The sequence below is a fragment of the Eulemur rufifrons genome, chromosome 8 (genome assembly GCF_041146395.1).
Source record: "Eulemur rufifrons isolate Redbay chromosome 8, OSU_ERuf_1, whole genome shotgun sequence".
Classification (NCBI taxonomy): Eukaryota; Metazoa; Chordata; class Mammalia; order Primates; family Lemuridae; genus Eulemur; species Eulemur rufifrons.
The window spans coordinates 76481083-76553171 of record NC_090990.1 but is presented as its reverse complement, the minus strand read 5'-3'; positions in this window follow the sequence as shown (position 1 = coordinate 76553171).

The window sequence follows — 72089 nt, the reverse complement described above, 5'->3', positions numbered from 1 at the left end:
GTTATATTTGAATGCTTGAGGTCTGGGAAGTGCTGCCCTAGGTCATGCTCTGTCCTGAGCATTGCATCAGCTTCTGTGTGGATTCCATAGACAAGTGAATTACATTCTCATTCTTATCCTTGAACTTCAGAGCTGGCTAGAAGGGTTTGCAGGACACCTGATAAACAAAAGCCAACTACACATGGCTGCAAATTAACTTCCAATGTACTATTTCTAGATTGGAAGGAAAAAGTTTTTTTCTATTGGTTCTGCTTCTAAATAATCAATTAATTAATTCAACAAGCATTCACTGATGTCAAGGTGATCTCAGTCAATAAACTGGATGCTGTATCTGCAAAGACCAATAAACATAGTTCTTGCTCCAAAGGGTCTCACAGTCTCCCGAGGAAGGTAGATATATTCATTCAGTACACAGTTATGTTTTGAGTGCCTACTCTGTGTCAGGCACCATTTTTGGTGTTTGGGATACAACAGTGAACAAAATCTGCACAGATATCTGCCCCTGAGGAATGCATATTCTACCAGGGATGGTTTGGAGAGAGACAATCAATTTACAATCAGGGAAAGATGTTAGTAAACTATGGATCTTCTTATTCAAACCCAGAGTTTATCTCTGCCAGTAGCCTTTGGAAGGAAGTGTGGCTGGCCTATGGCATAACTCCCCTTCACATGTCATAGTTGCATTATGCCCCACGTCCATTACTTCAGGGTCAAGCAGAGGCATTGAAATAGGTGGGCACAATGTGACATAGTAGTGATATCCTTCAAAGGACACTCCCACTGGGACAAGGGAATCCAGCCTTGTGTTTGTGAAGGAGCTGTGTGATGTGGCTGGGACCCGGGAATTTGTTACCTTGGAGGGTCCTTGTGGTGGCTTCCTCCACAGGCCAATGAACCCCACACATATTCTGAGCTACACTAGCTGGCTTCTTCATTTATTCTCGTCTTTTGAAATTCCCAGCAACATTTTTTTCTTTTTCTAGTATGTCTTACAGATGCCTCAGTAGTGTCCCTTGATAGTTTATACTAAGAGACCTTTTCTTTGATATTCTTTCTTTTATGCAGATATATAATTATAATGACTTCGAATAATGTTTTTTTCTATTTTGTCAACCAATTTATAGTATTTTTTATTATAGTTTTTATGTTATGTGTTAATGTTTTTACAGGTCATGCAACTTACTATTCTCCTCTTTTAGACTTTCTTTCAAAATTATTTTCATGTTTATAATAAGAAAACAACAATAAAATGACTTAATGAAATGTGCTTGATGTAAAATTATATACATAAAAGAATTGTTACATCAGATAAACAAAGCACATCTGGAGGGTTGTTGCCAACCTAGTGAAGGTTAAATTGGCATATACTGCAGTGTTTAAAATTAGCTAACATATAAACATGTATTTGAGAGCTCTTTATACATAAGAAATACTACTTGTTTGACAAAAAAATTGTCATACCTTGACTAGTCCAATTTTCTTTGACCTCTACTAAAATAGGGTAGTTTTATAATATTTTTTAAGATAATTTTTGCTTTGATTTCATAAATCAAGCAAGGCTCACCATTAAGACTTATCTTTTTTTAACTAAATTTCAACTCTGCTTAAAAAAAAAATTCTTGGGTCCAAGACATAATGGCTATATCTCCCAGATTTGGTTGATTGGCCTTTATGTGCAACAACTTGAATTCACTTTAGAGTATCACAAGAATGGAAAAACAAACATGACATATATTCACCATTAAATTGGAACTAATCAATCAATACTTATGTGCACATATGGAGGTAACATTCATAGGAATTCAGGCAGGTGGCAGGGGAGGCAGGGATGAGTAAGTTCACACCTAACAGGTACAATGCACATCTAGAGGATGGGCACACTTGGACTCAAACGGTACAAAAGCAATTTAGGTAACCAAAACATTTGTACTCCCATAATATACTGAATATTATAGTTATGATACACAGACACTCCTTGACTTATGAAGTTAACAGTAAACTCATTGTAAGTTGAAAAAAAACTAAATAAAAAAAAAGCATTTCAAATGCAGGGACAACAACGGGCAAAATGGCAGTAGGTCATGTTTCTCTTTTTCTCATTTTCAACTCCTTCCTCCATTTCCAGCCCAGGGGCCTAGCATTTCATACAAACCTAGGAGAATAGCTATTTTGAGCTTGCCTTGCCCTGCTTTCCCTCTCAGTCCCAGCAAAAGTTCCAAACTGTTAAGTTGAATGCTATACATATATTAATGGTTAATACGAATGTATGTATTTATGCTGCATAGAGTAAGAATTCTATAAAGGTCTGCAGGATCCTCAAAATCTAGAGCAGATTTTAAGGAGAAAAAAACATTAATAAAATTTCTACATGTCCTGCCTTTCGTGCCTTTTTGGGCCAAACCAACATACACCTTCCATGTATTGATTTATGAATTTATATGTAATTCCTGTCTCCCTGAAATGTATAAAACCAAACTGTAACCCAACTACAGCAAGTCCACTTGCTCAAGTTTTCTTGGGTATGACTCCAAGCCATGGTCCTCAAATTTGACTCAAAATAAACTTCTTTAAATTATTTTAAAGTCTAGATTTTCTGTCCACAAATGTATCCATTTATATACTCATAAAGTTAAAGAGAATGTTATTTCATGGTATTCCTGCATAAATGTCTCTCACTAAACCTACTTTAAATGTATTCTTGAATTATACTTCAATGACACATCAATAATTTAAAACAGCAGTATTAGTGGGGGAAAAAAGATTGTTCAAAAAATACAACCAGGAATAATTTATCTTATACATTTGTATATAAATCTTCTGGGGATTCATGCAGAGGGAATTAGATGTACTTTCTCTTTCACAAAGTGACCTTTCCTATGTTTTTGAGTAGAAATTTTGTGAAATAATAAAAAAAAAAGCCATATATTTCTTTCAGTTCCTGGTTTTATAGAATTCTTTCATTTAATCATTCAACAAAGATTTATTGAGTACCCATTATAATATGTGCCAGCCATTGTTTGCTAAGTCTTCCACTTTCCCTATTTATGTATTAATACTAGAAACTATCACCTGTTTGGCCTTTTTGTGGAGGATACGGGCCAATCTGAATTAGTTGAGTCCAAATTATGTATTTATTTTAAAGTTTGCAATTATAGGAATGAGAAGTTTACTAGAAGAGATCTGAAAGATCATTAAAGACAAAAGTTTAACTCAAAAACACTGGAAAGATCACTTAGTGAAAGAAAACATGAATATCTGAATTTAATTCCTTCTTTAAAAAATTGAATACAAACTTATAAAGTAAATCACTCCTGGATATATTTCTTGGACAATTCTTTTTTGACCCACTAACACTACTGCTCTAAATTATTGATTTTTTTCTTTAAAGTATAAGTCAGGAATACATTTAAGATAGGTTTAGTGAGATGTTTTTATGCATGAATATCATGAAAATGGTGTACTGTATAAGTTTGTGGTGATATACATGTATAAGTTATATATGAATATATATATGTATTCACTCCAGGAAAGGGCTTTGCTGAACTATTTAAATCAGTGAAAATTTATTGATTTTTTTCTTTAATATATTCCCTAGAGTTTGAGGATCATGCCAGCCTTTGTAGGACTCTTATTGTATTCAGTACAGGCATGTATATTAGTGTTAATCATTAAAATATGTATAAGTCTGAACAGTTTGGAAATTTTGTTGGGTCTGGAAGAGTCAGGAAGCCAGCACAAGCCAACAACAGCTATTCAGCTAGGTTTGCCTTAGGACACTGTTTTCTGGGTTAGAAATAAAGAACGGAGATAAAAATGAGAAACAGAAAGATCTAGAGAAAGATTGCCTGCTTGTCATTCAGCCCATTGTTGTCTCTGCTTGGAGTTTTACTTGCTAACTCATTTGGAATTCTTCCAAAGTGAATTCAGGTTGTTGAATATGATGCCAGTCAACCAAATCCAGGCGATATTGCCATAATGTCTCTGAGCCCCCAAACTGATGTTCTTTTTAGCAATGTCTAAATAATGGGAAAAAATCTTAACAGTTAGCCACACTTGATTTGTGGAATTGTAATTAATGTTTATTTTAAAAGACTATAACAGGGTGAGGAATTTCAGTTTCTGGTTCCACATATAAGAAGCTTGGAAGTTGCCACTCTATCCGAACACCAAGTAAAAAGCTGATCAGACTGAAAAGAAAAACAACTCTTCTAGGATCCATAAGAAAGGTGAGGAAAAAGGGTAAACTGCTTCCCCCAACATTGGAAAGATAGACAAGCCAATACAAGGAGGCATGGTTTACTGGTTTACCAGAGTAGACACAAGTGGAAATACTACAGGATCCAGTGCCTGAGTAGGAAAACCAGAACTGTAACTGACAAATTGCTGGAGGCAAAGTGTGGACAAGTCTGAGAGTTAAAAGCTCTAGGGTGACCCAATCACAGGGGAGCCCAGCCATTTTGTGATATTTACCTCCAGAAGTTCTACCACTTAATCACAGTAAATGTTGGAGAAAAATTCCCTCATGCTGTAAGGGGGAAAATAAACCATTTTGAAATATGCCAGAGCACTCTCTTCTTAACAAGGCCTGACCTCAGAAGACACTAGTTAACCAGAGCCTAACCTGCTTTGCTTGGGTATTATCAAAGCCTAATTGACCAGAGGAAGGGAAATGCTCAACTCCAGACAGCTCTAGTCATCCTCTCCCACCAATGCAGGAGAAAAAAATGATATACACTTGTGAAGTTCACAGTCTAGAGGCATAGAGTCATGAAAAGACTGAGACCTAATCATTGGATTATAGCATGCTTCCCCTCCCCTCATACTATACCACCATATTACTAAATGCCTATTTACAGCAGTTCCTTTTATGGTACATCATGTCTGGCTATCAAGAAAAAATTACAAGGCATACTAAGAAGCAAGAAACACAGTTTGAAGAGACAGAACACACATCAGAACCAGATGTGGTAGGGATGATGGAATTATCAGATTGCATGCAAGAAGAGATAGGCAATGTAAACAGACACCTAGAAATCCTAAGGAAGAACCAAAAAGAAATGCTAGAGGTAAAAAACAAACAAACAAACAAAACACTATAACATAAATAAAGAGGGCTGGGAAGTGCAGTGGCTCACACCTGTAATCCTAGCACTCTGAGAGGTGGAGGTGGTTGGATTGCTTGAGCTCAGGAGTTTGAGACCAGCCTGAGCAAGTGTGAAACCCCACCTCAACTAAAAATAGAAAAATTAACTGGGTATCATGACACGTGCCTGTAGTCCTAGCTACTCTGGAGGCTGATGCAGGAGAATCGCTTGAGCCCAGGAGTTTAAGGTTGCAATGAGCTATGATGATGCCACTGCGCTCTACCTGGAGTGACAGAGCAAGACTCTGTCTCAAATAAATAAATAAATAAATAAAAATAAAGAAAGAAAGAAAGAAAGATGGTCTTAGTAGTAGACTGGACATAGCTGAGGAAAAACAAAAATTTCTGAGCTTGAGGATATATTAATAGAAACTCCCCAAACTGAAAAGCAAAGAGAACGAAGACTGAAAAAAACAAAAAATCAAAACAGAATATCCAAGAAATCTGGGACAACTACACAAGGTGTGATATATATGTTCAATGAGACTACCACAAAGAGAAGAGAGAGAGAAAGGAACAAAAATTATTGGGAGCAATGACTGAGAATTTCACTAAATTAATGTCAGACACCAAACCACAGACTAGGAAGTTCTAAGGACACCAAGCAGAATAAATGCCTCCAAAACTATACATAGGCATATTATTTTCAAGCTACAGAATATCAAAGAAAAATAACAAATACTGAAAGGAGACAGAGGAAAAAAACACCTTAACTATAGAGGAACAAAGATAAGAATTGCATCTTCTCAAAACTATGCAAATAAGAAAAGAGTGAAATATTTCAAGTTTTGAGAGAAAATACCAACTTAGAATTCTGTAGCCTGAAAAATTATTCCTCAAAAGTGAAGGAGTAATAAAGACTTTCTCAAACAAAAATTGAGGATATTTGCTCCCAGTAGACCTGACTTGCAAAATATATTCAAGGACTTTTTCTAGGGAGGAAGAAAACAATATAGATCAGAAACTCAGATCTACGTACAGAAAGAAAAAGTGCCAAAGAAGGAATAAGTGAAGGTAAAAAAAAAACTTAAAAAAAAAATTCTCAATTGATCTAACAGGTAACAGTTTGTTCAAAATAATAATAGCAACAAGATATTTGATCATGTATGCTTATGTATATATCACATACATTATGTACACACATATATGTGTATATGTATATGCTTATGTATGCTTACATGTAGATAAAATAATGGCAATAATGATACAAGGGATGGGAGGAAACAATTAGTTTTATATTGTTATAAATATAACAATATTGTTATAGTGGTATAGTACTATTTGAAATTGGATGTGAATTATAAATGTATTTTGCAAATTCTAGGGCAACCACTAAAAAAAGCAAAAAGAAGTATAACTGATATGCAAAGAAAGAGAAAATGAAATCATATAAAATACTGAACATCACAAAAAAGCAGAAAAAGTGTGGAAAATGAAATAGGAACAAAGAGCAAGACAAAAACACACTCTGGGGAAAAGATTCCTTGTTCAATAAATGGTGCTGGGAAAACTGGATAGCCACATGTAGAAGACTGAAACAGGACCCACACCTTTCACCCTCACAAAAATCAAATCACGGTGGATAACAGACTTAAACCTTAGGTGTGAAACTATTAAAATTCTAGAAGAATATGTAGGAAAGACTCTTACAGACATTGGTCTAGGAAAAGAATTTATGAAGACCCCTAAGGCAATCACAGCAACAACAAAAATAAATAAATGGGACCTAATTAAATTAAAAGGCTTCTGCACAGCCAATGAAACAGTCACGAGAGTAAACAGACAACCTACAGAACGGGAAAAAATTTTCGCATACTACACATCAGATAAAGGACTGATAACAAGAATCTATTTAGAACTCAGGAAAATCAGTAAGAAAAAAATCGAACAACCCTATCAAAAAGTGGGCAAAGGACATGAATAGAAATTTTTCAAAAGAAGATATAAGAATGGCTAACAAACATATGAAAAAATGTTCAACATCTCTAATCATCAGGGAAATGCAAATCAAAACCACAATGAGATATCACTTAACTCCAGTGAGAATGGCCTTTATCAAAAAGTCCCAAAACAATACATGTTGGCGTGGATAAGGAGACATAGGAACACTCATACACTGCTGGTGGGACTGCAAACTAGTGCAACCCCTATGGAAAGCAATATGGAAATACCTTAAACAGATTCAAGTAGACCTACCATTTGATCCAGCAATCCCATTATTGGGCATCTACCCAGAAGAACAAAAGTCATTCTATAAAAAAGACACCTGCACCCCAATGTTTATAGCAGCACAATTCACAATTGCAAAGATGTGGAAACAACCCAAATGCCCATCAATTCATGAATGGATTAATAAAATGTGGTATATGTATACCATGGAGTATTACTCAGCTATAAGAAATAACGGTGATATGGCATCTCTTTTGTTCTCCTGGAGAGAGTTGGAACCCATTCTATTAAGTGAAGTATCCCAAGAATGGAAAAATAAGCACTACATGTACTTACCAGCAAATTGGTTTCCCTGATCATCACCTAAGTGCACATTTGGGAATAACACCAATTGGGTATCAGACAGAGGCGGGGGGAGGGGATGGGTGAGAGGGGATGGGGGAGGGGATGGGTGTATGCCTACACGATGAGTGTGATATGCACTGTCTGGGGAATGGACATGCTTGAAGCTCAGACTCGGGGGCATGGGGGGGCATGGACAATATATATAACCTCAACTTTTGTACCCCCGTAATAAGCTGAAATAAAAAACAAAACAGGCCGGGTGCGGTGGCTCACGCCTGTAATCCTAGCACTCTGGGAGGCTGAGGTGGGCGGATCGTTTGAGCTCAGGAGTTTGAGGTTGCTGTGAGCTAGGCTGATGCCACGGCACTCACTCTAGCCTGGGCAACAGAGTGAAACTCTGTCTCAAAAAAAAAAAAATAAAAAAAATAAAAAAAATAAAAAATAAAAAACAAAACAAACAAACAAACAAAAAACAAAGAGCAGGGACAACAAATATAAAACTTTTACAAATATGGTAGATAGAATCCAAACTTATTAATAATCACTTTGAACGTTAATGGCCTGAGGGCACCAATTAAAAAACAGAGATTGTCAGAGTTGATTCCAAAACCAAACTCAACTATATGTTGTGTACAAGAAACCCACTTTAAATATAAAAACACATATAGATTAAAAGTAAAAGGATGTAGAAAAACATACCACTCTAACAGTAATCAAAAGAAAGCAGGAATAGCTGTATTCATTTCAGAGCAGACTTCAAAGCAAGGAAAATTATCAAGAATAAGGAAGGGCATTACTTAACAATAAAGGAGTCAGTTCTCCAAGAAGACATAACAATCCTTAATGAGCATGCATCTGACAAGAGTGTCAAACTACATGAGGCAAAAACTGATAGATCTGCAAGAAGAAATAGATAAATACACTATCACAGTTGGAGACTTTAAGACCCTTCTATCAGAAATGAACAGGTACAGCAGGCAGAAAATCATTAAGGACTTTGTTGAACTCAGTAACACCATTATTCAACTAGATATAATTGACATAGAACAACAGCAGAATACACATTCTTTTCAAGCTCACATGGCACATTCATCAAGATAGACCACATTCTGGACTATAAAATACAACTTAGCAAATTTGAAAAAATAGAAATCATACAATGTTTGCTTTCAGACTACAATGGAATTTAGCTAGAAATCAATAAGAGAAAGATTACTGGAAAATATCAGAATAGGTAGAGGTTAAAGTACACAATTCTAAATAACACATGGGTCAAAGAAGAAATCTCGGAAGTTAAAAAACATTTTGAACTAAGTGAAAATGAAAATACAAGTTATCAAAATTTGTGGAATGCAGTGAAAGCAGTACATAGAAGGAAATTTATAACACTAAATGCACATATTAGAAAAGAAGAAAGATTTAAAATAAATAACTCAAATTTCCATCCTAGGAAAGTAGACAAAGAAGAGTAAATTAAATTCAAAGCAAGCGGAAGAAAAGAAATAAAAATTAGAGCAGAAGTCACTGAAATTGAAAATGGGAAATTAATAGAGAAAAATCAACAAAATTAAAAGCTAGTTCTTTGAAAAGAATCAATAAAATCAATAATCCTGTTGTCAGGATGACTAAGAAACAAGGAGGGAGGGCACAAATTACTAATATCAGAAATAAAAGAGGAGGCATTGCTGCATATCCTACGGACATTAAAAGGATAAAATAGGAATATAATGAACAACTCTATGCCCAAAATTTTGAAAACCTAGATGAGAAGGACCAATTCCTTGAAAGACACAATTTACCAAAACTCACACAAGAAGAAATACACAATTTGAATAGGACTATATCTATTAAATAAAGTGAATCAATAATTAATAATCTTCCAAAACAGAAAGTACAAGATCCAGATGGGTTCACTGGTGAATTCTACCAAACATTTAAAGAAGAAATTATATCAATTCTCTACAATATTTTTCAGAAGATAGAAGCAGAGGGAATACTTTGTAACTCATTTTATGAGGCCAGGATTACCCTAATGCCAAAACTAGAAAAAGGTATCACATGAAAAAAAAAAAACTACAAATAAATATCTTTCATGACCATATATGGACAAATCCTCAACAAAATATTAACAAATCGAATACAACAATGAGTAAAAAGAATTTTAACACCATGTCCAAATGGGATTTATCCCAGGTATGCAAGGCTAGTTCAACATTCAGAATCAATTAATATATGTATCATGTCATCAGGCCAAAAAAGAAAAATCACATTATCAATAAATATCAGAAAAGCTAAAGCTAACATTATACTTAATGATAAGAAACTTAAAGCTTTCCCACTAAGATCAGATATAAGGCAAGGATTACCCCTCTCATCACTCCTTGTACTTCTAGTACAATTTTGTACTGGAATTTCTGGCTAATGCAGCAAGACAAGAAAAGGAAATAAAAAGGTATATTTATTGGGAAGAAAGAAACATAACTGTCTTTGTTTGCAGATGACATGATTATCTATGTAGAAAATCTGAAAGAATCAACAAGAAAACTCCTGGAACTAATAAACAATATGGCAAGGTTGAAAAATACAATATTAATCTATGAAAGTCATCACTCTTCTATATACCTACAATGAACAAATGGAATTTGAAATTAAAAACACAGTATTATTTACATCAGCATCCCCCAAAATGAAAAAATTAGGTATCAATTTTACAAAATATATTCAATATCTATGTGAGGAATACTATAAAATGTTGATGAATGAAATCAAAGAAGAACTAAATAGAGAAGAACTAAATCCATATTCATAAATAGGAAGACCCAATATTGTTTAGATATCAGTTCTTTCCAACTTAATACATAGATTCAATATAATCCCAATCAAAATCACAGCAAATTATTTCGTGGATTTTGGTAAATTGACTCTAAAGTACATCAGAGAGACACAGAATAGCCAATACAATTTTGAAAGAAAAGAACAAAGTTGGAGGACTGACATTACCTGTCATCAAGGCATACCATAAAGTTGCAGTAATCAAGACAATATGGTATTGGTGAAAGAACAGATAAATAGAACAATGGAACAAAATAGAGAACACAGAAATAGACACACATAAATATAGTCAAGTGATCTTTGATAAAGAAACAAAGTCAATACAATGGATCAAAGATAGTCTTTTCAACAAATGGTGCTGCAACAACTGGACATCCATATGCAAAAAAGTGAATCTAGACAGAACTTACACCCTTCACAAATTTAACTATAAATGTATCATAGACCTGAAGGTAAAATGCAATACTATGAAACTCCTAGAAGATGACATAGGAGAAAACCAAGATGACCTTGGGATCAGTGATGACATCAAAGACACAATCAATGAAAATAATGATTGATAAGCTGGATTCCATTAAAATCTTGTGCTCTGTGAAAGATAATGTCAAGAGAATCAGAAGACAAGCCACAGATTTAGAAAAAATATTTGCACAAAAAACATCTGATACACAACTGCTATCCAAAATATACAAAGAACTCATAAAACTCAACAACAAGAAAATGAACAATATGATTAAAAATAGGCCAAAGACCTTGTATACAGGTAGCAAATAAGCATATGAGAATATGCTCCACATCATATATCATCAGGGAAATGTGAATTAAAACAACGAGATTGCACTATCTACCTACAATGGCAAAAATCTGGGAAGCTGACAACACCAAATGCTGATGAGGATGTGGAGCAATAGGAACCCTCATTTATTGCTGGTGGGAATGCAAAATGGTACAGCAACTTTGGAAAACAGTTTGGTAGTTTCTTACAAAGCTAAACATACTCTTACCATAGGATCCAGCAATTGTGCTACTTGGTATTTATCCAAGAATTGAAAACTCATATCCACCTAAAAGTATGCACATGGATGTTTATAGCAGCTTTATTTATAGTTTCCAAAACTTGGAGGCAACCAATGTCTTTCAGTAGGTGAATGGATTAATAAACTGAGGTACCTACAACCAATGGAATACTATTCAGTGCTAAATAGAAATCAGCTACTAAACCATGAAAAGACATAGAGGAACCTTATATGCATATTACTAGGTGAAAGAAGCCAATCTAAAAATTCTATATACTATACGATTACAACTATATGACATTCCAGAAAAAGTAAAACTATGGAGACAGTGAAAAGATCAATGGTTGCCAGAGGTTAGAAGTGGGAGGAGAGATGAATAGGTAGAGTATGGAGTATTTTTAGGGCAGTGAAAATACTGCCCTAAAATATACATACATATACACACACACACATATATACATAAATGATGGATACATATAATTATATATTAGTCCTAATTCATAGTCTATACAATAGCAGGAGTGAACTGTAATGTAAATTATGGACTCTGATTATGATGTGAAACTGGAGGTTTATCAATTGTAACAAATGTACCACTCTGGTAGGAATATTGATAATGAGAGAGGCTATGCATATGTGGGAGCAGGGATATATGGGAAATCTCTGTACTTTTCTATTTTGCTGTGAATGTAAAATTCCTCCAAAAACATAAAATCTTATAAAGTAAATAAATAAAGATAACATCTCCCCTTTTAGTATAGATTAAAGAAAACAAGGTAAGTCACATATGATAATTTTTTTTGTTTAGAAGTTATATTTCCTATATTTAGAGAGTTTCCAAATATATACTAAGAAATTATTTTCAAAAACTATTGTTACTTTTGAAACTTTCACTAGACTATGCTGTGTCCAATGTGCCAATTTATTTTCAATATTCCAAATGATACTGCTATTCGCTAGAACAAAATGAGTATTTCTTCTCAATATTATATATACCCTCATTCACACAAATGGTGCATATTCCATTTCTAGAATTAATATAATGTACACATAAATGTGTATGCTGAGACAATGGACAAATGTTACTTTTCATTTTTGAGAACAATTTATCATGCAGTTTTCTTCAGTGTCTGTTTATGAGAGATGATAAATTACAGCTTGGTTATATATTGCTCTATTAACTTAGTGTTACTGGTAGCTTGACTCGTAAGCCTTTTATTGGCCTGTTTATATATGAGAAACAAATATAAGTAAAGTGTGGTTGGAACAGTAATTTCCTAAAATGTATTTCTGAATGAAATCAGCCCTGGTCAAAGGAAAGGAATAATTTTATCTATGTGTATGTAGTGGCTTTGATTATTGTTTAGAAAATATTTATTCCTCTCCCCAGCTCCATGGTAAGAGTACATTCTCTGCCTCACTGATGTTGAGATCAGACTCAGACCTTAAGGGGCAGCATGTGTTTTCACTTACCCCTGTAGAAACTTCAGTCCTTGCAAAGGTCCTGAGGTGGCAAGGGGTGGGGGGAAGAAATTTCCAATCTTTACCATGGAAAAAGCATTTTTCAGAAAGCTGCTGCCCCAATCAGCTTGGGCTCCTGAATGGGACACTATAGCACTGAGTCACAACAGTGGACCTTAAAACCTGAAGTTGCCTTACCCAACCTGCAGACCCGTAAGTGTTTCGCGGTGAACAGGTATATGCAAACCTACCCCCAAAAGGCCAGGGGAGAGAAAAGGCCAAAGAAAGAGGCTGAGAAATCCAATTTCTCAGAAAGAAACATTTAATAGGATAATTTAATAGTGATAATAATAAATGGAGGCAATATCTTGGGCGGCCATGAGATGGTGGATCCCTGCAAAGCCCTCCAGAAATAAACTATATACAGCAAACTTTTTGGTAAAATATGTGCAGCTGGCCACGCTTTAGACTTTCTTATGAAACTTGTGACCACTGGAAAGGTTAGATAAACATCTTTATGGCAGTTAGCTATGCTATAGGCATTGTTTCTTTAAGAGGAATTATTTATGCAGTGGGAACACTTTGGTATGCAGGAATCACACATCAGTCATCATGGTGGGTTTCGCTTCAAAATGGCCATGCAACAGGCTGTTTTCCTATGCTAAGTGAAATAATAATGACAACGATGATAATAATAATCATCATAATAAAGCTTATTGTTGAATGCCACTGAGATATTTCAGTTGTTATGCTGCAAAACTAACATGTTTGTTTATATACATGTAACATTTTATTTATTCATCTTTCATTATCTGGAATTCCTTGCACTTTAGTTGAACTAAGGAAGGTTCATAGTTCACATTAAAAATTAATTTACACAGCTCTCACATACTTCATTTTTTAAGAATATAAAAGCGGGGAGAGGGATAAAATATAGTTAGATAGAATGAACAATATTTGATAGCACAATAAAGTGAGTATAATCAACAATAAGTTAGGGTGTACTTTAAAAGAACTAAAAGACTGGAATTGGAACGTTCCTAACACAAAGAAATAATAAATGCCTGAGGTGATGGATATTCTAATTACCCTGATTTGATTAATTCTCATTGTATGCCTGTATCAAAACATCACTTGTACACTAAAAAGATATACAACTATTATGTACCCATAATAATTAAAAATAAAAAATTTAAAAATAAAGAATATATACTTTTAATTGTATTAGCACTTTATTATTTTTGAGCCAGGTGACACGAAGACTAACTTCTCTGAGCGATGTTTTAGCCAGGGTGTCACCCTGGTACCAAGAATTTCATATAACTATTTACTTATTAAAATTGGTTCTTCTGGAAGTTATGTCTCTAAATGTGTGCTATACCACTAGTGTTTGATTTAGACAATATTGACTAAATCAGTGTTGCAAATCGAAAGTGACCACAGTTATACTACCATATAATTACCCCTCTTCCTCCCCCTCTCCATTTATTATTTTGATTACTCTAGTGGCTATTGTTATAATTTTAATGTTGCATTTCTTGATTCACCACCTTTAGATAGAATCTATTGCATTCTCTTCATATAATATGAGGAATTATCTCCTTTATTTGACCCTCTGCCTCTTTTCATGTCACCTCCAATATCTGTCATTTTTGTCATTTTTTTCACATTATAACGGGTTGTTTAATTTGACTCAGAATAAAACTATAATTAAGGATGTTGTGATTTTTGACAATGGCTGAATCTTAAAATTATAAACTTAAAAATGGTATTTAAAGTAACTATAAAATATCAGATGCTGATATCCAAATTGTGTGACTTAACCTGTAGCGAAGAAAATATAATGGTAGGTGGTTAAAATTGTGCTGTTACAAATTGAATGGTCTAAGATTACATCAAATGGGTTCTTTTCTTACAGCACATAAGTAACTGAAAATCATGCTACATTTTTCTTTCTTATTTAAAACCATGTCTTTCTTGCACAGCTTTTCATGTTTTCCTGAGTTTCTTACTGATTTTCCTTTTCTTTATCGACAGACGAAATTCACATTTTGGAGTCATGTTTTTGTTGAAAGGAACCCACTTTTTGTTTGCAGTGATGTTTCATAGAGCCCTCTTGACTTCTGGATCAATTTGGACCAGTCATTTCTAGCCTTACCATATAGCTGCCATTGTTAATTTTCTTACTTTTATATTCTGTATTAATTCTATACTTCTTCTAAGCACATTTCTAACTCTTTGTAAGATTTCTTTTTTGTTTTGTGGAATACATAGTTCAGTAGTTTTACAAAAATATATGCAGGAGATAAACTTTTTGAGTTCTTGCATGTATCTGCTCCTTGACTAGGTTTAGAATTCTAGTTTTTAATTTTAGACTTTTTCAGGCCTTCCTCTGTTTGTCTTCTAATATGCAAAGTTACTGATACGAGTACTATTCTCACTTTTTTTGTAGAGCATCTGCTTTTTCTGTCTGAAATATTTTAGAATCTCCTCATAATCTTTGATGTTTTTGTATTTCATGACTTTTCCCCCACATATGTCTTTTTAAAAATTTTATCCTGCTGAAACCCTTTCAATATGGATTCATGCCTTTATTTATTCTATTATTACTTTAATTATATCATTTCTTGCTTTGTCTTCCATTAGTAATATATCTTTGTTCCATTTTCCTTCTTTCTCATTTCCTTTCTTCTCTCTCTCCCCACTCTTCCTTTTCTCTCTCTTTCTATCTCATGCTCACTGTCTTTCTTGAGCACTTAACGGATAGATGTTAGACATTCTGGATCAATTCGTTATGCTTATTAACTAATTTGATCATATTTTAAATACACATATCTTTTTATCATGTTTCTTGAAATTTCCTTACCATTATCTTTCATGTCATTGGTAGGTCTTAGGTAGTGTCCCTTTTATTCTTCAAGTGCACTATTTTTTAAAAAATTTTCGGCAACAATATTTTACATTTCTAAGAACTTTTTATATTCTTATTTTTCTTTTTTCAAAACAGCCTGATCATATATTATGGATACAATGGCTTCTTGAATCTTTCTAAGGATACTATCAGAATTTTACTAGTTAATTTTCCTGAATTAATTCTGTTTCCCATAATTGTTCTGTTTGAGCATATTGGCTCTTTTTCTAAGTGGTGTATATTTACCTCAACGGTCTTGTTTTCCTTAGTGTTCCTTTCTATAATTCACACCTAGCAAGTACAGTGCACACTATCTGGGGGATGGGCACACTTATAACTTTGACTCAAATGGTACAAAAGCAATTTATGTAAACAAAATATTTGTACCCCCATAATATTCTTCTTTTTTCTTTTTTTCCACCACCACTGCCCTACCCCCATAATATTCTGAAAAAAAGAAGTTGATTATCATAAGGAAATGACATGGGTTTCTTCTGCAAAGACGGCAGTAGTTAAGATTTTAGACCATGGAGTGAGACTTCCTGGTTTAGAATTCTTGCTAAGCCACTTAAAACCTGTGAGGGCTTGGGATGATCACTTTACCATTTCTGTACATCATCTATAAAATGGGAAGAGCAAAAATTGTACCTACCTCACAGAGTAAGTAGTTGTAAGAATTAAATGAGTTAACACATTTAAAGCACTTGTAACAGTGTCTGGCACGTGGTAAGTTCTATGCAAATGTTAACTCTAATTATAATTGTGAAGATCAATATCCAAACAGTTTTTTCTTCATATTTGACAGCTGACTTCTGTGTCAATCAAGGCCTGCAGATGAACAAGCTTCCATTTAGGGTAACAGGGCTGGAGGAGCAGCAGGCTGGAGATGTTCATGTAGGAAAGAACAGGCAGGTTTCTCTTAGAGTATTTTTCTTGGGCAAAGTTGCCTTCCCTGTCTCCTTTTCCCCTTTGTCCTAAAGGTCCATGTTTGCCTCAGTCTCTGCTCTCCCTCTCTCTCAGGTATTATCAGCTATGGTAAGAGTTCTAGATAATGCCAAGAGGAGTGTTCACTTTCTTTAGAAGGTAACTCTCTGATTTTAGTTTTGGACAAACGCTTTGCAGTTCATTCTGTATGAGGCACTTAAATGATGAAGATCTAATGTCTCAAGTATTCTGTAGACAACCCCTTAGTAAGTAACCTTGCTTTTGCCCATAGCTTCCTCCACTCCACATATTTGATAACTTTAAGTTTGGAAATGTCCATGTGCACTTCCAGGAGAAATTACCTGTTTTCTGTGCATGTTGTATGTTGTGATATCCTTCTTAATGTATTCACTCTACAAATATTTATAAATCTATACTATGTGTCAGGTACTGTATAAGAAGTTGAGGATGAAAAAGGCAAAGTCTTTACCATCATGAAGCTTATAGTCTAGTAGAAGAGACAGGTAATGACAAAATAAGCAAATAGATCCGTAATAACATTGCATATAACTATGAGATCCATGAAGAAAGTTAAGAATAAAAAATGATAGGGACCTAGGATGGAGAAAGGAGCACGATTTTAAATAGAGTCTTCAGAGAAAGCCTCTCTATGGAACATGCCACACTGTGATCGCCGTGTCAAGGATGGAGTTTAAAGGGAGCAAGAAATCCAGCAGAAAGAAGTGTTAGGAGGCTATTGCAGGAGTCCTGATGAGAGATGATAGAGCATTCTTCTAGGCACTAGAATGTAAGCTTTTTAAAAGCAGGGTCTTTAGTCACTATGCATAAAACAATCTGTCATATGAGAGGTGCTCAATAAACATGTACAAACAGTGTTCTGGATGACCAGAACAGTATAATACCAGCTCTGGTCTGAATGTTTCTTTCCTTCCAAAATCCTTATATTGAAGCCTAACCAGCAGGGTAATAGTATTAAGAGGTGGGGCATCTGGGAAGTGGTTAGGCCATGAGGGCTCCAAATGAAATTAGTGCCCTCATAAAAGAGGCCCGAGGGAGCTTGTTTGCCCACCATGTGTAAACATAGCAAGAAGGCACCATCTATGAGAAATGGGACCTCTCCAGACACAGAATCTGCTGGCGCCTAGATCTTGAACTTCTGAACCTCCAGAACTCTGAGAAATCAATGTTTACTGTCTATAAGCCACCTAGTTTATGGCATTTTTGTTATACTAGCCTGAATGAATTAAGACATGGCCATACGGCAGGAACAAAGCTGGCATTTTGGAGGAAGAACTAAAAGAGCAATGTTAAGAGGGCAGAGAATAAGAGGTACAGTGCTTTAGATGAGGTCTGAGAGCTAGAGAGTGACCAGCTATGTAAAACCTTATTCACCACAATAATAAGTTTGGATTTTATGCTAACTGTAATGGGAAACAATTGGGGGGTTTGAAGTGTACAATGCCATGGCCTGATTCATAATTTTAAAAGATCACTCTGCTGTGTGAAGAATGCAGGAATAGAAGCAGAGAGAAGAGTTAGGAGGTTATGATAGAAGTCCTGATCAGGGATGATAGCTGTTTATGCTAGTAAGTCACAACAGAGGGTGTGAGAATGATTTAATTCAGGATTTATAATGAATCAAGCTGATAGAACATGCAACTGAAGGGTTGCAGTAGGAGATGAGAAAATAATTGAGGATGACTTCTAGGATTTAGGGCTGAATATATGTATGATGCATAGTCACATTAATTGAGATGGGAAAAATTTAAGAACAGGTTTGGATGAGGATCTTAACATTTTGCCATGTTAACATTGATAGGCCAATTAAACATCAAGAAAGATATGCTGAGTGGACAAAAGATACTTGAATCAAGAGCTAAGGCAGGCAGGTAGGGCTGAAAGTACAAATTTAGCTGTCAGTGCTAATATGGCATTTAAAGAGGTGAGAATTATCTAATGAATAGGGGTAGACAGAGCAGAGGTAAAGAACCAACATTTTAGAGAGAGAAGAACGTGCCCTCAGGATTCTATCTCCTCAGAAGGTATCTTTTCCTAATTTTCACAAAGGTGCTATGTGGTCAGCACCCTGAATATGATCTCACCGTATTTTGTCCTTCTGAAATTTATCACTATTTCCAGTTGCAAGCAGCGTTCTTAACCACTTTCAGTGCTGATATGGATCCTTCCACTCTTAACGTTTACTATGTGGAATTGGGGAAGGAAGTTTATAAAATGTGAGCTCAGATGCTTTATTTCATAATTTGAACAATCAACAATTAATCCAGGATCTTTCACATTTTGCATAAAGAAAGACTATATTCCAGGACTAATATTAGTTTTGAAGCCTCTGAATTTGCTCATGATACTTGACGTCTTCATAAAATCTGGGAAATTTTTATCTCCATACAAGACTCATATGTGTTTATCTGCATAAATGGTTAAAAAAAAAGTCTTCAAAAAAATGGCCAAGTGGCCTAAAAATTAGTTAAAACAAATAAAATGGTGATAGTGTTGCTCAAGCATTATCCACAAATACTTATGAATAGATAGCAATAATGAACTCATAATTTTCAGATGCTCAGGATCAGAGGTTTGAAAACAACAAAAAAGAAACAACAACCAAGAGGATATGTATTAAATAATATTTGAAATAAAAAATCTTTGCTAAGTTATTTTGTGAGGATCACTTGACCATCCTGTACTTCCCCTTACACATTTATTGTCCTTTCAAACTTTATTTTCCAATAGTGTTGCTACTACAAAAAAGTAGAAGCAAGACATACTACCCCTAATGCCGATGCTCTAAGATTATTATGATTTCCATTTGGCCATCTCAGACAAAGTGAATGGCCATTCTGGACTTCTACTGGCTTCTTGAATGAAGGGAACTTAAAAATCATTAGAGCAAGGAGCAGTGAATCCAGTCCAGGTTAAAGGAGCTAAGAACAGGTGTAGATTAGGGCCTGCTGCTGTTCTGCTGGGCTTCATTGCACCTGCTGTCTTGCTAGGGAGTCAGATTTGAGATTGATTCTTGTGTGGAACCATAGCTGGAAGGTTTGGGTTGTTTTTTTTTTTTTTTTTTGACAAGTACAGCACAAAAAAGCAGCAGAACCACCAGCCAGCCAGCCACCCACCTTGCAATCTGGCTCTGGTCTTTAGTTCCATTCCTAATTACTCTAATCAGATATCTTGGCAGTAATAAACAGGACCAACTTCAGGGACATGCTGCTGAAACACAAGAAGTAATACTCAGAGCAGAGACAAATTTCACAAATTATTTATTATTAGTAAAGTACTTTGAGAATAATGGATGACAGGCAGTATGAGTTCAAATAATTCTGTTATTAGAAGTGGGGCTTTAAATATATATGCATGAGGGATTCAGTAGGAGAGGGAAGTGGATTCTAAGATCATAAATTCTATACTTTAGGGGAATTTGACACTGTCATTGCTTGCTGGCACATATTGGAAATATTTAAGTGGTTGGGCAATTATTTTAGCAGCTGACAAGTTATGCGACTTAATACATAATAGGTTGATGATGGCTTGTTATTGCTTTCAGTTTGGTAGAACAAACAAAAGAAAATTTAGGGTTGTCATTGTGACATTCAGAGTTTTTCCCGCCCCTTAAAATTGTTGCCTTTTTCTACATAGACACTATTTCATCAAGTTTTGCTTTAAATTCAAATTTGTCTCTCTATGCAGAACCATTGTAAGCCCACACTTGGAACCATAATTCATCACTAATGGTATCAGTATGTCATTATAAACCTCTATAGACCAAACCAACTATGGCAGTCATTTTCTTCACTCTCATTGAATTTGTTATATATGACTTTTAGTTCCTAATAGAAAACTACTAAGGCTATCATTTTAACCATAGCAAAAAAACTAGTGGCATTGAGTAGTCTAAGAAAAAAATTTCTTTTGGAGGAAAGTAAAACTACTGTAATTATTTTAGATTACAATATTGGTACAGAGATTATAATGCCAAAATATCCATATCGAAAATGTGTATTGATGTATAATTAAGTTGGTTTCAAAAGTTTCATATAATATTCTATACTTATACAATAGTTCTCTGAATTTCCCAGACTATTCTACATACATTAATTAATTAAATCTCACAATGTCCTTGTGAGAAAAGTATTATATTAATATCCATTTTTATAGTGGGAAGAAAATTTGTGGGATGAAAGCAACATAGGATTACAAAGCAAGTTAGTGATAGAATAGGAATAGAATTCACAGCTTCTGAAAACATTTACAGGCATTTAAAAACATGGCTTCCCATGAACTGCAGAAGGGAGCAGGTAGCTCTAGGAACCAGTTGGAAGTCCATTGATCTGGAATTTGAAGAAATAATTCTTATCAACTTCATAATTGGTCATAAAATTAGGTGCCTAGGTCACGGTGGGTTGACAGTTGGTCCTAAATATGGAATTAGACATTTTTCATCTATTTTTAACTTTTTACTCTATAATATTTTTCTGAAATGATTCAAAAAGTCATTAATAAAGTATCTATAATATGCTCCAGAAACTTGCATATTCTCAATGTGTCACAATTATAACCTTAATAATCTAGTAAATGTTTCATATACAAAATTTTTTTCTTAGAAAGAAAATATTCACTAGACTCATTTTATATGACCATTAACTTTATAATACAGTTTATATAAAATACTGTGGCTTACTGTTAAACGTAGATGGCCAAGATGGATCTATTAATAAAATCCCTGAGAACTATGTGGAAACTCCCTGTCATCACAACATGCCCTGGGTATTTTCCCTCAGAGAGAAAAACAACCTGATAAGCCGACTTATTTTTACATTGTTGGAATTTAATATTATTTACTCCCCCAATAGAATTTACCCTTTTTAAAGAAAACGAGCCTGAAGAGGACATTCAAGGAAGTTTTGCTCCCTGTGGGGAGGCTAATTTTGGTTGAGCAGCCTTTTGGGTGATTCAGTATTCCCTGTACTTAAAAGTCCTTGGTCTTCATAACAGACTGTCTCTGAGAAGATAGCCAAGAAGTTGCTGGCTAGTAATCTCCACTCAAGTACCGGTGAATGGCAAGAACAAGAGAGATGCCTTAAGAATTTACCCAAGTACTGTCCTGAGCCATTTGGCACATGTGTAGATGGCTGTGAAATACATGGAACCATTATTCAAACCTGAAATTCTGCTATCAGGAAAAGGATTACTCTTTTGAAAAGGAGGTAGATTCACAATGACTGAGAAGTAGATCAGAAAACAGAAACAGGTTTTTAAGATGAAGGCCGATTCATGCATTCAACAAATGTTTATTCAACACTAACTATGTGCCAGACACTAAGTTAAATGCTAGCAATCGAGTGGAGAATAAGACACACCCTGTGCTTAGTCTCTAGTCTTTCCAGAATGGGATACAGAATAGAGAAACAATCGTAATATCTGCACACAGCAGGTGCTCAGAAAAAAAGTCAAATGAATTCATGAATTTAAAATGTGACTATCCTACTGTGCATTAGATACTATTTATGAGATTTTTATTAAATATATTAATTATAACCTAAGCATATTGTAAGTTTAAAACATTCACAATTAGGGAATGATGGTATATGTATAAATATTAATAATAAAAGTGGGTTTTGAAATGAAAGCTATTGATACAGTACTAAGATGTTGGAGACATAAACCTTAAATGGAAATAACACTTTTTGCAACTATTTGAAGGTTGCATGATAAATATGTGGCAAATTGTATCTGCAGTATGTAAGCTAGGACAAAAGAGAGAACTAGACATTGGAATATGTTATTACCATCTTATTTTGTCTCAATTTTAAAAAATGTAAGAACTAAAGAGAAAAATTTGAAAATGTTTGTTTCCTTATATTTAACTATATGTTCTAATATCCCAATATCTTACTTTTATTTACAAATATATGTATTTGTTATGAACATGTGTATACATTGTATTAAAACACTATAGAGAAATATTATTTGAATTTAGTTTGTGTGTGCATGTTTATGTACATGTGTGTAAAGAAAGAGAGAGCAAATGAAAGAAAGAAGACTGGAAAAAGCAGGGATGGAAAGAAAAATGGGAAAGAATTTTTTACTAACTCTAATCTCTCTATATAGCATATTGTTAGCAAATTTCTTCTGAGTACACTTTGAAGTCTATTATTGTTTTGAATTCATCAGATAGAGAAAAAAAGAGAGAACATTGGGATTTTTTAGCCTGTGGTCTAATATTCTTATGTAGTATAATAAAATAAATATTTTTTCTTTATTTAAAAATTATTGCATATGTGTTTTTATGGAGGACTGGAACATCTGGATGTTTTTCTCTCCCTGCAGCACCCTCATCAACACCCTGGGAAGATGAGACTGAGTGCAAGTTGACTTTGATTTTGAGAAACAAGCACTTAGGATGGTTGTTAACTTATTGTTTTCATATTTGATTCCGTTTTCTCTCTTCTTCATTTCTTAATGTGCTGCTTTTTCTATTGTCCTTTCCCTCTCATTTTCTCCTATTCATTTCACATACTTTTGGCCCTGCAGTAGGATTTTTAAGAAATTAGTTATTCTGCAAAAATGTCTATCATTTGAGAGTTACTTATACAGTGCCTTAAGGACCCTATTCAAAACTGTAATAAAATGTAACATATATATATATATATATATATAGAGTACATTTCAGCAATTATACTTGAAATTCATACAATTTCCTTAAACTTGAAGAAAATTTCTCTGATTTAACCTTCAATGGAAGGGGCAATATGTTTGTAACATTTGTTTCTTCTATTTTAAGGGCTGGAAAGTTAAAATACTTGATTTATCAACAATGGTTGCAGACTACACTGGCCATACGACACAGTTTTGGTCAATGATAATGTAAACAGAGACTTTTTGGGAAGGAAAGTCCAGAAGAGAAGCCCTTTGAGTAAACGGCATATGATTCTTTTGCTTTCTTCCCTCCTGGAACACAGATGTGATGTATGGAGGTACGTATCTGTTTTGTAAACGTGAGAACAAAAGCTACATGCTAAGTACACACAGCAGAAAGATAGAATGAGCCTCAGTCTTTGAAGGCATTGTAGAGATGTAACAGACACCTTGACTCTGAATTTATGGTTATGTTAAGAAAAATAAACCCTTAATTTGCTTAAGCCACTATTGATAATGCTTCCTTCTAATTTTAGCTTAATGCATTCTGATTCCGATTTAAACAGCCAGAGGATAGCTTTTGCTCTTCTCCTCTCAAATCAGGGAAAGGGTGTCCTGAGGACATAAAGACTAGAAGCTGGGCTCTTCCTGGTGGAGCATGGCACTGGAGCGAGCAGCCAAGATACTAGCAAAACAAAGAGAAATGACACTGACACACTTGTTCTTAGAAAGGAAATGGGTTTTACTTCATCCGCTCCTCAAAGGTTAAGAATTATTCCTCGTGGATGTCATAGTAATTCAGAGCATGAAGCTTAAAACTGAGAAGAAATGATAGAGCAGCACGGTTGCCAGTGGTTCTGGAAAGACTGGGTGGGTGATGGCACATATGAGGAGCTGGAGGGAGAAGAATCAGGAGTACTGACTGCACCAGAAGCCACACCACAGAGGGCAGCAGGAAAGCCAGGTTAGAACTTTCCATTTCTGCACCTGTTATGAATAAAGCATAGCACTCCCCACAGGTTGAAATTTTGCAACTTTTATATGTCATCTATCACATAATATTTAATTTGTGTGTTAATTACTTTTTTCTTATTACCCTGGTCATACAAATGCTACAAAACAGGCCAGTCAGGATTTAAATTAGGATTTAAAAGGAGTGAAAAGAGGCCAGAATGATGTTCAATACTTTTCATGTTCAATATATACATTACAAGCCAAAATCTGGTAAAAGGTAGCCAATATTTTTTTCAGTAAATCTTGGCCTTTGAAATATACTCAGTTAGGTTTTCAATTCTGCATGGTCAGCCATACTTATCTGAATAAATAATGATGTGGGGGCTGGGCGAGGTGGCTCACGCCTGTAATCCTAGCACTCTGGGAGACAGAGGCGGGCAGATTGTTTGAGCTCAGGAGTTCGAGATCAGCCTGAGCAAGAGCCAGATCCCGTCTCTACTAAAAATAGAAAGAAATTATATGGACAGCTAAAAATATATATAGAAAAATTAGCCGGACATGGCGGTGCATGCTTGTAGTCCCAGCTACTCGGAAGGCGGAGGCAGAAGGATCGCTTAAGCCCAGGAGTTTGAGGTTGCTGTGAGCTAGGCTTATGCCATGGCACTCTAGCCAGGGCAACAGAGCGAGACTCAGTCTCAAAAAAATAAATAAATAAATAAAATAATGGTGTAGGAGAGAAAGATTTCATCATACTAATGCTATAAATAATATGTATAAGACAACTATAGCTTATACTGAAATATTATATCAATTAGTAAAATAAAATTATTGTTTCTTTAGGGCTGTTCCTAGGACGTGGGGAAGAGAGGGAATTAGAGATGGACTGCCCAGACATCTTTGTTTTAGGGAAAAAAAATGAAAGAAACAGGAAATACTAGGAAAGGGCAAGGGGTTAGGAAGAATGAAAAAGGAGATAGAAATGAACGTCAAGTATATCCCTGCAGTGGAGAAGCTGGCAAGCTTATTTTGTTTTATAAGTGTATGTGCTTTGCAGTTTTGAAGGGTATGTAAGGTGTTCAAAGCTCTTTGGCCGGGACTGACTCCACAAAGCATATCGGAGACAAGGAGGACTTCCCAAGCAAGTTGACAGTGGAAGGATACTGTGTCCTAAGAGAAAAGATGTGAATTTTAGGTTCCTAAGAAAAGCAATGAGGTTTTGTCCATCAGTGTTTTCTTATTTTTCTTGTCCCAAAGGGGCACTTGGCATATAGTAGGCACACAAAAGACATTAGTTTCATTTTGGTCACATATTAGATAATTCCTGCATCCCCAGATGAGAAACCAGGAATTGAATAATTGTTATCTAGGCTAATAACCTGAAGATATGTCTTTTTTGACCATATCATATTTTTAAAAGGCATATAAATGTCTTACAACAGGGCTGCCATGCTGCACAACTCCAGAGGGCGCCACATGTGTAATGTGGGAGCCGGGTGGATAAAGGATATGTGTTTTGTCATGGCAACAGGGCCCACCACTAATATTCAATATTTTTTCATACCTAATGTCACCTTCTTTGCTCTGGTATTTGCTTACCCCTTTGCTTATTCATTCTTTAATTCTTTTATTCCACAAACACTTATTGAGTATCTTCTATGTGCCAGACATTATTCTAGGCATTAATATGTTCTCCTATTTAATAATGACATCAATCTCATGAATATGTATTAATGTTTTCATTTTATCAAAGAAGAAACTGAAACACAAGGAAAGTTAGTTAATTATCCAAGATCTCATAGTTAGAAAGTGGTAGAATCGGTATTTAAATCCAGATGTGACTCAATCCAAAACACAATCTCTTCCCATTATAGAAGATATTTCTCTTTTCAAGATTCCAAAACTAAGACCATGTTCATCTAAAGTAAACATGAAGAAGGATATAGTGTTAAAAAACCTGTATACAAAAAAGAGAAGAAATAAATGTTAGAACCAATAATATGGCTTACGAAAAGGCTAAATATCCCAGGATCAGGAGGACCTAAGGAAGCTTGTTAGGTTATTCCTTACAAAGGGCTATATATTACCACAGGGCTAATCCTTTTCTAACTGAAGGAACTTTTTAATTTATTGGTGGTCAGGATTACCCAACCGTAAATGTGAGATGATAAGAGCTTGGATAGGCCAGGCGCGGTGGCTCACGCCTGTAATCCTAGCACTCTGGGAGGCCGAGGTGGGCGGATCCTTTGAGCTCAGGAGTTCGAGACCAGCCTGAGCAAGAGCGAGACCCCATCTCTACTAAAAATAGAAAGAAATTATATGGACAGCTAAAAATATATATAGAAAAAATTAGCCGGGCATGGTGGTGCATGCCTGTAGTCCCAACTACTCGGGAGGCTGAGACAGGAGGATCCCTTGAGCTCAGGAGTTTGAGGTTGCTGTGAGCTGATGCCACGGCACTCACTCTAGCCTGGGCAACAGAGTGAGACTCTGTCTCAAAAAAAAAAAAAAAAAAAAAAAGAGCTTGGATAACTGGTGTCAGCTAGAATGTCCCAATTGTCTGTTGATAGGATAATGAATCATTAAATTGTGGAAATATTTACACAATGTGATTTCATACAGTAGTGAAAACGAATGACCTACAATTATATGCAACAACCTGGATGGATTCTTGAAACAAAATGTTGCTTTAACAAAGTAAATAATAGAAGACTGTGTGTAGTAGGTTACCATTTTTACAAATCTCTAAACCAAGAAATCAAACAATATATTGTTTAAACCTAAATAAATTTATGATTCAAAACCAAGAGGAGAAAAAAGCAAGGGAAGGATAAATACAAGTTTCAGAATAATGGTTGCCTCTTGGGGCATGGGAAGACAGAGAAATGGTACAGGGAGGAGACACACTGGTAGATACAACATTATTGGTAATATTCTTAAGTTGATGGGTGTTAAGGGCCAAAAGCTTCAAGACTACTGACTGTTATAACTTTTGGCCATATAATGTTAAAAGCTGAAATTTTAACATTGTCAAAGCTATATCTGTAATGTCATAATGTGAGTTTTGTGCCAAAAAATCATTAACCTGCTATCTCGCTTCTGTAAAACTGCTTGCTAAAGACAGTGCTCCAAGTGTGGGAATGCAGCACCCATGCTCTGCATGAACAAGCTCTAAACTGCCCAGATCCTGTTGCACCAGGACATGAGAGTGATGTAATGCTGCTTTTTGCCCCTGTAATCATGCTTGCTCTGCCCCAATGATTTTTCACTCACAATAAAAGCTTTCTGCTTCAAAAGTTCACTGTTGGTCTCTGTGCCGCTGCCTTTGGCGGCGGTGCAGGGAGTAGTTGCTGGTCAGCTAATAAAGACTTCTGATTTGGCTCAATTTGGTCTCTAGGTGGTCATTTCTCACGTCTCAGACCATAACAATGGGTAAGTTTGTAAATGTTCAACGTATTGTGCCTTGTAAGCAATTTATGTTACATATATTCTTACATATGCATCAAACATTAATCATTAAAAAAGATAAAGCAGAAACCTAATTGACTAACACCCGTTTTTGTTACCATGCATATTTTGAGTTACTGATAATAAACACTGCTCTTCCTTTCACCAGGAGATTGAAAATCATGGGGTCTCAAAGAAGATTTTATTTTGAGCCTTATATTTAACTGGCTGAGGATGGTAGAAATAATTTTAGATATAACTCTAAGGGAAGAAATTTTGTGTGTGTGTGTGTGTGTGTGTGTGTGTGTACACATACATTTCTCATCATATTTTCTTCCTCCAGAAGCAAAATTATTCAATAAATGTGTCAAGCTCTTTGTGATCTCTGATGCTGGAGGGAATCAGAGGAGGGGAAACAATTGTGGGAAAGAGAGGTACAATTATAGTCCTGATTAATCTGACATGCTAATAAGAAGCAAATAAGCAAAGGAGGGGTTGGGGAACAACTTCCATCTTATCAAATTCCCACTACTTCAGCTTGAAGATCAATCATTTAACAGGTTTGACCAAGGATATTCCTTGCATATTAAACCATGTCATACAATTTGGAGTTGTGTGGTTCCTTCGAAGAGTTAAGCCCAACTTGAGTTAAGTATATTTGGTCACTAGTACAAATGTTTTCTCAGAAGCCTAGTATTCTGCATAATTAGTATTTTGCTTAAACTTGTAGACTTTTGCCTACAGTGAAGTCTGACTCCAACTTTTTGTGTGAAAAATCCATTTCACAATCAGTTCAAATAGCAAAAACACTTTGCTGTTTTTTTTTTTTTCTGGAATATCTGCCAAAAAGAAAGGCCAAACATAGTAATGTATTTTTTCTGTTGGAATCTCCATTATTTAAGCTTCATATAACTTTAGAGATGATAGGGTTTCAGGAATGATCGATATGCTCTGGAAGGTGGCAAACAAGCATTTCCTGGTCTAAGCACAGTGGTTTCTTTCCTTTATGCCTCAAGCAAGTCTTTGGGATGCTACACATCAAGACACAGTTTTTCTTCATTCATTTTAATGGGTAGCAAGGAGTTTGGAATTTTTAGGTTCAGAAACTGATACAATCTTATTTTGACCTTTCTCAGCATGCTAAATGCCTTCCAGTACTCTGCACTGGAGTGTGGCAAGCAGAGCTGAATTCTCATCAATCTCATGAAGGAAGGCAATACATCTGATCTACTGAATAGTTTCAAGCCACTGCTTCAATAATTCAAAATATGTAGTTGCAGTCCATTTGCTGCAATGGTGGCTGCATCAGTGTCTATAATCTGGTGCATTGAATATTCATCCAAGAACTGATCCTCGTCTTCCATGTTGCAAATACCCGATTTTCTTATGTCATTACCTTAATCTTTAATTTACAGGAAGAATGTAGAATTTTAACAGATCTTCTTCACAAAAATAATGTTATCTAGAGGGATTTCAACCTTATTCCATACTGTAACTTCAGAGGAGTTTACTTTTTTTAGCTAGGAGAATCATTTGAAATCATGAGTCCAGGTCAATTATATATCCAAGATGCTAAGACAATTTGTAAACAACTTCACCTAAATGAAGACCCTGCTATAATCACAGAGTACCTTGCAAAGTGACTCTTTGAGTTTTGAGAGAAATTTTTAGAGAATAATAACAGTGTAATTAAAAAACTGTAAGTCACCTTATGAAATAAATAAGAATTTCCATGCTTAAAAAAAAAAAGACCAGACCTTTAAATTTCAAAATAGTACAGTTATTAACTTCAAAAGATAGTAAATAACAGAAACTGCAATTTGAAGTCAAAATTGTAATATTTGGCTTTAACCTCACTAAATCAAACTCAATGTTTAATCAAGCTCATCGCTGAACTTTTCCTGATAGTTATAATTTTTTTGTGTCTATTATCCCTGAATTTATCTCCAGTGATAGCCTCTGGTATTAGCTTCAAATCTTCTCCTTCCTTCTTTCACTTCCAAGCACTTGCCAGGCCTTAATTTCCTCAATGAATCATTACTTTTCTCCCTGTTTGTTTTTAAACATTGTATCTAGAAGACTATTATTAGATATGTCACTAATAATAAAATACATGTTCTTTACAGACCTGTTGTATTATAGATTTGAACATTTAAGAAGGGCCTACATTTTAGTTATTTTTTGTTTGTTTTTGTTTTCTTTCTTTTCTTTTTTTTTTTTACCAGAATAGATATTGAAATTGCAGGTGGGAATAAATTTACATTCCAGTAACATCATACATTATTTTTTTAAACATATTTTGAAATAACTTAAGACTGACAAGAAGTTGCAAAAATAGTACAAAGATTTCCTGTGCATCCTTCACCCAGCTTTCTCCAGTAATGTCTTACATAACCATGCTAAATTATTAAACCAAGAAATTGTTATTGGTATAATATTATTAACTATAGAGCTGGTTCAGATTGCATCAGTTTTTCCATGCACTCCTTTTTTTACGTTTTTTTTTTCATATGTATAGTTCTATGAAATTTTATCACATGTATAGATCTACATAACCATCTCCACAATAAGATTACAGAACTGTTCTATCACTAGAAAGAAAGCCCTCATGCCAACCCTTTATCGTCATACCTTCTCCCCAGTCCTAACCTCTGGCAATGACTGATTTATTCCTCATCATTGTAATTTTGTCATTGAGTGTTTTATAATTGGAATCTTATAATATGTAACTTTTCGAGACTGGCTTCTTTCACTCAGCCTAAAGCCCTTGAAATCTATCTACGTTGTTGTATTAATAGTTCATTTCTTTTTATTGCTGAGTAGTTTCCATTGTATGGACAGTCTGTTTATCTATTCACCCATAGATGGACATTTGGGTTGTTTCCAGTTCTGGGCTATTATAAATAACGTTGCTATGAATATTTGCATACTGGTTTTTGTGTGGACATAAATTTTAATTTCTCTATGATAAATATCTAAGACTGCAGTTGCTGGGTTGCATGGTTAGTGTATGTTTAACAGTATGCAAAACTGCCCAGCTGTTTTCCAGAGTAGTTACACCATTTTACATTCTCTCTCCAATGGATGAGGGTTCTAGTGGCTTCACATCATTGCCAGTATTTGAAATTATCAGTATTTTTCATTTCAATCATTCTGATAGGTATGTAATGATAGCTCGTTGTGGCTTTAATTTGCATTTCCCTGATGGCTAATGATATTGGATATCTTTTCATGTGCCTGTTTTTCATCTGCATATCTTCTTTGGTGAATTGTTTGTTCACCTCTTTTGTTCATTTCTTAATTGGATTGTTTGTTCTTTTACTGTTGAGTTTAAAGAGCTCTTTATATATTGGTCACATAAATCCTTTGTCAAATATGTGATTTGCAACTATTTTTTCCCAGTCAGTGGTTGATCTTCCCATCTTCTTTTTTTTTTTTTTTTTTTTTTGAGGCAGAGTCCTGCTTTGTCACCCTGGCTAGAGTGCCGTGGCGTTAGCTTAGCTCACAGCAACCTCAAACTCCTGGGTTCAAGCGATCCTTCTGCCTCAGGCTCCCAAGTAGCTGGGACTACAGGCATGGGCCACCATGCCCGGCTAATTTTTTCTATATATTTTTAGTTTTGTCCAGCTAATTTCTTTCTTTTCTTTTCTTTTTTTTTTTTTTTTAATAGAGACGGGGTCTTGCTCTTGCTCAGGCTGGTTTCGAACTCCTGAGCTCAAACAATCCGCCCGTCTCGGCCTCCCAGAGTTCTAGGATTACAGGCATGAGCCACCGTGCCCGGCCATGATCTTCCCATCTTCTTGACAGGTTCATTCACACAGCAGAAGTTTTTAATTTTTATGAAGTCTAGTTTATTGCATTTTTTTTCCTTGTTTCAGCATTGTATATCAGAATTCTTCATATAACACTAGGTCACAAATATTTTGTGACCAAAACCACAAATTATATGAAAATATATTTGTAAATTATTTTTGTAAAAGAGCATCATAGGCCTTTTAGAAACATTGGGAAAAAAATCACTACGATATTTGTTGTATAGCAGTGAGTTTTTTTTAATAAAAAAGAAATTGTGAAATTAACTAGTCCATGACAAAAGATACAGTACTAGCTCTATATTATAAGTAAAGCAAAATAAATATCTTTGCAGCCATTGTATTGGTAACAAACCTTCCTCTGGGTACTTGGTAAAAGAATCAGTACACTCCATGAGGAGGTTACAGTTTCTAATTAAACTATAGCATCACAACTTACAAAACACAATGTTGGCGCCACTGTTCTAGTTCAGCACTTTATGCCTGGCACAGTGTTACAAGCAATCATGCATTTAATAAATGGTGTTTGACAGTATTTAGAAATGACAATATCACCCTTTTACTGTATTCCCACACACTTATAAAAAAGCTTTAGAGCTTGAAGGAAGGTTTTTTTACATTTTATCTCCATTGATGCCCCTTACAACATTCAAACATAGGCAGAATAGGAATTATTATCCTCATCTTGAATTACAAAAACTGATGTGATTGTATTTATATTTGCAGGGTTTGGAGAAGCTCATATATCACTCAACTCCTACTTGTAATGAAATAAGTAAAGAAGGCTTCATTATATAACAACATCAGAGGAGAACAAAAGACTACCTGACTTTTGGGACTATTTAAGTTTCAGTAAGCAATAGGTGGAAAAACATCAAGGATATTTTATTCTTCTTAGATATATATACATTATTTAAATATTTATATATTTATAATATATTTATATTATTTTATTATATAATGTATAATATTGATACATAGTTTATATATTATTAATACAAATCATGTTGATTTATATTAATAATATAAAATATATATTATAATGTATAAGTATTTATATTAATTAATATATAATATATGTGATTTATAATATAGTATAAATATATTGGTTATGTTTTATGGAGATGAAGAGGTTAATCTTTTGATATATGAACCATGTTATAAACTGAAAAGATGGATTTGCTTATAAGATACATTGGATATTTTCTTATTCTGTTAAAATTTAATTCAATTTTATAACACATCTTTCCTAGGCATAAGAATTTTAAAAGAAAAGCATTATTAACTATTTTGACAATTAAATCAAAAGCAGTAGAAAATTGATGTGAAAATATAATTTGCAATGTTTGTAAAATATGTATTCTTTGGTGACATGACTGGATTTAAGAGGCATTGTCATTTGCATTTTCTGTACTTAATATGTGATTGTGAGAGACTCTTACTTTAGTTCTAGAGGGAATTTGTGCTAGTTAAGAGAAAGTAAAACATTTTACTGTATAATGTGAATGACCCATAACTCATAGCTGCCCAAGGCTGATATTTAATTTATATAACAGACGCTTTGGCATTTTCACAATATTTTCAGGAGAGAACGTCATATAAAATACTTAAGTTTCATATTCAGAACACTTGGTATGCAGTGTATATCTGCTATTGTCTGGACTGACTATAAAAAATAAACAAAATAAAACCAATTCTTATGATTTATAGTCTGTTAAAAATACACACATAGGAGATACCATTTTGTGAATGTGCAGTGAATTTTAAGATAACTAAAGGAGAGTGTTTTAATATATATGGAATTGAACTAAGAAAAGATCTTTATTCTAATTTGAGCACTACATTGTGTAATTATAAAATATGGCACTAGAAAAATTGATTCCTATTAATTCTCATTAGAAAGTAATTGATGGGGAGAAGTTTTATGTTATGGCTTAGGAGATAATTTGAGATAATTCATGGATTTCAATCATCCTGTACTATCTTTGTTATTATAGAAAATTATCTCCAACATTATCCATATGTACATTATATTTGTTTCTTTGACAGTTAATTTAACCCATAGCAGAGGTGTATTTAACATATTACCCATATTATAATGAAGAGAGTGGGGTAAAGGGAGAGAAGGAGAGGGGAGGGAAGGGAAAGAAGATAGTCAATAATTACTGAATGCTTACAAGCTAGGCGTTTTTCACCATATAACTCATGTAGCCCTGCAAGGGAGTCGTATTTTATCAACGATTTTTACATAGGGAATCTGAAGTCTAGAGATAGGGCTAGTATCATGGGCATGTGAACTCTGCAGTCACACAGAGCCCCACACAGAGAAGCCTCCATGCTTGCTTGTCACCATCTTGAAATTTTTTAAAAATTTTGAGCAAGGGGCTCCACATTTTTTTCTTGTAAATTATGCACCTGGTCTTGCCTCTTTCCCCAAATTAAGATTTAAACACAGTTCTGTGTCGCTCCAAAGCACAAGTCCAGAATAAACAACCGCTTTGCTCCTCTCCACTTACACCATCAAATTGAAGTTCTTGAACTATTTATTTAGCACAGGGGCTGAGAGATTTGGGGGGAGGAAGGAGGGAGGAGAAAGATCCCTAACAGCAATGCCCAGCTTTTCCTCTTTTGCCTTCAAACTGACATATCTCCCATAGAAACCAAAGCCCTACAAACCAATTTTCTCCATCTCTTTACATTTGCATTCATGTCTTGGTGTCCCTTATATTCTGGGGTGTGAGAGCACCTGCACAGCTGGCCCAGCCTTTAATCAGCTTCAGTTAAATGACATGCCCTTTCTGTTACAAAAAGCTTGTATCTCCTAATCAAAGGTTATCTGTAACTATCTGGGCAAAAAGTAAGGACTTGTGCTAAGATGGATCCTCATCTCTGGGCTCGGAACCATGCTTTAAGTCATTTAGGCCACAGGCTACAAACAAATGAAATCAAACATGAGTCAAAGCCTATCCTAATCTTTTCCTACTCAGAGCGTCAGCCTGGAGAGCAGACTAACGATCAGACAGCATCTATATTTATTCTTTTTTTGTTGTCCATCCTTTCTTTCTTTCTATTCTTTCTACCTCAAACATTTATTAAGTACTGAGTATGTTCCAGGTACTTAGGTAGATAATGCAGATAGAAAATGAATGAGATGTGGTCCCTGCCTTGAAAAAGAGACTCAAGCAGTGCTATGGGTCAAATATCATGTGGAGGCATGGAGGAAAGAACAATCCAGTACACCCAGGAAAGATTGAAAAGACTCCTCTGAGCATATGACTTGAGCCAGATCTTACTGGGCAAAGCAGAGTTCGCCAAACCAGAGGATCCCCGGAATGCATCCTCCCTAAGGATAGGAGCTTTTTGTGTTGTCCACATTTAGCAGACTCACTTGCCCATAGCAGTCTCTCAAAATGTATTTCTGACCAATTGCATAGAGCATGGCATTCTAAGGGAAAGGAAGACATGTGCAGAAATTCCTAGTAGTGGGAAGATTGGTGACATCCAAGGAATAGAGAAAGTTTAATGAAGCAGAAGTTGGAGCAGAGGAAGGAAAAGAAAATGAGGCAGGAAAGATTTCGCCCATATTAAGTATGGCTCCATGTGCCACATTAATGATTTCATTTGAGGAAATAGAGAGAATTATTTAAGCAAATGAGTGGCATGGTCAGCTATTCCCAGGCCAGCATTAAGCAAGGTAAAATGTCAGGGTAGGTTTTGATTGGTCTAATCAGTTCCATCAATTATAGAGGTAGCTGCGTTAGGCAGCAGTGCCTGGCACCCCTTATCAAATCTTTCCAAATGATAATATTAGCTCTGCTCTGGTCTAATCCTATGACTAGGTGAAGGCAAAGCCTGAGAAAAATAGCATATCTTTGATTGTGTAATGCCTATTTAAACAATAAACTATAGATTTTCAAGAACACTATTTGCAAGCTAACCAGTGAGCCTACTACAGGTTCATGGACAAAGACACAAAACAGAAACTAAATTCCTGCATACAAGACAAAGGCCTTTGTTACTCACTACTCATGGCACAGAAATTAACGTGAGATTTAAGTTCACATTGATTTGCTTCCCTTGTGATGTGAGAGACCCCTATAGATGCCGTGCATGCAGTGGGATTGTGTCACAGATGAAGAACCCTGAGCTCAGGGGACCCTAATCTTTTGTACTAGAATGAAAGCAAACCTGCCAGATTTTTGCCCTGGAGGGAGACATTATCTTTATTACAGTGGACAGTAAACAAACCTGCTCTTTGTCCCATTGGGAGACACTATCTCTTCTAAGGCTGTTTGCCACACAAGCATGCTTAAAAAGATAGTCCAGCTCAAAGACAGTCGCTGTGTGCACTGTTATACTGAATGGACTCATTGTTCTTCCTAAGAAATTGAAAAAAAATATTAAGGGTAGGGACTAGATTTAATTGACTACTCTTACTACCTTAGGTTCAAACTACTTGTTTAAAAACTAAGGTATAATATTCATTCTTTGGAAGAAATCTTTACTGTTCATTTTCAAATATCCAAGTATAAATATTTAATGTAACTGCCAGTAAATTATTATAAGGAGAGCTCAGGTAGATGTGGCTGTATAGATTTGATTCTAAAAGTAAGTGATCTTAAACATCTGGAAAAACAAATACATCTAAGGAATACATTAAAAGTATATGTCAAATTAGGTATCAAATAATGCCATTCAAATAATTTATATGATTTCTAATGCATAATACACTAATAGTGTGCTGTATTAAGAGTGCATTGTTTTAGTGTTATAATTAATATTCCATAAAGGTATTAATTAGCTTATCATATCTGTAACTGATTTAATATGACTTTGGTATCACAAACAGATCTGAGTAAAAACGCCAATAAATGTTCACTTCTAGAAAGCAGTATAATTTAATAAATAAAAAGGCTAGTCATTTAAATTTTGAATTTTTAAAAAATATGCTTTATATATTTGTAATATACTTTATGACTTTTGGAACTATGAATTCAGGTTTTCTAAGTTTGATAATTATAGAAAAAAGTTAAATAGCTGGATACATGAGGTGATGGTAAAATTAAAAAAATATAAAATCCTTTCCATATAAATATAGATAATAGCATATTAAATCATTATGGAAAGTTAGGGTATAACCTGTGACTTTACGTTTTTTTTTTGCCTGTTCAAGTGAAGCAGTGGGAGTGGAGAAGGAACAAAGCAATCTGTAACTGGTTGTGTACCCTTTTTTTTTTAATCCAAGAAGGAAAAGTGTTTTCTTTGTTAAATTTTTTTCCATGTTAAATTTTCTTTTTTCTTATTAAATTCAATCTAAATAAGGACATGAAATATGGTTTTATAAAGCAAATAATTACAGTTTCATAAATGTAACTATTTTTGCAGCAGGTTGAATTCATGAGTTTTCATAATTATTTCTGCTCCAGCTTCATTTCATCCCCTCCCTCCCTTGCTTCTGGCCCCTTCCTCCCCATTCTCTTCCTCCTCCTCCTCCTTCTACTATTTCTGAGTGAAACACACATACAGTACTAAATATTAAACATATAGTGCCATGAATTTTAGAAATATGTGTATACTCAGGTAACCATAACCAGATCAAAATGCAAACCACTTCTGGTACCCTAGAAAGTTCTCTTGTCTCCTTTTCCAGTCACTATACCCCTGCCAAAAAGCAATCACTATTCTGAGTCCAATAGTCCAATTTCTGTAGGGTAGTTTTGCCTCATCTTGAACTTCATTAGAAAGTCTTTTGTGCCTGGCCTTTTTGTTCAACATTAGGTCTATAAAATTAATCCATGTAGCAGCTATAATGTGTTCATTTTTATTGCTACATAGTATTTCTTTATATGAACATACCACAATTTATTTATCTACTCTATTATTGACGGACATTTGAATTTTTTTCAGTTTTTGGCCCTTACTAATAAAGCTGATATGAACATTCTTGACATGTCTTTTGGTGGACATATGCACTCATTTCCACAAGGTATATACCTGGGAATAGAATTGCTGTGTCATATGGTAGATGTGTGTTTACCTCCTGTAGATATTGCTGAAGAATTTTACAAAGTAGTTGTACTGATTTACATACCATCAGCATAGTCTGAGAGTTCTGATTGCTCTAGATTCACACTAATAATTAGTATTACCAGTCTTTAATTTCAGCTGTTTCAGTCGGTGTGAAATGGTATCTATTGTAGTTTCAATTTGTATCTTCCTAATGACTAATGATATTGAGCACATTTGCATATATTTATTGACCATTTTTATATCCTGTTTTGTAAAGTGCTTGTCCAAGTATGTTGCCCATGTTTTAAAATTGAGTTTTCTATCTTCCATTATTTGATTTGTAGGAATTCATTGTATATTCTGGAGATGAGTTCTTTGTCAGATGTATGTATCGCAAATATCTTCTCTCACTCCTTGTCTTGGCTTTCTAATCTCTTGTGTCTCAATAAATAGAGGCTCTCAATGTCAATGAAGTCTTATTTGCCAATCTCTTTTTTACTATTAGTGCTTTTTGTGTTTTAAGGAATCATTGCCTACCCTGAGGGCATGAAAATATTCTTCTATATTTTAGTCTATAAGCCTTATTGTCTTATTTTTCACATTTAAGGACCCATCTAAAATTGATTTCTTTTGTATGATATGAGATAGGGGTCAAGGTTCATTTTTACTTATATGAATATAAATTAGCCTAGTACCATTTATTGAAATGATCACTCTTTCTTCAGTGCACTGTAATGGCATTTTGTTATAGGTAATTAAAACATAGCTACATATGGTTGAGTCTTTGTCGAAATTATATACTCTAATCCATTTGTCTATTCTTGTACCAATACCACGCTTTTAACTGCAGTAACTTCATAATGAATCTTCATATCTGGTAGTGTAAGCCCATTAGCTTTGCTCTTTTTCATAATTATTGCTTTTGGCCATTTGCATTTCAAATTAAAATTTAGAATCAGCTTATCAATACACATACAATTACCAGGATTTTGACTGGGAATGCACAATAGTTTCTTAAGGGTCATAATGAAAAAACTAAGTAAAAATATTTTATTTCTTAGTATATCCTTGTGATGATTAATTTTATGTATCAACTTGACTGGTACTAGGAGCTAAGATTAAACCTTATTCCTGGGTGTGTCTGTGAGGGTGATTCCAGGAAAGATTAGCATTTGAATTAGTGAACTCAGTCAAGGAGATTGCCCTCTCCAGCGTGGGTGGGCATCATCCAATCCTTTGAGGGCCTGAATAGAACAAAAGGGTAGAAAAAGGGGAGATTTTTTTCTCTCTGCCTGACTGCTTGAGCCAAGATATCAGTCTTCTGCTTTTGATTGGGATGTACACCATGAGCTCCCCAGTTCTCATAACTGCAACACTGGCTTTCCTGAGTCTTTAGCTTACAGAAGACAGATAGTAGGAATTCTCAACCTCCATAATCTCATGAGCCAATTCCTCATAACAAATCATACACATGGAAAGGTCCTGAGGCAGGAACATTTAAAAAAATCAAAATAAATCATAGGCAGACACACACACATACATCCTATTGGTTCTACATTTCTGGAAAACCCTGATTAATATGACCCCTTGCAAATTAAGTTGTAATTGGGATTTGGGGTAGGCAAGAAAGAGAGAGATGGCACAAATACAAAGCTATTTCTACAGATATGATAATGATTACTGCGTCAAATATTAACAACTTTTCCTTTCTAGAAATATACAAAATTATTTATATATTAATAGTTTTGAGTTATCTTAGAAATTTCTGCTTCACGAGTAACGTTGATCAGTTAATGTAAATTGGTCATTTCCATCTTAATATAATTAAAATTGAATATAAATAAATTGAATTGTATTCATTGGTGTTATACGTAGTGGTACTGTAACAGTTGTTAAAATTCTTTAGAAATTTTGTAATTGTTATTTATGTTATTAATGTCTTTCCTTGTTTTCCTATAACAGATTGCAAACGTACACAAAAGAAATGAAATGAAAGGTTCTAGTTTTTAAAAAAAATTCCCATGTAAAGTAACTATAGTGTAATGATTAAGTAGGATCAGAACATTGCAGGAAAGTAGACATCTCTAGGGAGATTGGATCGTTGTACAGGAGGTCTATATTTTAGCGTTCACATGATAAGAGAATCAATTAAACAATGAGGGAAGTTTGCTGAATGTTGCATCTATGTCTTCTAGAAAGAAACTATAACTTGGGGATATATAAGTTATTAAGCCTGTCAAAATTAGGGTTGGAATTTATTTTATTTAACACATTTGTAAATAAAACAGAAAAAGAGGGTAATAAAACCTCAAATTCTGCAGAAAGCACTCAGCTTGACCAAATATAGAAAGATAAACAAGTACATAAACTTTGGGAAGAATTATTGATACTGTTTAGGCTGTAAAGCGTTTCATTTTTCAGCAGAGACAAAGGGGGAAATTACAAAATAATATACCTAGTTATTTTAACCTGAAGTTCCTCATTTTCGATTTAGGACGTCAGATTCATTCTAGATTGACACCTGAAGTCAATTTTTAAAGGCATCTTTGAGGAGGCTGGGGAGAGAATAGGTGACTGAGAAGAATGGAGATCAGATTCTAAACTTAGATTACACGAAGGAAGAGCCGGAGCCAAGAAGAGAAAAAGAGCATATTTACAGAATGAAGAACAAATAGCGGTGCAAACACTAAGGTAATGTAAATAGTATGTCATAGGCTCTAAGGTAGGAAGAAATATACAGTAAATATGATCAACAATGTCATATGTGGCAGAGAAATAAAAAGAATGGAAACTGAAAAGGGCTAATGTCTTGATATTTATCAGGTCGTCAGTGATAGTGACTATGAAAAATATTAAGTAAGTAGAACATTTCAGTCCAAAGGTAAAAAAGGTTTTAGTCAAAATTCATAATATGAAAGACCTGAAAAGGGTAACTCACATGGATTTGTTCACTGAGTCCTGTAGACTCCACCTGCATGGGAGCATCCTTTAAGATTAAAAAGAACAAACATGTAAAACAAGTAAATAGTACTCGAACTTTATATAATGGATATTGAGATTATGGAAATGTATTGCTTCCACATTCAGTACAGGTTGAAATAAATGTATTTAAAAAGGTTTAGATACATGCATGGATGACAGATTTCCAATGAGTTCTTGAGGAAATGTCTTAGCATTCTACTGTTAACGTGATGGAGGGCAAACATGCCCTCTCACGATCACTTGTTTATATTGTTTTTAGGGACAGAATTCTCTAGCCAGTAAAGCTGAGATGTGTACCAACACGACATCTCTTATTAGTTTGTGTGTGAATAATTGCATATTTTTAAAAATATATAGGAAAAATTACAAATCTCTCACACTAAAAATAAGCAGTTTCTTAGATTCCCTGGGGAAATGCTACCTGATAAATTAAAGATGAATCAATGATGAAGGCAGGAAAAAAAAAAAGAGCTACAATAACAACACAGAACTGTCCTTGCTAATCCAGAGGGAAAGACATAAAGGTTTTTCTGGTTTTTTCTTTTTAAATTAAAAAGGCTTTAAAAATATCCATTTAGTAGAATTACCAGCAATTATTGTTGTATTTCATTATAGATATATTAAATTAAAACTTTTTTCAAATTAGAAACACCAGATAGCTTTAATTCTAAGGAATTCAGTGTATTTTATAGACATCAAAATTTAATTACTGGTAAGATTTTTAGCAAAATTGTTATGTAATTAGAAATCACATCTGTTTTACAAATTGAGAAATTGAAAATCAATAGCTTGTTCTGAGTTACCTACTCACTGCCACCATTCAAATTTCATTTTGTTGGGCGAAGCAGAGAGAGTGGGATAAAATCCTTTAACGGAGGGATTTAGAAGATTTAAGCGGCATTCAGTCTAACATGGGCTCCATGGTAACCATACGGGCTATGCAAGCTGTTCACTGAATAGCCAAAACATTTAGGTAGACAGGATGTCGAGCCAAGCAACTTTGAAATGTGAACACTTTCTCTTGGCTTGAAATCCAAGCTTTAAGCACAAGTGCCTTGGTGAAGTCCTCTATTTTTTGGCTAGTCTAGACAATGTGAATCACTTAAAAGCTGAAGTTACCAGAAAATTGCCCTTTCTAGTACAAACTCTTTCCAGTTCTGAACAGTAGGTTTTGTTTTAACTCTGTTCTTGGATAAAATTTTGGAGGGCAGCTGGCATGCTCTTCTCCACTTAGCCAGCTAAGGAAATGCAGCCAGGGGCAATTTGTTGTGCTCAGAAATTGGGACACCTGAGGAACAAGCAAAATGCCACTGATATTTAAGCAGAACACAACTAAGAGTAAGATCTATCCCACTGGATAGAATGATCTGTACTTGTACAGCTCCTGTGTCTTCAATTCATTCAATAATCTATGTGTCCATCTATTCAAGTTACAATGAGCTCCTCCTGTACCAGAACGTGTGCTGTAAGGCGACTGTGGGCTTGCGGGAGGGGAAAGCATTACTTAAAGGATGACTGTGACTTGAAGAGCTCACGTTCTAATCGGGAGAGTGTAGAAGGGGAGAGAGATACTACAGTACAGAGTGCATGTCCCTTATCCGAAATGCTTGGGACCAAAAGCATTTTGGATTTGGAATTTTTTTGGACATTGGAATATTTGCACATACATAATGAGATGTCTTAGGGATGGAACCCAAGTCTAAACAGGAAGTTCATACATATATCACATGTACATTACACATATAGCCTGAAGGTAATTTTTTTGCCTTTGGGGACGCTGAGTAAACTATATGCTGTGTACCTGTGTTTTGACTATAACCCATCACATGAGGTCAGGTGTGGAATTTTTCACTTGTGGCATCATATTGGTGCTCAAAAAATATTGGATTTTGGAGGACTTCAGATTTCAGATTTTTGGGTTAGGGATGCTCAAACCTGTATAACATAATGAGTGCTCTGAGAGAAGTAAATACAAATCACTAGAAAAGCACCAAGCAGGGAGTAACTCCATGTTTGGAAGATGTAGGGAGAATTGCAAAGAGAAAGAAAATTTTGGAAATTGAGTTGGACCTTTTGTGCTAGAGAAGTAAGGATAGGGGTGATGGAGTTGAAGGTCTACAGGGTCTTTCCAGACTGAAGAAAATATAGATAATTCTGCCTTGTATACTTGCTTGGTCTTTCCCTTTTTAGATCACAGTATTTTGTGGGCAAAGACCATGACTTAAGCATTGTTCTATCCCTTATAATATCTAGTTCAGGGCATTGGATCTAGTAGTTATTCAATAAATGGGTATATTTTCAATAATTGAAGTTCATATGATTTCTATATCTACCATTTTCACAAATATGAGTATTTTCTCCATCACTAATAGGATATTGCATTTTATTTGAATAATATAATACTTTTTGTTCAGTTGGGTCTTAGAGATTAATGGCTCTGATCATGTGTGAGAGCCTCTTTATCAGAAAAAGTCTTTTGTTACATTTTTAACTTGAAATAAATTGCCTGAAATTTCAATTTGTCTTGAATTCTCTTGCGTTCTATGGAGGTCACGTTCTGTCACCCTTGAACAGTGGCGGCTTTGACAGAACCTGTCTCAATAAGGAAAAGGTGGAGCAGTCAGCGAGATAGGATCGTCAGTACCGTGCTGAGGCCTGGGGTCCCGATCACTCCCATCCCACCGGGAGAAAGGATGGTCTCATTTCTCTGAGCCCCTTGCAAAACAAGAGTCATTCCCACCCTACCCCAATATTCATACAGTAGCAACACCAGGAATAAAAGACATTTATAAAACAAAGCATATATAAAATGACTCCTAATTAGAAGAGTTTTCGTAACTTTTCAGCAGAGAAATATATCCTAATCACCCAGTATTTTTGCCACTGGAAATTAGCTGATTTGGTACATAATTTCAGACAATGACTATATGAAGAGTCAGTTAAATCAACCTCCTTTATACATAATTATCTTTCAAGACATCTTTCTCAGATTATATATGAATATAGTTTGATGTATGAATATATAACTAAAAAGATACCATTGTATTATATATATATATATTTTTATTTTCTGTATATCATGATGTTTTGACATCTTTAACAATAAAACAAAAGCCAAACAAAAAACCCAACCTTTCTGGCTGGGGAGACACTGCTTCTCCCAGGGCTAGTTGATTCATAGAGATAGTAAATGACTCAGCCAGGAGCATGACCTTGATATACAAACTAATCCAGAGTTATACTCCTGTATCTGGCCTGTACACCACAGCAGGCAATATTTCTCTGTCTTACTCATCCTGGGTTGAGGTACCAGACAACCAGAGATCACCCCTATAGTTTAGAGTCTGCTGAAATTATTCCAACTAGACAACCCTGCCATGCCTTGCCTTTTCTGTGGAAACCTCCGCAAAGGCTCTGGCCTAAAGATTCCCCTCACTCCTGTCTCTGACCACCCTGCTGTCCTTTCCATGTGACTCTGTGTGTTTTCCTGAGCTCTCCTCTGTCCCCTCTTGTGGCTGCACCTGGCTGACCATCTCATAAAAGAATACAAAACACCTGACAAATAGGAAGGCTTAAGATTGAGGATACAAAATAGCAGCAACTATGTGATGGTTTTTAAATTATTTCTTTTGGAAATAGTTAACACTGCTATTTGACTTGAAGCAGTTAATTCTAGTGAAGATTAAATTAGGTGACTCGATGTCAACAAGCATCGAGGGACATTGTTTGACTTCTTGGATTCTCAGTTACTCCTTGGCAAATTGTACTTAGAAGCTGTGTGCATAAGTATTTACGTGGTACCCTAGTCAAATGGCTCCGGTAGCCCAATCACTTCCACCAGTACTGCAAGCTTTACTTGGAGCTGATTATTGGTTCTTCCATTATACTTCCGTCTACTTTGATGTTTTTAATGCTACCTGCATTTAATAAGCAAATGGGAAAGTGAAAGCATATGAGCTTTGAAATTAGATACTTTTGTGTCTGAATCCTAATTTATTATATATTCATTCATGACTTTTATAGTCAGATGTACAATGATTCACGTATTTTCTCTGTTACATATTAACTGTGGATTACGGGAAGTTTTTATAACTTTCCTGAGAATTTATTATTCATGTATTAAATGGGAATACTAATTACAGTTGACATTTATTGAGGGCTTATTGGGCACCACATATTGTATTTGCATTATCTCATTCTATCCTCATAGTAACCTAGTAATATAGTAACAGTATAGCTATTCTTGATGGGGTTCAGGACAAACTACCCCAAAATATGAGACCTTGGCATTTGAGAAAACAGCAGAAGCGAGGAGGTCACTGTCACCCTCCCTTCACTACTTTTCCCCTGAAGCAGGCCATAAGATCTGAAGAGAATTTCTGACCTTCCCCTGAAGTAGATCATGATACCCTTATTCCGGAAATACTCTCCCTATACCCAGAGGAAAGAAACATCCTTATCTCTGAAGACACAGGGACTCAGAGAAGAATTTTGAATAAACAGGCCTTGCTAAGCTCTCCCCAGTTAATTATCATTAAATCATACCCACTTTGTCCAATCATACTGCTCCACAACTGTCCACTCTTCATCACACTTTGCAGAAAAATATGTCAACTTCTCTGTTTCTTCAGGTCTTCATTTCCGAAGACTCTTGTGTCATATAAAACTTATATTAAGTAAATTTGTATGATTTTCTCTTGTTAATCTGTGTTTTATTATAGGGGTCTCAGCCATTAACCTAGTGATGGGTGAGGAAAAAAAAAATCTTTTCCCCCCTACATTATTTTAAATCCTATTTTATAGACCAAAAAAATGAGGCATATTTAAGATAAATTTCACCAAGGTTACTGAGCGAGTAAGTACGACAAGAGTTAGAATCCAGATCCAACTTTTTCTAAATCAAATATTTTTATGCACTCTCCTATTACTCAACAGCAGGGGCTTTTAATCCTAATTGCAAATCAGAATTATCTAAGGAGGATTTTTTTTTTTTAAGTTATAGATGTTCAGTTCTCTTCTTTGGAGATTCTAATTTAATAGATTTAAATGAGTATTGAAAATTATTTTTTTTTAATTTCACTCTTGATTCTGATGTGTATCTAAGACTGAAAGCACTCATTGCCTTAAAGAGTCTTAAATAACATATAGTATGTTGATAGAAACCAGAATATTTCACTTCAAGATAAGCCTCTTTGACATGAATATTTGTAATCTGGAAGCAACTGGGAAGCAGCAGTCAGACTGTCTAAGCTGCCGTTTCTTACCTATGGCAGACAACAAAAATTTCTGTGAAAAAGATGCAGGGGACTTCTGCCTTCAGCCTTCCCTCTGTTTGCCTAATGACAGAATGTACATCCTCTGTGCTGGCGACAGCTGCTACCAGCTCAGAGAGGGCACTATCAGGGCCTGAGGCATCTGGAAGCAACTTTGCTATCTTGCCATAGTTTTCCCACCTTTGGGATTCTGAAGCTGCTCTCTCCTTTGTCTTATCACTGCTCTAAAATGTTTTGCTCTTTGTTAAAATACTATTTAAGCAAGTCTCCCAAACCACTGCTTTGACAGAGTTACTTTCCTGAGAGAGTTGCTTTTCTCCCACATAACAGGCATGGCACACATTATTAAACTTGCCTTTTTCTCTTATTAATCTATCTTTTGTTTCAGGAAAGTGTCTCAACTATGAACTTACGAGAGTTGAGGAAAAATCATATTTTCTCCCCTTCAATGCGTAGTGGAAATGATAATTTGAGATATAGTAAAAAAATTTGTGCTTTGGAGTATTTTTATTGACTGGTCTAGTAAGTTCAAGGTATTTACCTGCCTTGGAAAAGGAAAATGGTGGTGTTAGAAGGGGATGCCAAGAAAAATGGTTAGTGCTCATCTCGGATTCCTAAATAGGACTTTGTAGAAATCATAGTTTTAAGAGTTGGCTTATGTCAAGAGAGACATCAAGAACAAAGCATGGAGTGTTCAAACAAAAGGTAGAGATTGCTTCCTAATGCAGAGATAAATCCTGTTTCAGTTAGGAGAATGAAAGGTTTCTCCCTTAGGGAGAAGAGAGATAGGATGTGAAGGGATTAGAAAATCCAAAGCTTACCCTTTTTGATCCTAGTAGGAATGAATAGAAGATAGGGAGAGAGGAAAGAGAATTAATAACACAAACAACAATAACCACAACTAACTCATATTGCTTACCATAGGCAGGCACTGATTTGAGCACCATAGGTTTTTTTTAACTTATTTAATTGTTATATTAACTATGAGGAGGAAAGGACTATTATGGAACCCATTTTACAGATGAGTAAATTAGGGCCCAGAGACATTAGGTGACTTCCCCAAGGTTGCACAGCTAGTAAATGGCAGAGCCTGGACTGGAAACTAGGCATTGGAACAGTTTGTCTCAGCTAGCGATTTATTTTCTAAGGCAAACAAGGGAGAGGCTATAAGCTTTTAGATTGAATAAGTGCACATGACACACACACCACACACTCTCCATACTCTCCTCACCAACCCTCCTTCCAGCGTGGCTCAAGGCAACGCTGCAACAGCATTAGTGGGAGGTGGCTAGATACGTACGCTTGAAGTGAGCTTCATCCTCCCCATAGCTTGCCTCCACATGGCTAGCACTACCTCCACATGGCAGGCACATGACAAGTGCAGACCTAACATGCCCCAGTGAGAGGCATGGGAGTGCCAAAATGCCCTGTGGCTCAGCAGAGGCTTGGGCTCAGGATGAGGTTTCTGTGAACTGTCCCTTCAAGAGTGGAGCCTAATGGGTCAAGGCACACGTTCCAATGCAGACACAGGTATATTAAGCCTATATAGCAGAAAGGACCAGTCACATTTAATAGCTACCAGTCTACAGGAAGAGCAGTTCTGCCATTTCATATTAGAGATACGCTGGATCTGAAGAACCCAGACCGATTTCTTCAAATACTCAAATTTTTTAGGACAAATGCCAACTCTTTCAGAGTTGCCTACTACTGTTTCCTAAAATATAATCTGGGTGATGAGTGGCTTGTGTGACCTAGGCAGAGGGGATTTAGAATGCAGAGGACACAAAGGGCACCTGAAGATGCAGCACAAGATTGGCTAAGAGTGTGGGCTTGGGATCCGAAGCTTAAGCAATTCTACAACTTCAGTCTTCGTCTGTAAATTATCTGTCCTTATCTGCTAATTTCAATCTCTCTGCTCGGTGCTTCAGAAGACCTCTACGTTCTGGTAATGTGAGCATCCCAAATTGTCTCAAACATAAAGGGCATTGGAAGATCTCTCCTAGCTTAATCCATCCCTGACGGTTTTGCTGAAATTTGTCTCTTAATTTTCCTGTTCACCCCGACTTTGAAAACACATGTGTTTTCACAGTTGAAAAGTATCATGTTCAGTACTTTCTTCCCAAAAATAAATAGGCAATTCCATATTCTTATACATTTCTCCCCTTAACTTCAGCAAAGCATTTCAACCTAACTATCCATCATCAGTGAAACCTCTATTATAAGGTAGTGCTAGGTCAAGACCTTTTCAAGTGAAAAAAGCCTTGGTGTTTTTTTTTTTTGGTCTGCCTAGTAAAATATACAGTTCTTCTGTCTCACAATATAATTTTTAACTTAGCATTGTCATTCTATGAACCCAAATCATATTCTTTGTTGGATTTGTGTTGACTATGGGACAGATGGAATTTTTAAATGAGCTGAACTTGAGAATCAAGGGGGATGACTTTCATTGTACTTGGTGATTGACTATATTCACATGTTATGTGTTGCACTCTCATATGTGGTGCTTATTTTAGCTTTTAAAATGTGCCTGCAGGTTGAATTATTTTAAAAATGTATAAGAATGTACGTATAATGAATAGTTGAACACTAATTGTTTATTCTCTTTTCCTCTCCCTCCATCCTTTCTCAAAGCTCAATAGAGGACTCTGCCACCAGCTTTCTGTTTTACATGACATGAACCCAGTCCTAATGCCACATAGCTTTGCAAAAATATGCTTCTGGTCACAAAGTGGGACAGAGACACAGAATATGGATAGGACATGGGAAAACACATTGCAGTAATGTCATGCTGGTAGGTCAGTACAAACGTCTTCAGAAAAAATAACCACAGATTATTGTAATTTTGGGTATGGCACTGAATTCATTTTCATGAACACTGCATAACCCACAGAATAATTTTAGAATAGTATCAGTTAAAACAAGCAAAGGGAAACATTGGATAACTGTCACATTTTGATCTTATTATAATGAATGTTAATGAAGTTTCTTATTTAGCTATTGTCTAATGCACTTTGAGGTAAGTGATACTTACTTTTAGCCAACATTTGCTCTTTGATTAATCAACCCAAATGATTGCCAGAGAAGAGGTATTGTAAAATACAGCAATTAAAATTTAGGTAAATTAATTTGGTAACATTGTAGTTAAAGTTAAAAGTTTTTTAGTCACATGACATAAAATAATGAGTAAATGGTCATTTAATAATTAGTTCAAATTTTGCCTGCTAACAATAAAGCATTTAAAATTTCTTTTGAGTAAATGTGGAGTTTGTCCCATTCAGTGCTTGTCAGTGCCTCTTTTCCTGAACATTTTTGCAAAGCAATCTATATAATTAAAACAGATGGAACTGAATATTTGTGGGTAGGAGATTTGACTGCAAAAAGGACTTCTCAGAGTGTGTTTACTTATAAAATTGTGAAAAAGCCTTTTAAAATTCATACACAAAATGGTCTGATACAATTGTTTAAGATTTAATACAATGGGTAGATCTGAATCTTTTGAAGTGACAATAGACCAAGTGTCAAAATATGCCAAAAATATTATATCAGCAGCTTTTATCGTTATTAATATTTTATAGAATGAAAAATATTTCTGATGCCTCTGTCAGAAGCCTTCTTGAATCTTGACCTAATTTGTTGGGATAATTTAAGAATTTAAAACTTGCTGTTTCTATCTCTGGCTAGTTTAATTCGTCGTTTAGCTCTCTACAAGACTAAAGACACACAGCAAAAATAGCTCTTACATCTCAACGTTTAAATGAAAACAGCCTCTATGTCATGCGGAGTGGAGAATTTGCTAATCAAATGTTCGCTGGGGCAATACTTATAGAACTATAGTAGTGAGCATCTGACCAAGTGTTAATGCTTTGCAGGAAAAGAAATGATGTTATTTGCTTTAGATATAAAGTCATTTCTTTTTAAAAATTAGCCTATTTAATGCATGGGAGATTGCCATATTCCTTCATTTAATGTTGCATTCTCTATAATGATTTCTGATTACCAAAATGCATAGTACAAATGCTAATCAGGACCCTTTTCACAACAAGTGCGGATGCTGAGTGCCTCCTACGAGTTTAATCACAGTGTGTGATTCACGCAGTAATGGGTCATAATTGCCCCCCACCAAGTTGTCTTGAGGGTCCTGCTTCATTTTATTACCACTGGACCTTATCAACCACTGAAATCCACCACAGTTGCCTTGAAGGTTGCAACTAATCTCTACATGCATAATTATTTCCAAATAAGGATGCCCAAGAAGGGTGAAGGATTGCATTTGTTCTCTCCCCAGTTTTATAATAAATTAAAAAATGAATAGCAGTATTTACACAATTTTATATTACCTTTCACTTTTTTTTTGCCTTGGAAAACAGGCTGATTGCCATCTCTCCAGGTAATTAAATCTAGTTGGTAGCCTACGTACAGATGCATTAGAAAACTTTTTATTGCTGTTAGCTTCAGACATCCTGGGGTTCATTTTCTCTGTGATACCTGGGGAGCTACCCATATAGATCACTGTCACTTTAGAGAATAGCAGGCTCCGTGATTTCGTTTTAAACCAAACTTGGAAGATTCTGAACTTTAAAACTCAGTGCTGCCGATAGTGAAGAGCAAACTGAACAGCTGCGTGGTGTCTCCTTGGAAGGACTGGTTGTGCACAGTTAGAGAAAATGACTGCCTAGGTAGTAGTATTTCAGTGTTTTCTTCTCCTTTAAATAACTATCTCCCATCTATACACATGCAACAGTTTGTTAATGTCTAAAGTGTTTTTTTTAATAAGCACAAGCTATTTGTGTTCCATAATTAGAGAAATTAGGCCATGGATACTTACTGAGCACCTACTACATGCCAGTCATTGCTAAGGTCTTTGGAAAACAACAATAAGTAGGAAAAGTCCTTGCTCTCAAGGATCTTATATGCCAGTGAGGGTAGAGATAACACAAATAAAACAGCAACTTAAATTCACAATAAAAGTGCAAATGAAGGCAAGATTTGATGGGGTTGGGTCAAGGGGGAACGCAGGACTACTTAATTGGAATGAGTGAATTATGGGAAGGTGTATTCAAAGATAATTGCCTACTTAAAAATTTTTCTTTAGACCCACCCCAGTTTTTTCTCCTTTTTAATTGGGCAATAGTGGAATTTTAGCTAGGCTTTGGGATTCTGATATTTTTTCTTTTTTGTTATCAAGAGTATTGCTGGTGATTGCTCAAAAAATTGAATATAAAATTACCATATGATCTAGCAAATCCACTTCTGGATAAATACCCAAAATAATAGAAAACAGGTACTCAAATACACATACTACATATTCATAACAGCCCTATTCACAGCAATCAAAGGGAAGAAATGGCTCAAATGTGCATCCATAATGGATGGATGAACAAATCGTGGTATATACACACAATAGAATATGATGCAGCCATAAAGAGACATGAAATACTGACACATGAAAATATTCTAAGTACATGAAGCCAAACAGAAAAGGTCACATATTGAATGCTTCTATTTATGAAATATCTAGAATAGGTAAATCCATAGAGACAGAAAGCAGATTGGAGGCTACCAGGGGCTGGGAGAAAGGAGGAATGATGAGTAAGTGCTAAATAGGTATAGGTTGCCCTTTTGGAGTGATGAAAATTTTTTTGAACCTGATAGAGATGGTGGTTGCACAACATTTCGAATACACTAAATGCCACTGAGTCATTCACTTTAAAGTGGTAAATTTTATGTTATATTAATTTCACCTCAATAATTAAAAAAAGGGTACTGCGACATGTCAACTCCAGGATAAGTTAAGCATGACAATTCGGAATGTTTCATATCTTTGTTCATTTATTGATTCATTCATTTGTTTTTCATATGTTCGTTATGTGTGTACCATTTGCCAGGCACCGTGTTATGTGTCACCAGGACAGACTTAGTTTGTATCTTTTTAGCACACTGTCTAGTGTGGGACATAGACAAATACAAGTGTTTTATATGGACCACAGAAGTATTTCTTTTTGCAATGCTCATCTTACACTTTTTATAAGTTGACTATATATTTTGTAATTTAAAAGAACATTTTTTCACTTTAGTGCAAATGCGCAATAGGTATTTCCTCAGATAACAATATTTAAAGTTGAATGCCTCAATCAATTCTTAAAATTCAGCATTGAATCCACCATGTCAGTAAACAAATGGACATTTGGGTCACTAAAGATTTGTCTACACTAAGGATTTGTCTACATATCACAAGTATTTGTAGATATGGCTGCGATGAGGCTCCGATCCTCATTCTATCAAAATCTACAGCATTGTGTTTTTTGCCCACATGCTTCCCACAGAGAACTTGTTAAGCAAGTCAAAACAGGGAAAGGCTCGCTGTAATATTCTAATATTTTTGTATTGTAGAGCTCTAGCACATATTGGCATTCTATACCCTCTGAAAAGCTGGACAGAAATACATTTGTTTTATTTTATTTAATCCAAGATTTCTTAAAGTTATTTAACCATAAGATTTCGTTTGTTTTTTCATAAAACATCTATTATTATCTGACAGAACTAGTATTATACAGGTCACATAGTGTGAAATGCAGTTTTAGTCCCCTAATACTCTTCAGTGAGTTAGCCCTGCCATATGGCTAAATAATTTACTCAGTAGTGATCGTAGAGTAGACTAGTGCTCCCATACACTTAGTTAGCTTCATTTTTCTGCACTGGACTTACCACTTTTGAGAATATATTGTTTTGTGTAATCACTGTCTTTTTCCTCTAGAGCATAAGCATTATGAATGCAGGGATGTTTTATTCACTGTTGTATCTCCAATATCTAGAACAATGGCTGACACCTAATATACAGCTGACACCTAATATATGTCAGCTAAAAAATACATATTGATATATTGGCTGAATTTTTAAAACATGAATATTATGTTCTTGTCCTTATAAGGAGAGAATGAAGCAGATATGTACTGTAATCAGAAGAGTTTAACAGGATTCCAGAAAGAGAGTGATTTCACTTACCATTTGGCCTATAATCTTTTCTTATTGATACTATGATTATAATCGATAATAATATTAATATTACTAAAAATAAGAAGAGAATGTAAACTGCCAAGAACATCTTACACAGTAAATGAAACATTATAGAGTGCTAGATGATACAAACCCAGGTCCAACTCTGCCATTATAAATCACTTTTTGGGCTTCTCTTTTGTTATCTGTAAAATAAAGGGATTGGACTAGCGTATCTTTAAGGTACTTTCTGTATTCAGTGTTCCGCAGTTCCCACAGTTCTGGATCAACCATTTTTCCCCTTTATAAATCAGTCTCTCCAACTGCTTACTTTTCATCACACTGTTTTGAATTCTTTCTCTGTAGCTACATTCTGAGTCTCTTAGGAACTGACTTCAATAGGCTATTATCTGGGTTCACTGGGTCCTTGTTGTTATTCTGAGGTCAGTTTCTGCCCACTCATTTGCCATCCATCACCAGTCTCCGGACCTTCCAAACAAAACCTATTGAACACATCATCACTTTCTGGGGTCAGGATGAGGGTCAAACAGCCCTAAAAGCACATTTCCCACCAACTGGCGTTGGGTGTACAGACTCTCATCACTCAAAGTCCCAAATCAACTAAGTCCTGAGGGATCCACTGGGGAAATCAGTCACATTGTCAGTTCTCTCATTCCATGCCCGGCCATTCCGTTTATGGAGAAGGTCTGAGTGATGCATATAGATTAAAACAGGCCTCCTTCTCTTCACTTTCCTTAGGGTCCAGGTTAATTTTGTCTCCCCATAGGAGCCTCAGTCCTGCCCTGTCATGGTTGAAGATCTTTGGGACCCCTAAATCTAGGGTCTCAGGCCTTCGTTATCTTTTTATGTTTCTTTTTTATAGGAAACTTCCAGGCCTAGGTCTACTGAGGATCATCCACAAGTTCAGGCTTAGAGCTTTTCTTGTAGCAACATCCAAGTGGGAGGGGAGGAAGACAGCGTGGAGCTGGAGAAGCCACATGACTGTCTATTTTGTAGCTGCATTCTTTTCTTTGTTGTCTTTCAATTGAAAAGGCCCTTGAGACAAAAGGACTTCTTTGCAGTGGAGAAAGTTTCATGAATTCAGTTGTTGGTGTGACCCTTAAATCAAATGTTAATATTCAATCAGTATGTTAAAATGAGAACTATTCTAAATATGTGGGGGGCACGATGCAATAAAAACTCCTTTAAGATAGTGTGTTTCTTGTTAAATACCAAAAATTAGCACCATTTTGCTGGTCCTGAAACATAAAATTTAAGGCCAAAGATATTTTAGGCTCCCACAATGGATTTTTTAGAGTTCTTAAAAACATTATCATAAACTTCCATGTATTCTAAAATAATTAAACAGAAGTTCTTGGAGCTATTTTACCAAGGTCATTTGGAGATTATTCCCTGAGCTGCTTTGAAATAATAAAAAAATTGTAATGTGAATTGTAATTACTTAGAACACTGTAGAATAAAGCTACAGTAAATTCCTTCACAGTTGAACTAAACTGTTTAACACATGGAATGTCTAATTGACAATTCTGTACCAAAGTGTAAATTTGTCAAGGAAGGATACACAACAAGTTTTTTTTAACATCTCAGTGAGTGCTGTTGTGATTTGGATCTATTACTTCTGAATATTGCATGAAGCTGACAAGCACTTGTCATTTAAAGACCACATGGAGGCATTTAGTTTTCCATTTAGACATAATAACACATTATGCAAATGAGCTTGCAAAGGAAAGCTGGAGGCTGACATGAAATAAACTGTCAAACACAAGTTGCTAATAAATGAACATTTCTTTATAGATTGTCTTAATTTGGGGAGTTGAAAAATACATTTGGCTGTGGTGAATCAGGAACCTTAGAAGAGGTTTCAATTTCTGACTTTCCAACAGCATTCTATCCCTCCAATTATAAGAGTTTTAATTTAAGTAAAACTCTTGGAACTTAAATTTTACAAAAGAGATTTATAAGTAAATTTTGTTTCCACGTTTTCATGGTTTAGAGATACCATAGTTTGATTTATTCTCATGTGATTATTCACTCCTCAATTTTGTGCTGTCCTCTAATAGGTCTAATACTTTCAATTTGACCTAGATAACAGATTATTGAGATTCAAAGGAGTTTTTGACACTTGTAATTTTGACTAGACAGGATTTCTCCAAAAACATATCCAAATCTCCTGGAAGACTTCTTAAAAATGCATGTTCCTGGAAGGTTTATTACCAATGCATACTCCTCAGTCCCAACCAAGACTGACCTAATCAGAATTTCTGACAGTGAGGTCTATGAATTTGTATTTTTTTAAAAAGCATCCCAGGAATTCTTATGCTCGATAGAGTTTGAGAATCTCTGTATTAGGTTGTCCGGGAGGTCCATGAGAAGTACAATTTCAAGATTACTAAGGCTGGAATTTATATTTCAAATCAGGTGTGACGTGAAGTTGCAGATTGATTTATTAGGGTGAATCTAGCTCAAGGTGCAGCAATTGCCACTCAGTGAAGCTTCATTCTCTATCTGTCCTCACGTGGCAGTAAGTCCAGTGAAGTAATATTAGAAGTACAACCAGACAGAACCTTTTCTCCATGACAATGGCCTCTAGGGGCAGACCTGGGAGAGACAGGATATTGGAAGTGGGAGAATGTTGCTGGGAAAAGGGGAATGTTTAGGTGCAGGGCACAGAGTTGAGGCTGTTTGGCCCCCCTCTTCACCCAGACCCTAGTCTCTGTCCAGAGATGATCTTGAGAGCTTATGATCACTTGTGTTCACAGAACATAGAAAAGACAGCAAAAGTTTCCTTTACCCCCCTGTTAAAATTATTAATTACGAGATTTTTAGACTGAGGAGGCTCTAGCACCAGGGTTCCTTCTTTAACAAAACAAAATTCAACTCAGTATAACCATTATATTCCAGAAAAACAAAACTTAAGCTTAACCAATCAGAAAATACTGACCTTTAACTAGGAACTGTCCACTGGAATGATCTACATAAGGCTACTGCTCCACTTTAACCAATCAAACCTTTTCTTTGCCTTGCTTTTGTGTTTATTCTGTAAAAGCCTTTTCCTTATCCGTCTTGGGCTGAATCCTTTGGGTTTAGAGCTTCCTGATTCATGAATTGCAGTCTGTTCAAATAAATTATTTAAAATTTTAATTTATCAAAGCTTATCTTTTAACAGCCCTTAGACATCTTCTTGAACACATAAACCATCAGAAGCAGGAACACTTTTCTGTTCCCTGACACTGCTGTGCTGTTGGCTATTTGAACTATGAGGTCCGACTTTAATGGATTCATTTCTGCCTCCTTTGATTTGACTTTTGAATTAGCCCCATTTTTTGTCCACTGTTCTAGTGCCTAAAAAACATTTCCTTTACCTGCATACTCTCATTTGGAGCCATCCTAATGTGTTTCTAATGTTGAAGTGTAATTGTTTCTTCCTCCAATTCCAACCTAGTTGTCTGCCTTAGTGCCCCAGCCTGCATACTGACAAAGACTCCTTCCCTGACCAGACTTTAGTCAGGCTCCTCTGAGTCCCTTCCTCTACTAGGCTTTGACCATGGCCCCTGTCTTTTCTGGGTCTGCATAGCCTACTTACAGCAAGAATCCTGCTAAGTCAGTTTAGGGACAATTTCCCCTGCTATCTGATCAACTTCTTCATCCTCCACCCTTGATATCTTATCACCCTGGCTCACCTTCAGCAATAATTCTGTTAAGTTGGTTTAACAAGAATCCTTCCTACCCTTGATGCCTCCTCTTAGTAATTTGCCATCTTTTGACCTCCTCATTCTGCCCATTGGCTATAAATCTCCATTTATCTTTGCTGTATTCAGAATTGAGCCCAATTCTATACCCGAGGTCTTTTTTCCCCTATAATAGTTTCTGAATAAAATCTGTTTTAACTGCTTTAACTATTCTCTGGCTCTGGTTTTCTTTAACAGTAATAGTGCCAGAAGTTGGGCAGAATCAGATTTATCATTGGACCTCCAGACCTCTCACCCAGGACCCCAAATGTGTTCCTTTGAAGTCTTTGTCCTCACTCCTGATAGATTGATTGGGGAGTCATTAGTGAGTCTGACTCCGAAGCCAGTGCTCCAGATGACAATCCATTGAAGTATGGTAAGGACAGATTTTGATTCTTAATGTTTTGAGTATGCTCTGAAGCTTCTTTATTTGAAAGGTATCTCCTGGGCTGGAAGTTTTTTCTGGCTTCTTATTTCAAGTGGGGATTCACTCCCTGACTCCTTAGCTGGAGTTTTTTTCTGCCTCTTGGTGAGGCCTCTCTATTCTATTCCATCCTGCTTCTTCCATGGGAACTTCTCAGTTTACTGAAACTCTCCCACCTTCTCAAAATCTTCCTGACTATAGTCTCCACCAACTCTGTCTGCTGCCTTTCTTATTGGCATGATTTTACTAAGGATAATTTGGAACTTCATTCATTTCTTTGGAAACTTAAGATCGACCTACAATGACTCGTCTAAGACATCTTCCCTTCTTCTCTCTTCCTCCTTTACCACCTTCAATCTTTCCTTCACTTCCCCTGAATCCTTAAATATATTCCTCTTTATACCCTTATATCCTTTATTTGTCTATGCACCCCTTCCAGACTTTTCCCTTTCCATTCCAGCCCCTCAACTCCCTATAGTCACTTGAACTTTCAGTCCCTTGTCCCTATAGGAGGCTCTCAAGGGACTCAGGAGTTCCCCAAAGCAACCACCTGAGGCTGAAAAGAGAAAAAAAAAAAGTTAATTCCAAACAGGCTAGGTATTTTACACACTCAGATGGGCTTTGGAAACATTCATACAACCACTTGGTATTTCTAAAAAGTGCCTCCTCATCCAAAATTTAGTCCACAGCTTCTATAGGATTACATATTAGGGCAAATGAAAATCTTAAAAGTTTCCTCCACAAATAGTGGTAAAAAGCATTAGCCATCATATTGAGCAGGTAATCTTAATTTGTTTCATCTGTCAAAAATAGAATTCAAAAGATGAGAACCACCAGTTTTATATAAACCTGAGTCATGGCTAAAATTTTAGAAGGGAAGCTCTAAGGTCTCCATTTGTGTCTGTATGTTATGTACGCATGTTATGTATATGTGATATTTTTCTACTTTCTGATAGTATTATCAACTTAATTTATAAAATCCTTTAAAAGAGTGCTGTTCAAATTGGCTTAAAGACACATAAATGCATATATAAATTAAACATCTCTACTACTCAAGACATATAGAAAGTAACCCAAATCTTTTTCAAGTTCATGTGATTTGAGTAAGACTAGCTTGGTACAATTGGTTTAATAAAAATGGGTATGTCTTCTGAGTTATAATATAAGCATATATTTTATTCTACTTGGGTTTACTAGTCAAATAAGGTAGCATTATATCTACTAGGTGCTTAAGATTATAAAAATTACAAATTCAACATAAGAACAAGTGTATAAGTAAAGCTGCAGTAAAAATGAATATGAATGCCTTGATGTATGTCAAGCACAGTGTTAAATAAAACTAAGCCCATGTATTTAACTTTTTAAAGTATTTTTCTTTTGTGATTATTTTGATACTTGCTTAACATGCATGTGTTGTAAAAATAGTTACCGGGGAAATAACTCAAAATAATGACTAGCTTTGTTTAACATCTTATGAGATTTTCATGAAAAATCAAAGCCTAATTGTTAAAAACATGTGTATTAAGTTGATGTAAGTAGAATAAAAGTTTTACGAAGAAATTTTTTGACAATAATTGTGTTTTATGGCGCTCCAGTGATGCAATCAGCTAGTGTGTGGTACTTACACAACAATAATTATGTTTTATAATGTCTGCCAAAAGTTTCCAAAATCATTTTAGTAACTTGCAAACTTTGACCTATGCTAAGTTAAATTAAGTAAGAGGTATCCATTAATAATTTCTAAGATAAACTGCTGAAACATTGATTCCTAAGAGCATATGTTTAAGTCTATATACTTTGGCTTCTTATTTGTGCATGGTATAAAGAGGCCAAATAGATTTGAGTCTGTTAACAGACATGTTCTTTTGACACATTGAAAAACTGTACTATGTAAAAGCATATACCTATCAAAATTGTGAGATAGTGTATTCATAAAATTTTCTAGTCTGCTACAGAATCTGGGGATGTGACAGATAATTCACAATTATCTACTTTCCAGTTTTCTCTGTTAAAAAAAAAGGTTGGTAATGTTTAAAAATTGTGATCAATATATATAAATAAAGCTACTAAAATAATAAGGGAAACAACATGTATGCAAGGTATATATGATGCATTTTTGTTAAAGGAAAAAGAGAATAATTTTGTTCTAAAGTAAAATGAGTTGTTCTAGAATGAGAAAGAGGAAAATATAAGACAAAAACTGAATGGATATAAAAAGCTGTAGAAGTTTTATGGAAAAAGAATCTGGGGAAAGAGATTTTATCTCATATGGTCCAAACTGACTAAGTTTTGATAGATTTATTTATAAGATTTTTTTTGAACAAAATTTTCTTGAATTATTGGTCTGCTCTTAATAAAATATTATAAAAGATTTTTCTTTACCTTTTCAGTAATCCATCTAGGAAACAAAAATTTTGCATCTTATCAAAATAATTTTCCATGTGTTTTGTTAACCTTTATTATGCCCATGACTATTTAATACATTGACTGGCTGTCACACTAGAAAAAAAATTTTGCCCTTGAGGCCGCAGTGTTTAATTAGGAAAATAGAATAAAAACTTCAAAAACAAAATGATCCTTTCTAATTTAATGTAAAATTTGTTATTTTTTATTGTTTTCTGTGCCTGAGTTATATACAACTTGAAAAATAGTTCTTGCGGCCCCCAAGGTGAAGAGACATGAGTTACATATGCTTCACGAGGCCCCAGACTCAAAACTAGCATGAGTGAAATACAACTCAATGGCAGTTAATGTATTAAAAGAACCAAGTCTTCTCACTTTTAAAAGAGCTAAGTTTTTTTTACAATCATGTCAATTCCTGTAGTTACTTTTGAAATCTTTTATTTTCACCCTGACTAAATAGGTAGCTAAGTATTGTTTCACAGTGATCTAGGATCGTATTTAGTTAAGTGTTCAGGCCTATAGACATTTTTTATATATTGCCTTCCCCATATCAAATCCTAATAGTTTTAAGGTTTCTCAGAGGGTCCCTGAAAAATTTCAAAGGATTTGTTTTTCCATCTTTTAAACAGAGAAACATTAAAAAAATTATGTTTATTTGATAGGTTAAATTATATGAGAAGCATTGTCAAATAAGAAGAGATGCTTACTCTTCCCTAGGTTATATTTGTATGGGTATATGGTATTAATACAAATATTTTAGAAATTGTGTATTTCCTAGAAATTTGTCAACACTCTGGCTTTCTATATGTCCAATGTAATGTTATTGGTTATAATGCCAGTTATTATTTCAAAATGTGTGCTACAGAAACAACCAAATTTCCTTGTCAAATGAACTCTCATCAGATTTTCAATCGTGGCCATTTTAAGTCTACTGTCATCACAGATATTGTTTTATTCTGACACTTTCCTAAAAAGTGTTTGCTATCAGCTACAGGCCAGAGTGCTTTGCTTTAACAAAAAGGGACTGTCTTAGAGATACATGGAAAGGACTATCACAAAATCAAAACCCAACTGCTTAGATCTTCATTGGAACGATCTAAAAAAAGCCCTGTGAGCTGAAGAGATCCTTCTGTTCTGTGCTTGGGCTGCAACCATGAGCGTACCACCGATGTGTATGCCCTCACTAAAGACGTTCAACTGCAAGCCAGGAAATCTGTTGAATTGCCACTGCTGTTGTCACCCCACAATCTAAAGATGCTTTGAGCCCAACATCTAGAAATCTTCTTGACTGGCTGCCCCATAGACAAAGAAACTGGGTGTATAGTCTGTGCCAACCACTAAGCTTTGTTTTTCTTTTCATTTTCATGTAACTTCCTCTCATTAAATGCCTGACGATTTGCATTATCCAGCAAATACACTGTACTACCAAGTCCCAACAGATGGTTCAAATGGTCCTTAATGAACAAAAGAATGAGAAATGAACTTATATTTTTCAGAGGAAAGAAGAATATCTCTTCTTTCCTTGAACACGAGGAAGGACTGACAAAGACTTTCTCCTTGATCAAACTTCAGTGAGGCTCTTCTGTACTGGTTTCTGTACTAGGTCTTGACCTTGGCTCCCATCCTTGCTGGGTCTGCATAGCCCACTTGTAGCAAGAATCCTGCTAAGTCAGTTTAGGGAGAATTTCCCAGCATGAAAGCTGATCAAATTCCTCTCATCAGCCGTCAATATCTGATCATCCTTGTCTGCCTTCAGCAAGAATCCTGTTAAGTTGGTACAGCAAAAATCCCCCTACCCTTGATGGCTCCTCCTAGTAATTTTCCATTCACTGACCTCATTCTGCTCATTGGCTATAAATTCACCGTTATCTTTGCTGTACACTCAGTGAGTGGAGTCCGATCTCTCTCCGCTATTGTGACTATCTGATAGCTATTGCAAAAGTCTTGAATAAAGTCTTCCTTACTATTTTAACAAGTGTCAGATAACTTTTTCTTTATATATCTATCTATATATTTGCTTTCTATATATACAATATATATACACACTCTTATATACAAACCAAATTCCTACAAACAAAGAAGGCTTTTGTAAAACAAAACTCTTTTGTTTTACAATCAATAAAAATGAGACCTGGAGAAGCTAAGTGAGTTATTTAAAGATATTTTCTTCCTGTTGCAATGTAAGCCAATTCCTTTTTGTTCCATAGTGAATCAAATCAGAAAACTGCTAACTTTCACAGATTCACGTGCTGTACTTTAAAACTATGAATGTTCAGGCCATCCTGGTCTCTCTGTTTAATAGGCTGGAGAAAAAACAGCCATTTATCAAACTTATGAAGCTCAAACTATATAGTTAGGAAGAATTTCCAAAGAAGGTTTATATATCTTTAATATATAAAATAGTGTCCTGAAGCCAGAATTCTTCCATTAAAAAAATTCTCTCTGCTCCTTCCCCTTTGATTGTATTGTTCTTTAGTGGAACTTGCCCAATAAAAGGCCTGAAGAGTAAACACATGGCAAGCAATTGTGATCACTCTTCCATTGCCCTGGCCAAAAGCTTATTAGATTATATTGATTTACCAGCTCTTTTCTTGCAGAAATAGCCTAATTAAATGCTTAGCACTGCCTTTGAAAATGAGTTCAGCTTAATAGTTATTTTGGGTTCTAATTTTAGAAGCTCTCACTTCTATGATTATAATTTTGGTGATGAGAATTAAATGTTGATGTCTTAAACTGGCATCCTTTCCATTCTTTAATATGTTATTTCCTGGAGCAAAAATGTTGTTGGAAGTCCAAGTTTAAATTGGACTCAATCACAGAGTATTTTTACCTTAAGCAGAAAGATTATTTTCTTGTTTGCTGGTGAGTGTGTATGACAATTCTAGCTTTCCCTCTTGCTTTGAAAGTTATTTGGAGAAAATTTCAAAGTTATTCTATTTTAATCTTTGGACTGGATATTTCCTGCATTTAGGATACTATCTTCTATTTTTGGGAATGGAGCTGTAGGATTCTTTTTTCAATGGGCATTTTGCCTTTATAAAAGAAAAAGACAATTTTTAAAACTTTTTGTTTCACTGTAAAGCCACATGATCTAACTTGGGTATAACTTCAGCAGTTTGAAAGGTAGGCTCTTAGAGTGGCTATAGGAAGAAGTAGGATATATGAATTTAGAGTAGCTGGGACTTTTTCTTTTTTCCTTCCTTTTTAAGAATAACTAGACTCATTCTTGTGGTAGTAAAGTGTTGACAAATTTAAATGGCACAATCCATCTTTAATCTAAGACAGTCAACGTTTCATTTTCTTATGCTAGATTATCCCAGAGTAACTATGCTAACATTGTTTTGAAAGTAGACTAAACATCCCAAATACCTATCTTCTTGAGGTTTAAAAAAAAGTCCTTATTAGCCTTTTGTTTCATGATTGCTCTTTGCTTTAAATTGCCCACGTAAGGTCTTTGTTAGGAATATTTTTATATATCTACTTTCTTTCCCAGTGACCACTTGATTAATTTTTTAATCTGCTAGAAGATAATTTTGGAAAATGTAACTGCACTGCACAACTGAAAAACCAAAAAGTTTTCTTTCTTCACTTTTTTTTTTTTTTTTTTTTTTTTGGTCTCTGTGAAATTAAGGGCATCATCAACACCCCAGGGCGTTTGAAAACAAATTTCCTTTTTGGAGGCTTTGATGGCTATCAAATGGGCTGTGGATTTGCCATGCTTCATAGCACCGAAGGAGTGTCTGACGGTCTTGCCAGACAAGTACACATTGTGTAATGCCGCCTCCACTCTCAGTTCAAAGCAAGCATTGTCTCCCGGGTTTTCACTTAGCTTCTATTGCTGCTTCTCATTTATTTTGAGATAACAGTTCACTTCAAACTAGATAATCTTCTGATCAGAGGGGGAAAAAAGTTAGTTCCTTTCCTTCATAAAACAATCTTTTCTTTGAAGACACAGTTCAGTAAATCCAATAAATTTTGAGGCAGCATGACTTTTCATTGGTTGAGTACTACGATAAAAATATGGGAAAAAACAGGTTTTTTAAACATGCTTTTGGTACAAGACTCTCTTTTGCTAAGTTTAGAAAAGCCATTCTATACATATAATATTTTGATAATATTAGCCTCCATGCATTTTTGTTCTATCAGTGGAATTTCAGCTTTTGAACTGTGTATGTGAAACAGAAGAAGAGAAAGCAAAACAAACAAAACTAATATAGTCGATTTGTTGTTGAAATGCTAAAGGGAATTCAAACATGAATTCAAAATGCAGTTTATTAAAAAACAGAAAAAGATTCCTTCTAGAAATTTTAAAAATAGCAAGGTCGACTTTAAAAGTGCAACCAAAAGCTATGTTTTAGAATATGTCTTAGCAGGTGGTGGCTAGTGAATGATCTCTGCTGGTGGTAGCTCTGGGATCTCATTCAGAGCTGTTATTGTCTGTGAACGAATGACTTCCTTCTTCTCAGGTTAGCAAGTAAAGCCAATTAAAAACAATTCGAAGTCTGATTGGGAAAACAAATACAATTGTTTGCTTTCTCCACTGAAGCCAGAAAATGAAGTTTATTTAAAAAGTTTTGAAACTGATTCTTCCTAAAATCTTCTGCAAATGTGACTTAGTGTATATTTATAATGTGTATGTAAAATTCTTATCAATACATTTTGGAATTTATTGAAAATCCCCAAACATGGCTGGTAAATGCTTTGTGAACTCCTGGCTGATAAAAAATACTAGCTAATATTCAGTTAGAGTTGAGTCTCAGTTTGTGGAATGATTCTTCATTCACCACATGGTATGATTCTTATGAGTCCTATAAAACAGGGCAGGCTGTATACTATCTATTGCGAAGAGAGGGTAAATAATAATTAAGATTTATTGAAGGTCAACATAAGCCACACATTGTTTAAATATTTTGCATATATTAACTCATTTAATCCTCTCTATAGCCATAGGAAGTAGATACCATTGTTGTGCCATTTTGCAGATGAAGAAATTAAGACACGGAGAGGTTTAGCACCTACCCCAGGCTGCACTGCTAGAAGCAGAAAAGCTGAGATTCAAGCTGAGAAACAAATACTGCCCTATTTTGCAGATGAGAAACCTGAAGTTTACAGAGGCTAAGGTCACCAAGGTCACTAGGCTTACAAAGGTCAAAAGCCTAGTAAGGAACAATGCAGAAATTCAAAAGAAGATCTATCTGGCTCTAAGATCTTAGCTTTTAACCATTTTATTACAAAGTGTAAACCCTGGTTTCTCACTTATTGATTTGATGCCAAGATATTTAAGTTTATGTGTTGCTCGATCCTGGTTGCTATATACAGAAGATATATTGACATCTTTCCCTTACTATATAATTTTTAGTATCTATTTCTATTTTGTAGCCTTAGTATATGTAGATAAAGGGCTTTTTACTAGGAATATGGGAGAAAGGTTAGGGGAGTATAAGATGAAAGTGTACAGAAACGTACTGCAATCACTGGGGAAGCATTTTCAAAATATATCATTTAAATTCTCTGAGTAGATCTACCATATCAGATAGGTATGGGGCTCTCCAGGGTTGGGTGGGGGATCAGAAGGAAGGAGCCAAGGCCTATGTAATTTCAAAAATGTTCCCAATTGAACCGGACACGATCTTGAACATGGCTGAACACTGCAAGAGACTGCTCTCCATAGTCTCCCAAGCTGTCTCACATCCTGGAGACCTTTCATATTGTAGATATTACCTGACAGTTACAAAGAACAATGATATAACTGTTTTCCTCCATCTCGAGAATGTATCTGACATTAATTTGGGGGCAATATCATGCATCTGTGGTCAACTAAAATCTGTAGGATTGTTTTTTTCCTTATTGTGACCAAGGTTAAGATGGATCATCCCCTTTGTGCTCATCTTTGTGAAATGTATCTGGGTTCATTATTCCTGTCTGTTGAGCTCTTTGTCAAAACAGATTTATTTATCCAATATATTAGCTAACTATTCTTCCCAGATTTGTGTCATATGTAAATTTCAACAGTGGATCTTAATAAAGGTGGTGATTAAAAAAGAAAAGTTGAATCAAGTAGGGCCAAATGTGAAGATTTACGTACAGGAAAAGAGACCTGTCTTCAGGAGAACCCTGACTAATAACTTCAATACCTATTAAGGTTTCTGCCAATCCAATTATTTTGTAATGGTTAAGGACACAAGTTTCAAGTCAGACAAGTATTCAAATCCTACTACTTTGGCTATGGACAAATTATAAAATATTTTTGAGCTTGACTTCCTCCATTGAAAAATGGGGATAATAATACTAATCTTAAAAGATTATTGTAAAGATTGATATTTTACATATATACACAAACATACATATATAACACACATAAAACATATAAAATTTCCTCTAGGGTAGTATCTGACATAGTAAATAATGAATGATAGCTATCATTATTAATATTTTATCTTTGAGAATACTGTGAGAGAATTTGATCAACATATGTCTTCCTATACCAGAATAATACTTCATCAAAAAAAATAATGAGATATATTTGGCTTAGCTTACTTTGTAGACCATTGATGATTGATTAACATGATGTCTCTTATTCTTGAGTTAATATACTTTTTTTAATGTTCTTCAATCCTCTGACTTGAGTTAATATATATATATATATATATATATATACAGTTTTAGTCTATTCATGTTTCTCAGTTTGTAAAACTTTTGACTGAATTCTTTATGTTTCTAAACATAATGAATTAGAGCAAAATCTTGCTTTTTTAAACCTAGTGCTAGGTGTACCCCAAGTACTGCCTGCCACTGTTGAGAACCCAAAACTAAATAAAAGTTGAGCAGAGTTCATCTATGCCTTTAGCTGTGAAAAGTCAACCTGGCTTTAGTTTTTTTTGGCAACCACTTTCTAAAAGTTGTCAAAAAGTTTGTTTCCCAGTCAAATAAATGAAATGAGCTGGAAAGTTTTGACTGCTGCTAAGAGAACAAGAAAGAAAAAAACTGAAAGAGATTTTGTTGAAGGAAAGACAGTGAATTATAAGAATATGATTGGTGTTTTTTATTCAATAACTAATTTTGCACAATGTTAGGTTTTTTTGTGGATGAGAGGTTAAGTGATATTAAAGATTTATCTCAGGTTAAATAAAATTTTATTGCTTTTGAGTAGAGTAGACATATTGAAGGATGTTCATTATAATCCCCAGAGAAAGTTTAAATGGGTTTCTAAGTGTGCCAAGAGATAACTTTTCAGTTATAAGTTTATAAGCAGAATTCCTTAATGAACATTTTTATTTCTCCTTTTGCAGTTTCTAAATTAACATTAGCTCTACAATGTCCAATAACCTCAAGAAAATATATCCTAGTTTGTTATATGCATTCTCTGTAACATTTTACCATCATTTTAGACTTCAGGAATTCAGGTTAATTTTAAAACCCAATACTGTGACATAGAAAACCACTGGCATTATTAACGTTCAAATCAATGTGGAGAGCAGGAGAATGTTTTAACAAAAGAGCTAATGGCTGTTTTCTTTAACCTATGGTTTGGAAAAATTAAATAGTGTGGCCTTTTCATCCAACACTAAAAGTAAAACGGAGAATCTGACTTTTTATACCTGAATTCTGTAAAGGATATCTTTGGCAAATGTATAATAGGTTTCATTTTTATTCTTCTTTTCTTAAATAGATATTTTTCATGGCAAGAATGACATGATTCTTATTATTTAACATTGCTTAGTAGTGGTGATAGATTCGGCTTTGCATTCAATTTAAGAGAATAGGAATAATACCTTTTTGGTGGGCATTGTATAAAACAAGGCAAACCAAACCTCAATATTAAGAGATAATTATCTATCACATGAGGCAAAGGTAGAACACTGCACAGGTGCTCTGCTCTTTCAGGAGGCATCTTAATAAACAAAAATGGAGGTGAGAGAGCCCACACCCCGGCGCTGTCATGCAGAATGCTGGTGAAACAACCACCTAACGCCGAGTTAAAAGGCACAGCTGAATTGAGCACAAAGAGAAACCAATGGGCTTGTGGATATTCCTGTGCCTTCAACGAAGCTTTATCTCAGTAATAAGATGATTTAAAAGCAGATGTGATTTCCCTAACATTGCTACAGTTTCAACCACCCAGCTATTTTGCTCCTTTGTGATTTTGAATGAATTATTGATAAGGAACACTTCAAAGGTGTGCAAAAAATTCTTTTACGTTTAGCATTTATAAAACAATGATGTTGATGGAAGGAAAAAGAAAACTACTGTCAATATTTCTCCGAGACTAAACAATAACAAAGTGCCTTCAGGATTCATTTTAATGAGAAATACTAGTGTGGCTCCATGGAAATCTCAGGACAGGCAGTGCACACTAGCAAATTAATTATAGCTTGGCAGCCAGGCAAATGTAGGAGGCTTATGGTGGCACTGCAGAAAATAAATATTCTTTTAATCAGCGATACTGGCTTATGTCCTCAAAGGTAGCATCAACCTTTAAATGTACAAGTCACATATATTTAGAAAAGGATTTTAAAACAAAGGGCTTGCTTTGGCTTTTCTGACTACTATTTTCAGGTTAGTGTTTGCACAAGGTTTCCTCAAAGTAAGGCACAACTGATCCCTTAGTCTTGTCCACGGTCATAGAACAGGGTTATCATTACCGACAGCATTTTATCTAAGCCTGACTCTGATCTGTGCTGGAGGAGACATTGACTTTCATGATGGTTTTATGGATCGATGATTCAGGTGGTTCTCCAGATAGCTCTGCTGGGTTCCTGGGCCCTGTTTGCAAGTCAAAGCTGCATCTCCTCCCCTAGGTGGAATTTCTCAGTTCAAGGATTCACTTCTTAGCTGCCTCCAGCTCCTGCAGTTGGCAGCTGACAGGGCAACGCTGTTAATGCAACCAGAGTCTTTAAAGCGGCAGGTGATAAGAGACGCTGGGATTTTAACAGCATAATGAATTAATTCACAAACTCACTGAGCACAAATGATAACTTTGGTACAATTTCCAGTTGCAATTAGGAGGGGACTGCATTGTTTTACAGGATAAAGGTATTAGTCCTGATTCTTGTAATGTAATGTGTAGCATGCTGGTATATTTGAGGAAAAGCCAGTTTCTGGATGTGTGAATTTGCCCGTGACCAACTCCTGAAATGGATGCAAATTAAAATGAGTGATTTCTGTGATAGTGAATGTGCTGTAGCATAGCCTCTCTACCCAGATCCCTAAGAGGGGGCTGGCAGAGTCTCAGAATTTCATTTTGACTGAACTCTTATCCAAAAGCAACATAACCAGCCCCGTCGAAACGTATCCCAAACTTTTATTATATTTTGAGTTTATCCAGGCTGAACACACAATCTTCATTTTGTACTTCAACTTGTAACTATTTCAGTGATCACCTTCAAAATCAACAAATTCAGGACAACTTCTAATTTCTGAGTTTGTTATGGAAAGGAAATCATTCGTATCTTTACCTATTATTTCTGATGTTTCACCCAAAAGTGTATCTAGAAAAAATACAATTTTGAATCTCAGAGGCAAGTTTGAGAAAAACAAGTTCTACTTTTTTCAGGGTTTGATTGACATTATCAACAGTATTTTCAAAAAGAAAATTGTGAGTTTGTATGTTAATAAATGAGTAGGTATGCTAATGTCTTTTTAAGAATTATTTGCTATTATTTTTCTCTTTCAGATTGCTAAATGACTAAAAGTAATCGATCAAATCTATTGTTGCCTGTAGAATGCTCAGATAAGTACTAGGTATACATGGCTAATTAAAAAATATCATTTGATGATAATAAAGATGATAGATATAATGATAAAATACTCTTTCTTTCAGATGACTGACTTACACAGAAATGATATATTCATTCAATACAATGAATATTCAATGCAATTTAATAAATATTCATTGGACACCTGTGCTAGGCCCTAGGGATATTAAGATGAGAAAGATTCAGTATTGGTTACTTACTATGGTAGATTGTATTGTTCTCAAATATTCCCTCCCCGTCCTATAAGAGAACTATATCTCCCCGCCTGCGACTGTGTACCTTGCAGTATGTCCTGTGGGAAGGGAAAATAATTCTCTATTCTTCACTATATGACTGACGTTAGCCAATGGCCCGTGAGTGGACATGATTCATGCTACCTCTGAGCAGAAGATTTAAAAGGCATTGCATGTTTCTATAACACTCTTACTCTTTTCTCTCTGCTTTGAGAATGGCATGTCTCAAAAGGGAGCCACTCTTACTCTGAAATATAACCCTAACCCTAACCTGAGTCCTGGAAAGAGAAGATTGAACACAGCCAGAACAGCTGACTGCAGATGCTAATGTGTAATACGTTTGTTACAAATCACTGAGATTTTGGAATTTTTTTTTCACCACAGTGAAGCTAACTAAAACACTTTGCATGGTGTTAGATTGCAGTACCTTAATTCTAAGGCATTCAAAGTTGTGATAGACTGCTCAAAAATTTATGCCCCCTAAAGAGAACTAGTTCTAGTCCAAGAATCCTGCAAGCTAAAGTTATGTAACAGTGTTGAGATGGACTGTGAACAGATTACATCTGGGTTATTTATTCTGGCCAGATTTGGATACTAACAAATTTTAGCAAATTAATTGTGTAGTTATTAATATACCTCCATTGAATTTTTAGATCACCAAAAGGAATAACTGGTCCATAATTCAATTGTTCTGATGTGCTGACCTGATCCAAGTCAATTGGAATTTCAAGGTCAAAGCTGTCATGCTTTGTTTATCCAGTGGAATGAGAATGAAGGCTTCTTTCAGGGTAGTTTTATACATCCATCTCTAATATCTCCTGATGCTACTCCGTAATTAGATATCAACAAACATTTGCATCTCTCTTCCTCCTCCAAGGGTGTAGGTTAACATAAGTGAAAAGGATTCTTGTCTGTCCTGTTATAGTATGTGTGTTTCTGTGTCTGAGAGAGAGACAGAGAGAGACACAGAGAGAGAGAGACAGAGTCAGAGAGACAGAGAGAAGTGAAGGTTTAACGCTAGTCACACTGTACTGTACTTCCTTTAGAGCTCTCTTACACACCTGAACAAACCAGACATCAAGTGAATATCCCATGATATTATGAAGAAAAACTCTAAGAAACCAAGATTATTTAACATATTTATTTTTGTTGATTTTTTCAGGATATGGTTTCCTATAAACTTTTGTCAACTTCCTTTCCTTGCACTTTGGTCCAGGACAGGTGCTGTGGTAGACATTCCTGTGCTACCTGTGTGTGGTCGGTCTTCTCCTCTCTTTCACTCCCTCTCCCACTCCCTTGCAGCTGGGTGGGTCATGTGATGGGTCCCAGCCGACAGGCCTCAATAGGAGTGATGCATGTCACCCACTGAGACCTGGCTCTCCAGCTCTTTTTCCTCTTGTCACGGTTCCCCTGACAGACACGTGCTGAGAGAGGCCAGTGCTACCCGATGGAATCTGGACAGATCCCTGATTCACTGGTTGGACCTGCAAGGGACTTCTGAGGAACAAGACATAAGTTTTTATATATTATTGTTACTGTGCCGTAGTCTAGGCCAAAGTAAGTTCTCTGAACATGTCTCATTTTTTGTCTTTGAATTCGTTCCTTTATCTTTCAAAGTCTGTCCTTCCTTCTTTTCTTTCTTCTTCCTGTCTACCTTCCTTCCTTCTTCTCCTTTTCCTTTTTTCTCTTATTGCAAAAGTATGTATGGAACATAAACCGTATGCATGGGTCTGTGCTGGGATTACAATGATAAACAGTAGCGGCATAGTCCTGCCCTTAGGGATTTATAGGGGAGTGAGAGTAATTAACATTTTTAAAAATTCTTTTACCCTGTACCAGGCACTTTACCAAATTATCTGATTTAATCTTCGTAATGACACTATGAGATAAGTCTTATTGTTCTCCCTATTTTAACGATAAAGAAACTGACCTTCATAGAAGTAAGTGACGTATCCCAAATCATACAGATGGCAAAGGGCAGACCTGGGCTTCATCCCTGAGCTGCTTGCTGCCAGAACCCTGGTGTTTAAACACTAGATCTAGCAAAGGGTAACCTTTGGTTCTCTGGAGAATTTGATGCAAACTCATTATAATTATTAGTACATAGATCTGTGAAAATTAGAGATTTCTTCTCTCTTTGTGCTAGAGTTTGTACTTTGATGTTTTGATCATCATGAAAAGGTGTCAGGAGACTGGGATCAGTCCATTTCACTCCCCCTCACTCACAGTCTAAAACAATGCCTGGCCACCTTCTGACATTGCCCTCAGTGCTCTCATTCCTCTGCTGAAGATGGGATTCCTCACCTGCAGGGAGAGCCTCGCCAATCCACTGCTGGGTGGCTTACATGGTGGTGGGCGTGGGCACGGTGGGGTTTCTTTCAGTCTTCAGTCAAGTCCCCGTGAGAACAATGTTTCTATCGAAGGAAGGGGCAGTAAGGATACCCTTTCCTGGAGGAAGATTTATGCACCTATGAGGATGTCTAATCACAGCTTTTAAAATAATATTAATTAGAATACAAAGGGAGAGCTCTCCCCAATTATTTGTGGACTTTCCCCCAAAAAGAGCAAGCAGGATTTTGAGA